At 42.6% G+C, this 57569-nt stretch overlaps 3 protein-coding genes across 4 annotated transcripts; 2 read left to right on the top strand and 1 right to left on the bottom strand.

Moving 5' to 3' along the window:
- Window positions 1-234: 234 nt before the first annotated feature.
- On the bottom strand, window positions 235-7070 carry LOC115137863 (gastrula zinc finger protein XlCGF57.1-like). Its single transcript, XM_029674141.2, has 2 exons — window positions 6795-7070; window positions 235-2513 (listed from the first exon to the last, which is right to left on the bottom strand). Exons 1-2 carry the CDS (start codon window positions 6958-6960, stop codon window positions 1072-1074), a joined length of 1608 nt encoding a protein of 535 aa, XP_029530001.1. The 5' UTR covers window positions 6961-7070; the 3' UTR covers window positions 235-1071.
- Window positions 7071-20981: 13911 nt separating this feature from the next.
- Window positions 20982-24930, top strand: LOC115115086 (zinc finger protein 184-like). Of its 2 annotated transcripts, XR_010465257.1 has the most exons (3): window positions 20982-21253; window positions 21597-23015; window positions 23203-24930. XR_010465257.1 is itself a non-coding variant. In XM_029643559.2 (2 exons), the coding sequence occupies exons 1-2, from the start codon at window positions 21088-21090 to the stop codon at window positions 22694-22696; spliced, it is 1266 nt and encodes a 421-aa protein (XP_029499419.2). In that variant the 5' UTR covers window positions 20982-21087; the 3' UTR covers window positions 22697-24930. The 2 variants fall into 2 exon arrangements, 1 of the variants encoding a protein (XP_029499419.2); XM_029643559.2 differs by having other exon boundaries at window positions 21597-24930.
- A 7391-nt stretch (window positions 24931-32321) lies between these two features.
- LOC115137869 (zinc finger protein 135-like) lies at window positions 32322-40584 on the top strand. Its single transcript, XM_029674149.2, has 2 exons — window positions 32322-32590; window positions 39334-40584. The coding sequence occupies exons 1-2, from the start codon at window positions 32425-32427 to the stop codon at window positions 40260-40262; spliced, it is 1095 nt and encodes a 364-aa protein (XP_029530009.2). The 5' UTR covers window positions 32322-32424; the 3' UTR covers window positions 40263-40584.
- The last annotated feature ends 16985 nt before the right edge of the window (window positions 40585-57569 follow it).

Below are 57569 nucleotides of genomic sequence, written 5' to 3'. Positions count from 1 at the left end.
TTTTCAATGACGGCCTAGGAACAGTGGGTTAACTGCCTGTTCAGGGGCAGAACAACAGATTTGTACCTTGTCAGCTCGGGGGTTTGAACTTGCAACCTTCCGGTTACTAGTCCAACGCTCTAACCACTAGGCTACCCTGCCGCCCCAAATACAGGATGATCTGGGATAATACATTCTTCATCAGGAGTCGACTGTATATCATTATTCAATACAAGATCAAATCAATACCATTAATAAGATGCATTGTCAACATTTATTATAAATACACTAGGACAAATGGATGAAGATTTTTTGACATACATTTTTTTTTTTTTAGGTATCAATAACATCAGTCAGATAATTCTCTCCACCCTGAGAGACATTCCAAAACAATGAAAACATCAACAGACTTTAGACAGGATCGGCAGGTAGCCTAGCTGTTAAGGGGGTTGGACCAGTAACCGAAAGGTCGCTGGTTCAAATCCCAGAGCCAACAAGGTGAAAAATCTGTTGAAATGCCCTTTGAGCAAGGCACTTAACCCTAATTGCTCCTGTAAGTCGTTCTGCATAAGAGCGTCTGCTAAATGACTAACATGTAATAGCAGAAGGGTCTACTACAAAGCAGAATCAAGGATTTAGCTATTGATCTTTGATAAGCAACCAGAAATAACTGGTTCATGGTTCACAGAAATTCTGGTTCATTTTAGAAAAAAATCTAAATTTGTGTTTTTTTTTGTTTGTTGAATCAATTAGACCATGCCCATTTCAAGATCTGTCTAAAAAAAATATATATTTTTAAATGATAGAATATTTAGGCATGTTAGCTGGTGAACTCCTGCTTTGTAGTACATCCCTCAGATCTGTGAGATTCCCATAATACTGGGATGCTACTCTTAGAACCTCATCGTTCAAATTAAACTTTATTCGTATAAAACGTTTCACAAAAGGTAAATCCATCACACATTCATTTATTTGAAAAACCACAGCGTCAATAATCCAGAGTTGCTTTGTTTTTCTAAGTGTCCACATCCTGCCTTTTAAATTCCCATCTGCTAACCCGCATATCCTCTTTGTCCTAACTAGATTTTAATCCTAATTTTCGTTGTTCTTGTTTTCATCCCGTTTTCTTTCTTTGTGGACGTTATTCACATGCTTCAGCAGATGAGCCTTACGAATGAATCTTTTACCACAGACTGAGCAGCCATGTTGTTTCTCTCCTGTGTGAGTCTGTCTGTGCCTACTTAGGTCCCCCTTCTGATTGAAACTTTTCCCACAGTCACCACAGCTAAAAGGTTTCTCGCCTGTGTGAGTCAGTTTGTGTCTCCTTAGGTCCCCTTTCTGTCTGAAGTTTTTCCCGCAGTCATCACAGCTAAATGGTTTATCATCTGTGTGAGTCAGTTTGTGCCTTCCTAGGTCCCCTTTCTGACTAAAGCTTTTTCCACAGACACCACAGCTAAATGGTTTCTCTCTTGTGTGAATCAGTTTATGCCTGGTTAGGTTATTCTTGAGACTGAAGCTTTTCCCACAGTCACCACAGCTAAATGGTTTCTCTCCTGTGTGAATCAGTTTATGCCTGGTTAGATTATTCTTGAGATTGAAGCTTTTCTCACAGTCACCACAGCTAAATGGTTTCTCCCCAGTGTGAGTCAGTTCATATAGATTTAGGGCGCCCTTGTGACTGAAGCTTTTCTCACAGTCACCACGGCTTAAAGATTTCTCTCCTTGGTGAATCCTCATGTGCTTGGGCAGAACTCCTTTGTATTTGAAGATCTTTCCACAAACAGGGCAGGTGCTGGGTTTACCACCGTGACAGAGTCGGACATGGGCCTTCAGTTTACAGGTGGAGTTGTAGTGTTTATTGCAGAAGCGGCATTCACTGAGTCTCTTCTTGGTGAGAGTCACATGCCTCTGCAGGTCAGCATTCAGAGCAAATGTTTTACCACAGTCATGGCAGTGGTGAGTTCTTCTAGACGTGGTGCCGAGTTTGGAACAGTGTTCTTCCAATGGTGGACTGGGATCCAATGGTGGGCTGGGAACCAATGGTGGGCTGGGATCCAATGGTGGGCTGGGACCCAATGGTGGGCTGGGACCCAATGGTGACCTGCTGTCAAGTCCTACTGGGTTGCTGATTACGGCTGAGCTGCGTCTGGAGGCATTGCTTTGATTATCTGGAGGGTCACAGGGAATGTAGAGACCCTTTAGGTGGGTCACAGTGCCAAAAGGTTTGAGATCCACTGGTTTAGAGTCACTCTCTCTGTTTTCCTCAGTCTTGGTTTGAGGAAGAGTCAAGGACCAAAGTGGGTCCTCCAGATCACATTCACTTTTCACACAGGGAGGAGTGAAATCTAAATCTATGATATCAGGCTCCAGACCTTGAAGCTGCTCTTCCTCCTGACTGGTCCTGACTTCCTCCTGTTCCTCTTTAATCTGTTTGGTCTCTGGGTCCTCCTGCTCCAGACTGGGGCTCCACTCCTGCTCACAGTGCTGCTGCTCAGGGGGAACCTCCTCTTCAGAGACAGAGAGCTGCAGGGAGTCTGGAGGGAAGGAGAGAAAGAGCAGAGGTTACCTATATCAGAGAGGAAGAAGAGAAGCGAGAGGGTTTACTCCGCACAACATCTTTCCACGTTAAGCAGATCATTAATTATTACTGAGTGGCTGCAGGATCTTTTCCAGATCTCTTCCAGCATCATCGCCTCCTACTGTACTGGAGTGGCCCCGCCTGTCTTAGCTTAAACATTTTAAATTTACCAAAATATAATGCCCACGTGCAACAATGCCCCAAATTGCACCATTCTCAGTATCTCTGCCTATACAAACTTTAGAGTCAATTTGAACCCTTAAGCCAGTTAAATCAGGACTACGTGAACTATAATTCTAAATCAATATTTGAAACCTAGAATCTATTTTTAAATTTCTCAATAAAATTGAAGAGAATAAGATACTTCTTTTTTTATAAGGACTACGTGAACTATAATTCTAAATCAATATTTGAAACCTAGAATCTATTTTTAAATTTCTCAATAAAATTGAAGAGAATAAGATACTTCTTTTTTTATAATCCTTTTTAAAATTAAATTCAAATCACTTCTTGGTTTTCATGACAATGTTTTTCTCCTAAAGATTAAAAACAACTTAATTAATGAAATGATGATCAGTTAGTTAACAGTTTATCAATAAAATACAGTGGTGTAAAGTAGAGGTCGACCGATTAATCGGAATGGCTGATTAATTAGGGACGATTTCAAGTTTTCATGACAATCGGTAATCGGTATTTTTGGACACCGATTTGCAGAATTAACATTTACATTTACATTTAAGTCATTTAAATGTTAATTAATTAAAAAAGTATTGTTATTTTAAAAAAGTACACCTTTATTTAACTAGGCAAGTCAGTTAAAAACACATTCTTATTTTCAATGACGGCCTTGGAACGGTGGGTTAACTGCCTTGTTCAGGGGCAGAACGACAGATTTTTACCTTGTCAGCTCGGGGATTCGTTTTTGCAACCTTCCGGTTACTAGTCCAACGCTCTAACCACCTGCCTTACATTGCACTCCACAAGGAGCCTGCATGGCAGGCTAATTACCTGTTACGTGACGGCAGCAAGAAGCCAGGGTAAGTTGCTAGCTAGCATTAAACTTATCTTATAAAAAACGACGGCAGCAAGAAGCCAGGGTAAGTTGCTAGCTAGCATTAAACTTATCTTATAAAAAAACAATCAATCTTAACATAAATTACGGTCCGTGCAAGCAGTCAGGGTATATGCAGCAGTTTGGGCCGCCTGGCTCGTTGAAAACTGTGTGAAGACCATTTATTCCTAACAAAGGCCGTAATTAATTTCCCAGAATTGTACATAATTATGACATAACATTGAAGGTTGTACAATGTAACAGCAATATTTAGACTTAGGGTTGCCACCCGTTTGATAAAATACGTAACGGTTCAGTATTTCACTGAAAGAATAAAGTTTTTTTTCTTTGAAATGATAGTTTCCAGATTCGACCATATCAATGACCAAAGGCTTGTATTTCTGTGTGTTATTATGTTATAATTAGCGAAATGCTTGTGCTTCTAGTTCCAACAATGCAGTAATAACCAACGAGTAATCTAACCTAACAATTCCACAACTACTACCTTATACACACAAGTGTAAAGGGATAAAGAATATGCACATAAAGATATATGAATGAGTGATGGTACAGAACGGCATAGGCAAGATGCAGTAGATGGTATCGAGTACAGTATATACATATAAGATGAGTAATGTAGGGTATATAAACATAAAGTGGCATAGTTTAAAGTGGCTAGTGATACATGTATTACATAAAGATGGCAAGATGCAGTCAATGATATAGAGTACAGTATATACATATACATATGAGATGAGTCATGTAGGGTATGTAAACATTATATTAAGTGGCATTGTTTAAAGTGGCTAGTAATACATTTTGACATCAATTTCCATCCATTTCTATTATTAAAGTGGCTGGAGTCATTATGTTGGCAGCAGCCACTCAATGTTAGTGGTGGCTGTGTAACAGTCTGATGGCCTTGAGATAGAAGCTGTTTTTCAGTCTCTCGGTCCCTGCTTTGATGCACCTGTACTGACCTCGCCTTCTGGATGATAGCGGGGTGAATAGGCAGTGGTTCGGGTGGTTGTTGTCCTTGATGATCTTTATGGCCTTCCTGTGACATTGGGTGGTGTAGGTGTCCTGGAGGGCAGGTAGTTTGCCCCCGGTGATGCGTTATGCAGACCTCACTACCCTCTGGAGTGCCTTATGGTTGTGGGCGGAGCAGTTGCTGTACCAGGTGGTGATACAGCCCGACAGGATGCTCTCGATTGTGCATCTGTAAAAGTTTGTGAGTGCTTTTGGTGACAAGCCAAATTTCTTCAGCCTCCTGAGGTTGAAGAGGCGCTGCTGCGCCTTCTTCACAGCTCTGTCTGTGTGGGTGGACCAATTCAGTTTGTCCGTGATGTGTACGCCGAGGAACTTAAAACTTACTACCCTCTCCACTACTGTCCCGTCGATGTGGATAGGGGGGTGCTCCCTCTGCTGTTTCCTGAAGTCCACAATCATCTCCTTTGTTTTGTTGACGTTGAGTGTGAGGTTATTTTCCTGACACCACACTCAGAGGGCCCTCACCTGTAGGCCGTCTCTTCGTTGTTGGTAATCAAGCCTACCACTGTAGTGTCGTCCGCAAACTTGATGATTGAGTTGTGGGGCCCCAGCGTTGAGGATCAGCAGGGTAGAGATGTTGTTACCTACCCTCACCACCTAGAGGCGGCCCGTCAGGAAGTCCAGTACCCAGTTGCACAGGGCGGGTCGGGACCCAGGGTCTCGAGCTTGATGAAGAGCTTGGAGGGTACTATGGTGTTAAATGCTGAGCTGTAGTCGATGAACAGTATTCTCACATAGGTATTCCTCTTGTCCAGATGGGTTAGGGCAGTGTGCAGTGTGGTTGCGATTGCGTGGTCTGTGGACCTCAGTTACCTTAGCTTTTGTGCGTTTGCCAGCAGCTCTTCGCAATGCTTCAAGCATTGCGCTGTTTATGACTTCAAGCCTATCAACTCCCAAGATTAGGCTGATGTAACCGATGTGAAATGGCTAGCTAGTTAGCGGGGTGCGCGCTAAAAGCATTTCAAACGTCACTCGCTCTGAGATTTGGAGTAGTTGTTCCCCTTGCACTGCAAGGGCCACGGCTTTTGTGGAGTGATGGGTAACGATGCTTCGAGGGTGGCTGTTGTCGATGTGTTCCTGGTTCGAGCCCGGGTAGGGGCGAGGAGAGGGACGGAAGCTATACTGTTACACTGGCAATACTAAAGTGCCTATAAGAACATCCAATAGTCAAATGTATATGAAATGCAAATGCTATAGAGAGAACTAGTCCTATAATTCCTATAATAACCTCAACCTAAAACTTCTTACCTGGTAATATTGAAGACTCATGTTAAAAGGAACCACCAGCTTTCATATGTTCTCATGTTCTGAGCAAGGAACTTAAACGTTAGCTTTTTTACATGGCACATATTGCACTTTTCTTTCTTCTCCAACACTTTGTTTTTTCATTATTTAAACCAAATTGAACATGATTTTATTGATGTATTATATTAAGTTAAAATAAAAGTGTTCATTCAGTATTGTTTTAATTGTCATTATTACAAATAAATAAATACATTTAAAAATAAATAATCGCCCAATTAATCGGTATCGGCTTTTTTTGGTCCTCCAATAATCAGTATCGGCATTGAAAAATCATAATCGGTCGTCGACCTCTAGTGTAAAGTACTTAAGAAAAATACTGTAAAATACTACTTAAGTCATTTTTGGGGGGTAAGTATTTATATTTTTGACAACTTTTACTTTTTACATCCCTAAAGAAAATAATGTTATTTCTACTGCAAACATTTCCCCGACACCCAAAATGACTCGTTACATTTTGAATGTTTAGCAGAACAGGAAAATGGTCCAAAGCTCATGGAGAAAATCCCTGGTCATCCCAACAACATCTGATCTGGCGGACTCACTAAACACACATGCTTTGTTTGTAAATTATGTTGGGAGTGTGGCCCGGGCTATCCTTTTGATACTTAAGTATATTTTAGCAATTACATTTCCTTGTGATACTTAAGACAAGTGTATTTAAAACCAAATAATTTTAGACTTTAACTCAAGTAGTATTTTACTGGGTGACTTTTACTTGAGTCATTTTCTATTAAGGTATCTTTACTTTTACTCAAGTGTGACAATTGGCTACTTTTTCCACAACTGATAAAACATAGCTATAGTTAGCTATCAGTAGATCTACATACGAACCTATTCCACATAGTTGTGTCTCCGGTGTGATCCGCAGCAGTCGCCGTAGCCGATCATTCTCCTCCTGGTACTCTCCTACCGTTTTCTCAACTGCCCCAAAAATCTCCACAGCAGCCGCCGTTAAACGATCATTTAAAAACACACGCAACAACTGTAGTTTAGACATTTTCAGTCGAATTAGAGTTTGGTAGCCTATTTAGTTCAGTCAGTATGTATTTGTTAACTCCACACAAGGAATGCAAAATGAAAACAAACTCGTATCTAATCCAACTTCCATGTTCTAGTCAAGGAATTTGATAAAGTCCTTTGTACAAGTTGGTGACGAGCCCAGAAAGACACAACAGCGCCGCCAGCTGGATGGGAGTATACAACTGTGCAAGGCAGCCTACAGACCAGTAGGAAAGGAAAACAATAACTACATGTAGACAAACAGAGGTTATCATAAATTATTAATCAGGAGTCGACAGTATATTATTACTCTATACAATATCAAATCAATAATCATGAATGAGCAGCATTAGGTCAGAATTGATGAGAAATACTTTTTGACAAATGAAAGGAGTCCTTTTCTGGAATTGTATTTAATATAATGTATAAATGACTACATCCTGACCATTATGCCATCACCTTAAATACATTCCAAATCCAACAATCAGATATTCCTGTTTCTAATGAAGGGAAAAATTATACAGACTTTGTACAGCAGACCACTGAATTTCCTACAATACTCTATGCTGCTTAATCATTACCTCATCATTCAAATCAAACTTGATTTACATACAATGTTTTACGACAGTAAATCCATCAGAGATCTATTTACCAGTTTATGCATGGTAAGATTCTGCTTGAGTCTGAAACTTATCCCGTGTCAGTCTTTATATGTGCAATTAGGTGCTCCTTGCGAATGAAGCCTTTACCGCAGTCACCACAGCTAAATGGTTTCTCTCCTGTGTGAGTCAGTATGTGTCTCCTTAGGTCCCCTTTCTGATTGAAGCTTTTAAAAGAACAAATGACAGCTGAAGGTTTTCTGTCCTCTGTGAATGCATATGCAGTATGTCTGGTTAGTTGCTCCTTGAGTTTGAAGTTTTTCTCACATTCACCACATTTAAATATGTTCCCTCCTGTGTGAATCCTCATGTGCCTGGACAGATTTCCTTTTTGTTTGTCACAAGAGGTGCAAGTGCAGGGTTCCCCCATTGGTGTGTTTGAATCCAATGGTGGGCAGCTGTCAAGTCCAACTGTGTTACTACTTATACGGCTGAGCTGTGGCTGTAGGCATTTGTTTTGATTGTCTGGAGGGTCAGAGGGAATTTCAAAACCCCTTAGGTGGGTCACAGTGCCAAAAGGTTTGAGATCTGTTGGTTTAGAGTCACTCCCTCTGTTCTCCACAGTCTGGGTTTGGGGGAAGAGTCAAGGACTAAAGTGGGTCCTCCAGATCACATTCACTTTTCACACAGGAAGGAGTGAATATAAGCTCTCTGATATCAGCCTCCAGCCCTGAAAGCTGTTCTTCCTCCTGACTGGTCCTGACTTCCTCCTCTTCCTCTTTAATCTGTGTGGGCTATGGGTCCTCCTGCCCCAGACTGGGGCTCCACTGCTGCTCACAGTGCTTCTTTTGAGGGGGAACCTCCTTTTCAGAGACAGAGAGCTGCAGGGAGTCTGGAGGGGAGAAGAGGAGCAGAGGTTACCTATATACCACATAATTAAATAGAACACTTCAATTATACATGTAAATGATATATCTCTATGATCTACAGAGCCAAGTTGGCTTGAATCTCCAGCACCATAGATAAAGCTTGTGCCTGAGGTCAGGCAGAGGGTCCATTGACAAAGGATCTATTGACAATATGGTACAACAACTATTAACCAACCTTTACGTGGTGATACTTGGGAACCTTGCGGTTCCTAGTCCAACGCTCTAACCACTAGGCTACCCTGTCGCCCCAAAGGTCAGGCAATCCAGAAAATGTCAAGAAATTTGAACGTTTCTTCAAGTGCAGTCGTAAAAACCATCCAGCGCTATGATGAAACTGGCTCTCATGAGGACCACCACAGGAAAGGAAGACCCAGAGTTACCTCTGCTGCAGAGTATAAGTTAATTAGAGTTACCAGCCTCAGAAATTGTAGCACAAATTTTACAAGATTTTACATGAAAATATATTCATTGGCAATATTACCATCAAAGATAAATGTAGTAATAAACAGATTAGGAATAATGTTTGATACTACAATTCCCTCAGCAAGATTATTTTGGTCAAATATCTATGGTGATATACAATGGGTGAAAGCATGAAAAATTGCTAACAAATATTGTATCAGTAACAAAAGGTAAAGGAAGTTTAATTTAACATGTTACATAGAATTTATCCTGTGAAACATGTTTTGGAATGATTCAAGCTGAATATTGACTGTAAATGTGATTTCTGTGGAATGGAGGAGACCATTTTGCATGTATTTTTTGCCTGTATTTATAGTAGAATGTTTTTGGATTGACATACAGAATTTTGTTACAAAAAAAATAGAGCCGGTTGTACTATTTCATGGTTTTGATATGATTTATTTCAGAAATTCTGACATAGATAAAGATGTAGTATATTTAATTCAACTGCTAATGATACTAGGTAAATTTCATATTTGCAAATGGTCTAATTCAAAACCTAACTTTTTTCACTTTATAAATGAATTTAAACATTATGGCACTACTTTAACTAAAATGAAAAACAAAAAGGCAATTAAAATGTGTTGTATTATTAATGAATATGATTTGTTTGTTTAGGATTCCTGACAATGTAAATAGTTTATGTTTGTGACTAATCCTCTTTTGTTTGTTTAGGATTCCTGACAATGTAAATAGTTTATGTTTGTGACTAAACCTCTTTTGTTTGTTTAGGATTCCTGACAATGTAAATAGTTTATGTTTGCATGTGACTAATCCTCTTTTGTTTGTTTAGGATTCCTGACAATGTAAATAGTTTATGTTTGTGACTAATCCTCTTTTGTTTGTTGATATTTGTTTAATAAAATGTTTTAAATTAATGTTATGTTTTAATAAGAAAATGGAAAAACATTCCTAATAAATAGCTTCTTCTCTACAATTTATTGAGAAGTAATTGAACATAGATTATAGCTTTCAGGTATTGATTTGGAATTATAGTTTACATAGTCTTGAATTTACTGGTTTATAAATCCAAGTTGACCACAACCCTGATATCTAAAGTCTCTATATAGGTAACCTCTGCTCCTCCTCTCCTTCCCTCCAGACCCCCTGCAGCTCTCTGTCTCTGAAAAGGAGGTTCCTCCTGAGCAGCAGCACTGTGAGCAGGAGTGGAGCCCCAGTGTGGGGCAGAAGGACCCAGAGACCACACAGATTGAAGAGGAACAGGAGGAATTTAGGACCAATCAGGGGGAAGAGCAGCTTCAAGGGGTTGAGCCTGATATCATAAAGTTTATATTCACTCCTTCCTGTGTGAAAAGTGAATGTGATCTGGAGGACCCACTTCGGGATCTGAAACCTTTTGGCACTGTGACCCATCTAAAGGGTCTGGACATTCCCTGTTACCCTCCAGAGAGGCATGTGACTCTCCCCAAGACGAGACTCAGTGAATGCTGCTTCTGCAAGAAAGGCTACAATTCCACCTGTAAACTGAAGGCCCATGTCAGGCTCTGTCATGGTGGTAAACCCTGCACCTGCCCTGTTTGTGGAAAGACCTTCAAATACAAAGGAGATCTATCCAAGCACATGAGTATACACCCAGGAGAGAAACCCTTTACATGTGGGCACTGTGGGAAGAGCTTCAATCGCAAGGAGCATCTAACCAGGCATAAACTGACTCACACAGGAGAGAAACCATTTAGCTGTGGTGACTGTGGGAAGAGCTTCAATCGCAAGGAACATCTAACCATGCATAAACGGACTCACACAAGAGAGAAACCTTTTATCTGTGGTGACTGTGGGAAGAGCTTCACTCAGAAGATTAACCTGCTGACTCATGTCAAAAACATCCACAAAGGAAGAAAACAGGATGAAAACTGAAAGGAAAAAAAAATTACATTAGAACTAAGATCTTCTGTCAGAAGATGGGAATAAAAAAGGATGTGAGCAGAGCAACTTCCTGTTGCTCTCAGATAATTGGATGTGAGAAAGTTATGTAAACATTTTTATGAAATTAAGTTTGATTTGATTGATGAGGTAATGATCAAACACTACTGTAGGAAAATCGCAGCTCTGCTGTTCAGTGTCGATATTTTCACGTCATTATAAGAGGAATTCTTGATCGTTTGTTTTGGAATGTCTCCCAGGGTGATGACAGGCGAATGCCTGAGTGAGTGTGCAAAGCTGTCATCAAAGGAAAAGGGTGGCTACTTTGAAGAATCTCAAATATAAAACATATTTAGATTTAGATAACTTAGGTTACGACATGATTCCATATGAGTCATTTCATAGTTTGTCTTCTATCATACCGGCTGGGCTGGTAACCGAAAGGTTGCTAGTTCAAATCCCCGGGCTGACAAGGTACACATCTGCCGTTCTGCCCCTGAACAAGGCAGTTAACCCACTGTTCCTAGGCTTTCATAAGAATTTGTTCTTAAATGACTTGCCTAGTTAAATAAAATAAAAATATTACCACTGGTCTGTAGCTTGTAGTAGAACTCCGTCCACCAGGGGGCACTGTGTCTCCTGACCCCTCCTGTCTCAGCCTCCAGTATTTATGCTGCAGTAGTTTATGTGTTGGGGGGCTAGGGTCAGTTTGTTATATCTGGAGTACTTCTCCTGTCCTATTCGGTGTCCTGTGTGAATCTAAGTGTGCGTTCTCTAATTCTCTCCTTCTCTCTTTCTTTCTCTCTCTCGGAGGACCTGAGCCCTAGGACCATGCCCCAGGACTACCTGACATGATGACTCCTTGCTGTCCCCAGTCCACCTGGCCATGCTGCTGCTCCAGTTTCAACTGACCTGAGCCCTAGGACCATGCCCCAGGACTACCTGACATGATGACTCCTTGCTGTCCCCAGTCCACCTGGCCATGCTGCTGCTCCAGTTTCAACTGTTCTGCCTTATTATTATTCGACCATGCTGGTCATTTATGAACATTTGAACATCTTGGCCATGTTCTGTTATAATCTCCACCCGGCACAGTCAGAAGAGGACTGGCCACCCCACATAGCCTGGTTCCTCTCTAGGTTTCTACCTAGGTTTTGGCCTTTCTAGGGAGTTTTTCCTAGCCACCGTGCTTCTACACCTGCATTGCTTGCTGTTTGGGGTTTTAGGCTGGGTTTCTGTACAGCACTTTGAGATATCAGCTGATGTACGAAGGGCTATATAAATACATTTGATTTGATTTGATAAAGTCAGATTCCACAGCCACAAAGTCTAAATGAGTTTTTTGGTATTAATTTAGGGTTAGGCATAAGGTTAGCAGTGTGGTTAAAGGGATAGTTCACCCAAATAACAAATTGGTTTCCTTGTAACTTGTCTATGGACAAGGGTATGACAACAAACCATGCTTTGGTTTATTTTCCCTGGGACCGTTTCCACATGCTAATGTTTTAGCATTTTTGGCACAAATCCCAATTCAATTCATGGGACCGATATTGGCATTTTTCGCACATCATGTCCAAATCATCTGAAAGTATCTAAAATTGATTTTGAAGCTCAACAAAAGTCACTTATAGATGTTAGAATACAACATGACGTGCGAGAAATGCCAGTATTGCTCCCAGTACCAATATTATACGTTATTTATTGCGTAGGCTGTGAGGGCATTTTCTGTTTAACCTTACTAATGCTTGTGTACTAAAATATCGTTCTTTAAGACTAGGCATTGTGCTTAAGAGAGTTCCTTTAACAAACTCCTATACGATAGTAAAGTGTGTGCATAAGTTGAGGTCTGTTCTAACTGTTCTGTGGGTGTGTAGAATGACCCCATGATGTCTGGTGAAACTGACTTGTTCCTCTTAGCTTAACTGGAGACTGGAGTAAAGGTTATATCTTACTCACCAGTGATAAAGCTGTTGTTCTGTTTTTCTGTTGTTCTGTTTGGAACAGGTGTGTGTGTGTGTGTGTGTGTGTGTGTGTGTGTGTGTGTGTGTGTGTGTGTGTGTGTGTGTGTGTGTGTGTGTGTGTGTGTGTGTGTGTGTGTGTGTGTAGGACCATACATCATCTGGGTTCACGGTCAAAGGTGCTTGCTTGCCCAACTTTGGGGAACCGTTGAGCTACTGTTAGAGGAAGTATGTCTGGAGTGACTTCCTGTCACTTTGGGTGCCTATTGTCCTCACTCAGTTGTGATGGACTGAGACAACCTCTCTATTATAGTCTGTAACCTAGTTTCGTGTCTCTCCACATACATAAGGTCACGTGTTTTGCAGATGCTTGAACTCTTTTTTTTGCGGGGGCTCTCACTCCGTTCACTCTGTTTGTGATTACAACCAGCTTCCTAATTGCAATACGTTTTTAATAAAAGTAACACCTTGATTTAATTATAGACTTTGCCTCTCCTCATTATTAGTAAATAAAGGTAGAATTTCCACCACAGCGTAACGCTGGTGACAGGTGTGTGTAATAATCAAATCAAATCAAATTTATTTATATAGCCCTTCGTACATCAGCTGATATCTCAAAGTGCTGTACAGAAACCCAGCCTAAAACCCCAAACAGCAAACAATGCAGGTGTAAAAGCACGGTGGCTAGGAAAAACTCCCTATAATAAGCGGACGGGTGACCTCGAGCGCCGGAGAGGGAGTATACGTGGCAGATGTGGAGTCTCTCCCTGCTCAAGTGCAGTTAGGATATGATACATTGCCTTTGGGAAGTATTCGGACCGCTTGACTTTTTCCACACTTTGTTACTTTATACAGCCTTTCCTCAACAATCTACACACAATACCCCGTAATGACATCACAATACCCCGTAATGACATCACAATACCCCATAATGACAAAGCGAAAACAGCAAATCTATTTATTTTTTTTTAAGTAAAAAAAAAATGAAATACCTTATTGTGTGCACACATATTGCTATGAGACTAAAAATTGAGCTCAGGTGCTTCCTGTCTCCATTGAGCATCCTGGAAAGGATCGAAAGCCGTGTGTCCTCCGAAACACGACCCCGCCAGCCGCACCAATGTGTCGGAGGAACCACCTGGCAACCGTGTCAGCGTGCATGCGCCCGGCCCGACACAGGAGTTACTAGAGTGTGATGGTACAAGGACATCCCAGCCAGCCAAACCCTCCCCTAACATCGTCCAGGACGTTAGGGTCTCATGGGTCTCCCGGTCACGGCCGGCTGCGACACAGCCTGGAATCGGGGCGAAGTTTCACCTTCCAACAGTACAATATCATAAGCACACAGTCAAGACAATGCAGGAGTTGTCCTTGTGTGGCCCAGACTTGAACCCAATCTAACATATCTGGAGAGGCCTGAAAATAGCTGTGCAGCGACGCTCCCTATCCAACCTGACAGAGCTTGAGAGGATCTGCAAAGAAGAATGGGAGAAATTCCCTAAATACAGGGGTTCCAAGCTTGTAGCTTCATACCCAGGAAGAACCGAGGCTGTAATCGCTGCCAAAGGTGCTTCAACAAAGTACTGAATAAAGGGTCTGAATACATATGTAAGTGTGATATTTCAGTTTTGTATTTTTAATTTAAAAAATATATTATTTGTCATTATGTGTAGATTGATGCAGGGGGGGGACAATTTAATCAATTTTAGAACAAAGGCTGTAACGTAACAAAATGTGGAAAAGTCAACGAGTCTGAATACTTTCCGAAGGTACTGTAAACTACAGAGTCGGAGCATATATCCCAAGATCAATGCAGTGTTATCACTCTAAAAGCTTTTGGTGGTGTTTTCAAGTGTTTGCAGAAGGGAGAAACCGAGATGTCCAAGGTGTGGAGAAGATCCTATCCCGTGTTATATAAGTGATGAAAACGTTGAAGTGTTGCAAAAAAAGATAACGAGGTGACCCAAAGTCATGGTTGTCCAACTTTTTAAAAGGGTTGAGGGTTTAAATGGTGCTCCTGAAGAGTCCATGGAAGTGGATAGGCCATCACCGCAGGCTGCAGAGGTTGCCTTTCACCAGCAGGACCCTGATATTTGAAAGGTTAAGAAGGTGGACTTTGTATCCTTTATAACTGTGGTAATTAATGGAACTGCCAAGGTTGAGAGAAGGTGGACTTTGTAGCCTTTATAGCTGTGGTAATTAATGGAACTGCCAAGGTGGAGAGAAGGTGGACTTTGTAGCCTTTATAGCTGTGGTAATTAATGGAACTGCAAAGGTGGAGAGAAGGTCCAGGAAAATAGATATTATTATTGTGGATGTCGTCACAAGCTGTACCACCCTCTCAGACCCTAGAGAAGGGAGATATGAAGTGGGAGGTTTTTTGTTTGTCATTTGACTATTTTTATTTCGTTGGATTATACATTTGTTTCCCTATCACGTATGGATTAGATATTTAACAACAACAAAAAATTCAACCTGCCCAGTTGGTGGCGGCAATACACCTTGTTGGGTTGTAGTCTGCCATAAAACCCACAGAATAAGTTTTTTATTTTATTTTTTAAATCACTTTTCCACGTGAAAGAACGCCTGGGCTGCGGTTCCAATACAAAAGCAATCACTTTTAACTTGGGGTTCGTTACGTTTCGTTAATTGGGGTTTGTTACGTTACGTTTCGTTAATTGGGGTTCGTTACGTTACGTTTCGTTACTTGGGACTCGTTACATTTCGTTACTTGGGGTTTGTTACATTTCGTTACTTGGGGTTCGTTACGTTTCATTTCAGAAAGCCATGTTCTTGGCACAAGCGCTCTAGCCAACAGCTCGCAGATACAGTGCGTGTCATTGGTACCACCTGTCACCAGAGGGCGGCAGAGACTATCCTAGAGACATTAGTGATACTCAGGTATGTCCTATTATTCATTATGATTTCCCTGTTAAAAGAGGTGTGTTTCTGGTTTCCTTTGCAGAAGCTTGAATTGTTTACCGGGTGTATTTGTTTCCTGAGTGAGTTTTCGAGACTTAGTGTTTGTTGTTTTTCCTGTGTTACTGTAATCCTTCGGCTACCGTTCTCAGCAAACTATTATATTTATCCTTTACCACTGATTCCTCGTCTGGTCATTTCTCTGTACCTGGGTCCAACCTCACCACGTCACAGCAAGCTTCTGCCTCAAGCACCCAGTAGAGATCACCCAGATCAAGAAGGTTGTAACCCACCAAGGAGCGGCAGCAAGAACAATTCTCACAAATATCAGAGACCCTCCGGGCACTTACCGACTCCCTCCAACCACAGTCCAACCTCAACCCAGGAGGAGCCAATACCCAAGTCTCATCACCCAGTGCTACAGGCATCACCTAGTGCTACAGGCGTCGTCGTAGTTCCTCCAGGGAACCTGCACCGGGAACCCAAGATCCCAGCCCCCGAGCGGTATGACTGCCACCCGAGAGGATGCACCGGGTTCCTCACTCAGTGCTCTCTGTTCGAGCTACAGTCCTCCTCGTTCCAGAACGATCAGGCTATGATCACCTACAGTATCTTTCAACTCTCGGGCAAGGCCCTGGCAACGGCGGTGTGGGACCAGCAGCCACCATCCTGCAGCTCCATTTTAGCCTTCGACCACCGAGAAGCAGTGGACTCTGGGGCCGCAGATCATTTCATTGATCAAGACAGATAATTACAAATCCCCTGGCGTGAAATGTCCCATCCCTCTGCAGATTCAAGCCTTGCTGGACGCCCCATTGGCTCCGGACAGGTGGAATATCAGACCAAAGCCCATTCTACTGCAGGTTGTGGTGAATAACTCAGACTCTTAGTTTTCTTTTGCACAAGGGCAGAACAGAAGATTTTTACACATTGCCAGCTCGGGAATTCGAACCAGCAACCTTTCGGTTACTGTCCCAACATTCTTAACTGCTAGGCTACCTGCCAGCCCACAGAATGGTGTGACTACTAGGTGTACTGATGTCGTTATCATGGCGTCTTGCGTCGTATGTGGATCTACTGTCAGAACTGGTGTCCCTACTAGTCCTGACACAGTTTCCTATTCAGAAATCTTGCTCTGATAAATGTGCTGTCCCTACGTTAGTAGGGATTTATTTGTTTATTTATTTTAGTGGTACAGAACTAGGCAAACCATGATTGATCGCACACGCCAGAACAGTAGGTGGTGGCATGCACATTGAACGTTTGTTTGTGGACTGCCAATCAACCATAGAAGAAGAAGAAGATTTACACCTGTCAACATGGAGGTAGATTCTATATAGTTTACACCTGTCACACATTGGGGAAACATGGAGGTAGATTCTATATAGTTTACACCTGTCAACATGGAGGTAGATTCTATATAGTTTACACCTGTCAACATGGAGGTAGATTCTATATAGTTTACACCTGTCACACATTGGGGAAACATGGAGGTAGATTCTATATAGTTTACACCTGTCACACATTGAGGAAACATGGAGGTAGATTCTATATAGTTTACACCTGTCACACATTGGGGAAACATGGAGGTAGATTCTATATAGTTTACACCTGTCACACAGAGAAACATGGAGGTAGATTCTATATAGTTTACACCTGTCACACATTGGAGAAACATGGAGGTAGATTCTATATAGTTTACACCTGTCACACATTGGGGAAACATGGAGGTAGATTCTATATAGTTTACACCTGTCACACATTGGAGAAACATGGAGGTAGATTCTATATAGTTTACACCTGTCACACATTGAGGAAACATGGAGGTAGATTCTATATAGTTTACACCTGTCACACATTGAGGAAACATGGAGGTAGATTCTATATAGTTTTGTTTTGGAGTCATTTTTATTTAGCCTTTATTTAACTAGGCAAGTCAGTTATGAAGAAATTCTTATTTACAATGACGGTCTAAAAAATATATATATATATAATATAAAACATAAATATAGGACAAAACACACATCATGACAAGAGAGAGAACACAACCCTACATAAAGAGAGACCTAAGACAACAACACAGCATGGTAGCAACAAAACATGACAACAACATGGTAGCAGCACAAAACATGGTACAAACATTATTGGGCACAGACAACAGCACAAAGGGCAAGAAAAAAGAGACAACAATACATCACACAAAGCAGCCACAACTGTCAGTAAGAGTGTCCATGTCTGTGCATGACCCTGCATTGTATCAATTGATACCTGGTGGCATTGATGGAACAAAAGGGAATTCTAGACAGGGCTTCTCCCCAGATATCATCCAAGATTGCAGTATTCAACTCTTCACCCCAGGTCTCCTTGAGAAGACTAGTATGGACAAAGAAAAAGGATACAAACTGAAAGGCTAAGGCCTAGATTCAATCAGATCGAGCTTTAACCAGCGATAGGCAAAACATGCAAAGCTGAAGTTTTGGCGGTGTTGAAGGTGTAACTGTGTTGGGGCTGTCAAAGCAGTGATCATCTTCTCTTGATCATTGTCACGAAACCCTATCCGTTAAAGCTTACCGTATGCTTCCCATTAGAAACAGTTTGCGCATATATTGTGTTTTTGTGACATTAGTGTTCAACAGGGTTCGGCTGTTTGAGGAAACAACATTTTTTTCTTGAGTTTAGTCGATAGTTTGGTAGCTGAAGTCTATGCCCCTTTGTCAGTAATTGGTCAACAGTAGGGATTCTTGAACAAAGTGTTTGTCATTCAACGAGAAAATACTTGTTTTCATGCCAATCTTTCACTTGAGAAACACTGCACCAAACAGCTTAGTAAGACGTTAAAAATGCGCGACTAAGATCTCCTTTGCAAAAATGTCAATTTATTACAAATTTCTTGATTTATCTATTTTGAGGAAGTGTGTATTGGCTATTTGTTGCTACGGCATCTCAAGAGGGGCAAATTGTAATAATGTCGCTTGACTTTTTGTTTTTCAACCGAAGAAGGTGTTAAGGGCACAGATGTTCGCTTTCTCCTAGTTGAGTTCTGCTCGGAGCAAACCGAACCTCGTATATGAACACATTAAGCTAAAAGCAGTTGCACCTCCAACACCGATGCGGATGTCGGATCTGATTGAATAGAGCTGTTGTGAGGGAGCTGTAACAGGTCATTAAACGATACAAACTGGGAGACTAGGTGTGTTGAGTAACTGGGAGACTAGGTGTGTTGAGTAACTGGGAGACTAGGTGTGTTGAGTAACTGGGAGACTAGGTGTGTTGAGTAACTGGGAGACTAGGTGTGTTGAGTAACTGGGAGACTAGGTGTGTTGAGTAACTGGGAGACTAGGTGTGTTGAGTAACTGGGACACTAGGTGTGTTGAGTAACTGGGAGACTAGGTGTGTTGAGTAACTGGGAGACTAGGTGTGTTGAGTAACTGGGACACTAGGTGTGTTGAGTAACTGGGAGACTAGGTGTGTTGAGTAACTGGGAGACTAGGTGTGTTGAGTAACTGGGAGACTAGGTGTGTTGAGTAACTGGGAGACTAGGTGTGTTGAGTAACTGGGAGACTAGGTGTGTTGAGTAACTGGGAGACTAGGTGTGTTGAGTAACTGGGACACTAGGTGTGTTGAGTAACTGGGAGACTAGGTGTGTTGAGTAACTGGGAGACTAGGTGTGTTGAGTAACTGGGAGACTAGGTGTGTTGAGTAACTGGGAGACTAGGTGTGTTGAGTAACTGGGACACTAGGTGTGTTGAGTAACTGGGAGACTAGGTGTGTTGAGTAACTGGGAGACTAGGTGTGTTGAGTAACTGGGAGACTAGGTGTGTTGAGTAACTGGGAGACTAGGTGTGTTGAGTTGGGAGGGTGCTGTAACAGGTCATTAAATGAATGTTGCACAGGGAGGATTTCAAAGTTTTAAAATGTTTTCCCTTTGATATAGTGTCTGACTTGTAAATAGCAGAACCATTTGGAATTTGAGAGTTCAAATGTGTTCTTTAACTGGTTAAAATATGCAAATGACTTCTCTATGTCTAAGTTTTCAGTTGTGGCCAGCCCATTCTCCCTCCATTCAACAAACACTTTATCAGACCGAGGTGGAACAAAAGGACGATAGAAACATATTGGAGTGTATACAGAGGTATCAGTCACCTCATAAACATGTTTCATCTGGTTTAGAATTCTGAATGAATTTTTGGGCAATCTGCTTTGGAGAAAAGCATAGCTGGAAAAGAGGACTTTGTTGTGAACCTGACTTCCATATTTAGCCACAGGGGGAGTCAGGATAACAAATCAGGGAAACGCAACAATTTTGTGTCCTTAAATTTAGAGTTGTTTTTATTGTAACTGTTTCCCCACATGTAGTTATCCATTTCCATTATCCCTGTTCTGTAATAAAACACCAAGTTATTGATACATTTCAAATATGGTTTCAAGAAAACATCTCCTTGCATTTGTCCAACAGTATGTATCATCACCGGTCATAGACTACGGTGACAATGTCTACGTTAATGCAGCTGCCAAATAAACTGCATCTAATGGTTTCAGTGTATCACAGAGCACTGCACTTTATTACGGGCGACAGGTTCACATCACTGCATTCTGTATCAGAGAGTAGGTTGGCCCTCTGCAGTCTCGTAGATCGATGCATTGCTTTTCTTACAAAACCTCCCACTATACCTAACATCATTAATAACTTTTTAGAAGTACAAGTTACCAAGGATAGCTAACTCTGTAAATTCCTTGGTTCTCTACAGTTAGGTAAATCAGCTTTTGAGTTGTTTTTTTTTGCAACTTTTGGAATAATCTCAAAGGTGATGATTTGGTACGCTGGTTGAGGACATTTTGTAGTATGTGTTTGTTTTCTGTGACTGTTTTGTATCTCTGCTTTGCTTTTCATATTGTATTAATGTATATTTTTTTTGTAATTACAGGGTTTAGTCTCAGAATGACTCTGTGTTAAAATAAAGGTTAAATACAAATGTTGACCTAATGCTCCTCATTCATGATATTGAATGAATCCTGTATAAAGTAATGATATACAGTCGACCCCTGCTTAATAAGTGTCCATCCCAGATCATCCTTTACTTATGATAACCTCTGTTTGTCTACATGTAGTTATTGTTTCCCTTTCCTACTGGCATGTAGGCAGCCTTGCACAGTAGTAAACTCCCATCCAGCTGGCGGCGCTGTTGTGCGTTTCCAGGTTCGCCACAGTTTCCGGGTTCGCCACAGTTAGAACCGAGGTATTTTCTGAAATTTCCTTGACTAGAACACGGAAGTAGGATTGGAAACGACTCTGTTTTCATTTTGCATTCATTGCGTGGAGTAACGAAATATCCACTAACTGAACTGAATAAGATACCCGAATCTCATTCGACTGAAAATGTCTAAACTACAGTTGTTGCGTTTGTTTTTAAATGAGCGTTTAACCGCGGCTGCTGTGGAGATTTTCGGGGCAGTTGAGAAAACGGTAGTGGAGTACCAGGAGGAGAATGATCGGCTACGGAGACTGTTGCGGATCACACCAGAGATGCAACTATGTAAAATAGGTTCGTATGTAGATACAGATAGCTAGCTATAGTTCTTTCTACCTTATTGATAAACTGTTTGGGCTAACAGTGATCATCAATTTTAAGACTTTTTTTTTTTAAATTTACCGCGCATGGATAAAAACATTGTGGAATAAAAACCAGGAAGTGATTTGGATGTAAAATTAAAAATTTGAAAACTTTAGAAATAAATATTATTCTCTTTATTTATTGAGAAATAGTCTAAAATAGATTCTAGTTTTCCAGTTATTGAGTTGGAATTACAGTTGACCTAATTAAAATGGACCCCAACCCTGATGTCTAAAGTTTAGGTAAACTCTGCCCCTCCTCTCCTTCCCTCCAGACTCCCTGCAGCTCTCTGTCTCTGAAAAGGAGGTTCCCCCTGAGCAGCAACACTGTGAGCAGGAATGGAGCCCCAGTGTGGGGCAGGAGGACCCAGATACCACACTGATTAAAGGGAAACAGGAGGAAGAACAGCTTCAAGGGGTGGAGCCTGATATCATAGAGTTCATATTCACTCCTTCCTGTGTGAAAAGTGAATGTGATCAGGAGGACCCACTTCAGTCCTTGACTCTTCCCCAAACCAAGACTGTGGAGAACAGAGAGAGTGACTCTAAACCAGTGGATCTGAAACCTTTTGGCACTGTGACCCACATGAATGGTCTTTACATTCCCTGTTTATCGCCATATACTCAGAACAATGCCTCCAGCCACAGTTCAGCCATAAGCAGCGACCCAGTAGGACTTGACAGCAGCCCACCATTGGGTCCCACCCCACCATTAGATCCAAACACGTCAATGGGGGAACGCGGTTCCAAACCCAGCACCACATCTAGAAAAACTCACCACTGCCATGACTATGGTGAAATGTTTCCTCTGAAATCTGACCTGCAGAGGCACGTGACTCTTACCAAGAAGAGACTCAGCGAATGTCACTTATCCAATAAACAGTACAACTCCACCTGTAAACCGGAAACCCATGTCCAACTCTGTCCCATGGAGAAATCCTGCACTTGCCCTATTTGTGGCATGACCATCAAACACAAGGGAGATCTGTCCAGGCACATGGGTATTCACACAGGAGAGAAACCATTTAGCTGTGGTGTCTGTGGGAAAAGCTTCTATCAGAAGGGACACCTTACAGATCATAAACGGACTCACACAGGAGAGAAACCATTTAGCTGTGGTGACTGTGGGAAAAGCTTCAATTTGAAGGGAAACCTAAGGAAGCATAAACTGACTCACACAGGAGAGAAACCATTTAGCTGTGGAGACTGTGGGAGAAGCTTCAGTCTCAATATGAACTTAACCAGGCATAAACTGACTCACACAGGAGAGAAACCATTTAGCTGTGGTGACTGCGGGAAAAGCTTCACTCAAAAGACTAACCTGCTGATGCATGTGAAAAACATCCACAAAGGAGGAAAGCAGGACAAAAACTGAAAGAAAGAAAATGAGGACAAAGCTGTTCTCTCAAAAGAATGGGAAAAACAGGCAGTATGTGGACAACACGTTTTAAGTAGGGCTGATATATATTTAATGGATGATATTTGAAGGTATTTTATGTTTTTGAATAGTTAAAATTCTACATTTGCTTCATGAGTAGTGCATGACCCTAAGATGGCAACATATACAGTATCAGTCAAGTTTGGACACACCTAACTCATTCAAGGGTTTTTCTTTATTTTCTACCCTGTAAGAGTGTGCAAAGCTGTCATCAAGGCAAAGGGAGGCTACTTTGAAGAATCTCAAATATATTTTGGTTTGTTTTAACACTTTTTTTGGTTACTACATGATTACTGTATATAAGTGTGTTAGCTAGCACGCACCGATGTAATGGTCACACAAGCTCACTACTGACACAGTTTTCATGCTACAGATTTTACCATCAACCATCAACATCGTTAAGCTCTGCACAACTAACGTTGCTGTTTCCTTTTTAACTACAGATAATAAATAATGCTCAACTGGGACCACTGGCTGTGGGGGGAGTGATTTATTTTGGACAAAACACAACGCAAGGAGAGTACGACTGACATCTGTTACATTGCCTGCATCCGTAATGGGTCAGCGGTCAAACGACCTCCACTCATCACTGTAAAACGCTCCCTGAAACACTTCAGCGAGCAGGCCTTTCTAATCGACCTGGCCGGGGTATCCTGGAAGGATATTGATCTCATCCCGTCAGTAGAGGATGCCTGGATATTTTTTTTAAATGCCTCCCTAACCATCTTAAATAAACATGCCCCATTCAAGAAATTTCAGTGTGTCAAATCGGAGGGTCTCTGGTCCGGACCTCTGGCAGTCTCTATGGGGGTGCCACAGGGTTCAATTCTTGGACCGACTCTCTTCTCTATATACATCAATGAGGTCGCTCTTGCTGCTGGTGAGTCTCTGATCCACCTCTACGCAGACGACACCATTCTGTATACTTCCGGCCCTTCTTTGGACACTGTGTTAACAACCCTCCAGGCAAGCTTCAATGCCATACAACTCTCCTTCCGTGGCCTCCAATTGCTCTTAAATACAAGTAAAACTAAATGCATGCTCTTCAACCGATCGCTACCTGCACCTACCCGCCTGTCCAACATCACTACTCTGGACGGCTCTGACTTAGAATACGTGGACAACTACAAATACTTAGGTGTCTGGTTAGACTGTAAACTCTCCTTCCAGACCCACATCAAACATCTCCAATCCAAAATTAAATCTAGAATTGGCTTCCTATTTCGCAACAAAGCATCCTTCACTCATGCTGCCAAACATACCCTTGTAAAACTGACCATCCTACCAATCCTCGACTTTGGCGATGTCATTTACAAAATAGCCTCCAATACCCTACTCAACAAATTGGATGCAGTCTATCACGGTGCAATCCGTTTTGTCACCAAAGCCCCATATACTACCCACCATTGCGACCTGTATGCTCTCGTTGGCTGGCCCTCGCTTCATACTCGTCGCCAAACCCACTGGCTCCATGTCATCTACAAGACCCTGCTAGGTAAAGTCCCCCCTTATCTCAGCTCGCTGGTCACCATAGCATCTCCCACCTGTAGCACATGCTCCAGCAGGTATATCTCTCTAGTCACCCCCAAAACCAATTCTTTCTTTGGCTGCCTCTCCTTCCAGTTCTCTGCTGCCAATGACTGGAACGAACTACAAAAATCTCTGAAACTGGAAACACTTATCTCCCTCACTAGCTTTAAGCACCAACTGTCAGAGCATCTTACAGATTACTGCACCTGTACATAGCCCACCTATAATTTAGCCCAAAAAACTACCTCTTTCCCAACTGTATTTAATTAATTGATTTATTTTGCTCCTTTGCACCCCATTATTTTTATTTCTACTTTGCACATTCTTCCATTGCAAAACTACCATTCCAGTGTTTAACTTGCTATATTGTATTTACTTTGCCACCATGGCCTTTTTTGTCTTTACCTCCCTTCTCTCCTCATTTGCTCACATTGTATATAGACTTGTTTATACTGTATTATTGACTGTATGTTTGTTTTACTCCATGTGTAACTCTGTGTCGTTGTATCTGTCAAACTGCTTTGCTTTATCTTGGCCAGGTCGCAATTGTAAATGAGAACTTGTTCTCAACTTGCCTACCTGGTTAAATAAAGGTGAAATAAAAAATAAAAAATCTCTCAGGTGATGAGAGAATGGTCTGACTGATGTCATTGATGTATTAAAACATGTTTACTCTCTGGGAAATATCTCCCCCAATTCGTCCAAGAGTATTTCTCAGAAACGTTGACCTACTGCTGCTCGTTCATGACGTTGATTTAATATTTGATGGAGTATTGATGTACAGTCGAGTGTCCTCTACTTCTAGGTAGCCTATTTGTTTTGGCGAGGAAGTACAGGTGAACCACGGAAGAGTTTTGCTATCTTCCACACCCCCCCTTTTTAAATCAGCAGTTGTATTGTCGGAGTAGAAAACCATACACACTTCTAAAACGATAAGTAGCATGTTGTTTTTATCTATAAAATGGCTTCCACAACGAATTTAATTTGTTTTGAGCACTTTACATATTTAGTTTGGGATCCAAATCAAATTGTATTTGTCACATGCACGGATACAACTGGTGTCGACCATACAGTGAACTGCTTACTTACAAGCCTTTAACTAACCAACAATGCAGTTTTAAGAAGAAAAAAGGTGTTCGAAAAGTATTTACTAAACGTCATTTGCCTAATGATGCAAGAGTGGAGGACCGTCTCATTTCAAACGAGCGCATTTCCATCCACTTTCACACTGCTCGATGACTCTCCTCAATTAACTTTGACCTTTTTCAAAAGGAGGCGAGAGAGTACTGAGAGAGGACACAAGAGTTTAGCAAATCTAATTGTATAAAAAGGTTTTTATTTCATTGTCCGGGAGAATCTCAATTGCGTACTCCTTGCGTTCTCACGTCTCTTTTCACCTCCTTCTTAAAACCTATTGGATGAGCAAGCCATAGGTCCAGCCTCTATGTCATTCTGCTCCAATGAGTGTTGAGAAGGAGGCATAGCTGTGGGAAGTAGTGCTGAGGGTGTTGCACCCCATGAAAAATCTGAATTTAAAAAATGATGTCTATTTTTTTGCTCACAAATGTAGTGCACTGGGCCTTTAGTAGTCCTGTATTTGCGCACTGATATAGACGTTTTCAGCACAGGCAACCCCCAAAAAATATGCATTATATTATATATATTTTAAGACTAAAACTAGGGATGAAAGCAGATTGAATTTTTTCCCGGTATGGGACCTCCTAAACGGTTGCACACATAGGAGGTCCCATAAAAAAAGGCTCATATATTTCATTTTTTTATGACTCTAGTCATAGAATTCCATATAGAACCCCTATTAATTCAATAGGATCTCTGTGGGCCTAGTCGTAAATATTTGTCATTGAACTTTTTTAATGTTTTACCTTTTATTGCGGCATAAACACAACCAGTCATTATGTTTTCATCTGATTGTCAAACAATCGCTTCAAAGAGCTGCTTTACGAGGCTACCCTTTCAAGGTCATCCACACACAATGTAGGGGAGAGCGAGGTAAGTTGTCACGCGGGTAAACTGTTCATACCTCCAACACTAGAGGCGCTAGCTCCAAAATCAAACAGCTACTTTGTGTGACTACATGTTCTATGGTCAACTTCCTGTTCACATGTTGTAAAGGTCACTCTAATCTGAGGGGAGCACAAGTTAATCCCCCCCCCTTCAAAAGTAAAATATTTACCACTATAAATGTTATGCAATAATATGTAAGGTATGAATGTTCAAAAATTATAATTTTAATTTCAGTAGAGGAGACAATAATGTGTATTTTTGATACTTTAGCTGCAGTTCTATGTTGAGCTAACCCTGAGATTTAGCCAACATTAGCACACATGTCAGTTTGGGGCAAGTTGTCTCAAAGACCTTGGGGCAAGTCTTCACATGTGACAACTTGCCCCGGTATACATAGACACAGAGCTCAAAAAACATTGTGATATTGTGTAATCAGCTTGGATAATAGTATTAAATGGTTACAGTAAATTGATTATATATACATATAGTTTAGAGCAACAGACATATCCCTGGACTACACAAGACAGGCCCTGGTTTTGTGTGTGTGTGTACTAACACACTGCATGCCTACTGCATGAGACAGTATATCCACACACACTACTTCATACAGCGTCATTAATTTTTTATTTCAGCTTTATTTAACCAGGTAGGCTAGTTGAGAACAAGTTCTCATTTGCAACTGCGACCTGGCCAAGATAAATCAAAGCAGTTCGACACATACAACAACACAGAGTTACACATGGAATAAACAAAAGTACAGTCAATAACACAATAATGTCTATATACAGTGTGTGCAAATGTAGTAAAATTAGGGAGGTAAAGGCAATAAATAGGCCATAGTGGCGAGGTAATTACGACATAGCAATTAAACACTGGAGTGATAGATGTGCAGAAGATGAATGTGCAAGTAGAGATACTGGGGTGCAAAGGAGCAAAATAAATACAGTATGGGGATGAGGTAGTTAGATGGGCTCTTTACAGATGGGCTATGTACAGGTGCAGTGATCTGTGAGCTGCTCTGACAGTTGGAGCTTGAAGTTAGTGATGGAGATGAGTCTCCAGCTTCAGTGATATTTGCAGTTTGTTCCAGTCATTGGCAGCAGAGAACTGGAAGGAAAGGCGGCCAAAGAAGGAATTGGCTTTGGGGGTGACCAGTGAAGTATACCTGCTGGAGCGCGTGCTGCGGGTGGGTGCTGCTATGGTGACCAGTGAACTGAGATAAGGCAGGGCTTTACTTGTAGATGCAAAGACTTGTAGATGACCTGGAGCCAGTGGGTTTGGCGATGAGTATGAAGCGAGGGCCAGCCAACGAGAGCGTACAGGTTGCAGTGTTGGGTAGTGTATGGGGCTTAGGTGACAAAACAGATGGCACTGTGATAGACTGCATCCAATTGGTTGAGTAGAGTGTTGGAGGCTATTTTGTAAATGACATCGCCAAAGTCGAGGATCGGTAGGATAGTCAGTTTTACGAGGGTATGTTTGGCAGAATGAGTGAAGCCGATTCTAGATTTAATTTTGGATTGGAGATGCTTAATGTGGGTCTAGAAGGAGAGTTTACAGTCTAACCAGACACCTAGGTATTTGTGCTTGTCCACATATTCAGAACCGTCCAGAGTAGTGATGCTGGATGGGCGGGCAGGTGTGGGCAGTGATCGGTTTAAGAACATGCATTTAGTTTTACTTGTATTTAAGAGCAGTTGGAGATGTTAGAAATGATAAAAGAAAGACAAAATAGCAGACCACACCACCTGGCATAATGTTAAAGGATGTGAGGCAGGTGAAGTTGCAGAACAAGCCAATCAGGAGTACAGCAAAGTTTTTTGACATAAATTACCGTACTCTGACTCGGTATTGTCATAAGGTTACCAGAGAAGAAGTTGAAAGTCAGACAGCCACGCCAACAACAGTTGTAGGCTATACAAAGCCACGGCAGGTTTTTCAACCTGATTTGGAGATGCAGCTTGTTCAGTATATTAATAGGTCAGCTGACATTTATTTTGGTCTGTTGCCAAGTGAGGTCAGAAGACTTGTCTACCAGTTTTCTGTGGCACACCAGCTGAAGTTTGTGCAAATGGGGGCAGAAAAAGGCCAGCTTGGTTTACAGGGTTCATAAAGAGTTCATGCTTTTTCGACAATGTAGCAGAAGTGCTACAGAGATATCAACTTGGACCAGGAGACGTATGGAATGTACATACACCTGACAAAGTGGTGGGCAGATGTGGATTCAAACAAGTAGGGTCACTGACCTCCGCTGAAAGGGGAACCCGTCGTCACACTGGCCTGTGCTGTCTCAGCCGCAGGGAATAGTATACCTCCATATTTTATATTCAAATCAAATCCAATTTATTGGTCACATACACATGGTTAACAGATGTTATTGGTCACATACACATGGTTAGCAGATGTTATTGGTCACATACACATGGTTAGCAGATGTTATTGGTCACATACACATGGTTAGCAGATGTTATTGGTCACATACACATGGTTAGCAGATGTTATTGGTCACATACACATGGTTAGCAGATGTTATTGCTCACATACACATGGTTAGCAGATGTTAATGCGAGTGTAGTGAAATGCTTGTGCTTCTAGTTCCGACCCTGCGGTAATATTTAACAAGTCATCTAACAATTTCACAACAACTACCTTATACACACAAGTGTAAATGAATGAATAAGAATATGTACATATAAATATATGGATGAGCGATGACTGAACGGCATAGGCAGAATGCAGTAAATGGTATAGAGTACAGTATATACATATGAGATGAGTAATGTAGGGTATGTAAACATTATATAAAGTGGCATTGTTTAGTGTGTGACTAGTGATGGCTGTTTAACAGTCTGATGGCCTTGAGATAGAAACTGTTTTTCAGTCTCTCGGTCCCAGCATTGATGCACCTGTACTGACCTCGCCTTCTGGATAGTAACGGTGTGAACAGGCAGTGGCTCGGGTGGTTGTTGTTCTTGTTGATCTTTTTTACCTTCCTGTGACATCGGGTGGTGTAGGTGTCTTGGAGGGCAGGTAGTTAGCCCCCGGTGATGCGTTGTGCAGACCTCACTACCCTATGGAGAGCCTTACGGTTGTGGGCGGAGAAGTTGCCGTACCAGGCGGTGATACAGTCCGAGAAGATGCTCTCGATTGTGTACCTGTAAAAGTTTGTGTTTTTGGTGACAAGCCAAATTTCTTCAGCCTCCTGAGGTTGAATAGGCGCTGTTGCGCCTTCTTCACCACGCTGTCTGTGTGCATGGACCATTTCAATTTGTCAAGTGATGTGTACGCCGAGGAACTTAAAACTTTCCACCTTCTCCACTACTGTCGCATTGATGTGGAAAGGGGGGTGCTCCCTCTGCTGTTTCCTGAAGTCCACGATCATCTCCTTTGTTTTGTTGACGTTGAGTGTGAGGTTGTTTTCCTGACACCACACTCCGAGGGCCCTCACCTCCTTCCTGTAGGCTGTCTTGTCGTTGTTGGTAATCAAGCCTACCACTGTAGTGTTGTCTGCAAACTTGATGATTGAGTTGGAGGCGTGCATAGCCATGCAGTCATGGGTGGACAGGGAGTACAGGAGAGGGTTGAGAACGCACCTTTGTGGGGCCCCAGTGTTGAGGATCAGCGGGGTGGAGATGTTGTTTCCTACCCTCATTTGCTTACCTCCCCAATAGGTCCACAGACGACGCAATCGCCATCACACTGCACACTGCCCTAACCCATCTGGACAAGAGGAATACCTATGTGAGAATGCTGTTCATCGACTACAGCTCAGTATTTAACACCATAGTGCCCTCCAAACTCGTCATTAAGCTCGAGACCCTGGGTCTCGACCCCGCCCTGTGCAACTGGGTACTGGACTTCCTGACGGGCTGCCCCCAGGTGGTGAGGGTAGGCAACAACATCTCCCCGCTGATCCTCAACACAGACAGCCTACATAAGACAGCCTACACAATGGTGGCCCTCTTGAAGCATGTGGGAACAGCGGACTGGGATAAGGATTGATTGAATATGTCCATAAACACACCAGCCAGCTGGTCTGCGCATGCTCTGAGGACGTGGCTAGGGATGCCGTCTGGGCCGGCAGCCCAGCGAGGGTTAACACGTTTAAATGTTTTACTCACCTTGGCTGTGGGCGAAGGAGAGTCCACAGGTTTTGGTAGCGGGCCGTGTCGGTGGAACTGTATTGTCCTCAAAGCGAGTGAAGAAGTTGTTTAGTTTGTCTGGGAGCAAGACATCGGGGTCCGCGACGGGGCTGGTTTTATTCCCCCCATGTCAACTTCTGCGATCATTTCCTGATCAAAGGCCCCAGCACCATTCCAGCTCTGCCAGGCCCCAGCACCATTCCAGCCCTGCCAGGCCCCAGCACCAACCTGCCAGGCCCCAGCACCAACCTGCCAGGTCCCAGCACCATTCCAGCCCTGCCAGGCCCCAGCACCAACCTGCCAGGTTCCAGCACCATTCCAGCCCTGCTAGGCCCCAGCACCATTCCAGCCCTGCCAGGCTCCAGCACCATTCCAGCCCTGTCAGGCTCCAGCACCATTCCAGCCCTGCCAGGCTCCAGCACCATTCCAGCCCTGCCAGGCCCCAGCACCATTCCAGCCCTGCCAGGCCCCAGCACCATTCCAGCCCTGCCAGGTCCCAGCACCATTCCAGCCCTGCCAGGTCCCAGCACCATTCCAGCCCTGCCAGACCCCAGCACCAACCTGCCAGGCTCCAGCACCAACCTGCCAGGCCCCAGCACCAACCTGCCAGGCTCCAGCACCAACCTGCCAGGCCCCAGCACCAACCTGCCAGGCCCCAGCACCATTCCAGCCCTGCCAGGCTCCAGCACCAACCTGCCAGGCCCCAGCACCAACCTGCCAGGCCCCAGCACCAACCTGCCAGGTCACATCACCATTCCATCCCTGCCAGGCCCCAGCACCATTCCAGCCCTGCCAGGCCCCAGCACCAACCTGCCAGGCCCCAGCACCATTCCAGCCCTGCCAGGCCTCAGCACCAACCTGCCGGGCCCCAGCACCAACCTGCCAGGCCCCAGCACCATTCCAGCCCTGCCAGGCCCCAGCACCAACCTGCCAGGCCCCAGCACCATTCCAGCCCTGCCAGGCCCCAGCACCAACCTGCCAGGTCACAGCACCATTCCAGCCCTGCCAGGTCACAGCACCATTCCAGCCCTGCCTAGCACAAGCTCAGACAGGCTGTTCTTATATGTGCCCAAGACTTCCTTATTTCATTTGGTATGACATGTATACCATTGTTATGTATTGTGATGTATTGTGCTCCATTGTGATGTATTGCGCCTATTAAATGTTACAGTGTGTCAACATACCTCGCTGTCCCCTACCATATTTCCAGCCTCCAAACAGTAGTGAATGGAAAGAGACATATTTTACACAAAACACCAAAAAGTGTAATGACATTGGCCGATTGTCATTAGGGCCAGAATTTATGCGTTCACAGTTGTCCCCGCGCGCATCTTGGTGTCAGCCACTCATCTCTGCCTTGGCAAAATGTCAGTGTTATCATAGAACCACATCACATTTTGAATTGTAGGCAATACCACAAGTCCATTCGTAAATTGTTAATTCCTCTGACATGCGTAATGATAAATATGCGTGTAATAGCCTACAGTTTTCTTGACATTTTGTTTTAATTATTGTGATAGGCTTATGTTTTACCGGTACAGGCTACCCCCACTATTTATTTGTCTGGAACGACATACCGCCTTGCTTTCACCTCTGACTAAAACTACATCTAAAATAGCTGCCAAAGTTAACACTGATATTACAGTCGACTCCTGATGAAGAATTGATTATGCCACATTATCCTATACTTATGATAACCACTGTTTGTCTACATGTATTTATGGTTTCCCTTTACTACTGGTCTGTAAACTTTCTTGCACAGTAGTTAAACCCCCATCCAGCTGGCGGCGCTGCTGTGCGTTTCTGGGTTTGCCACCCACCAAAACCAAGGAGTTTTCTAAAATTCCTTGACTAGAACACGGAAGTAGGATTGGAAACGACTGTTTTGATTGTTGCATTCCTTGTGTGCGGTAAAGAAATACATACTGACTGAACTGAATAGACTACCCAACTCTCATTCGACTGAAAATGTCTAAACTACAGTTGTTGAGTGTGTTTTTAAATGAGCGTTTAACGGCGGCTGCTGTGGAGATTTTCGGGGCAGTTGAGAAAACTGTAGGAGAGTACCAGGAGGAGAATGATCGGCTACGGAGACTGCTGGGGATCACTCCAGAGATACGACAACGTAAAATAGGTACTTAGCTACTGTGCCTTCAGAAAGTATTCATACACCTTGACTAATTCTACATTTTGTTGTTACAGCCGAAATTCAAAATATATTTTTTTGTCGCTCCCATCAACACACAATACCCCATAATGACAAAGTGAAAACGTGTTTTTAGAAATGTTTCCAAATTTATTGAAAATGAAATACAAGTCTCATTTTCGTAAGTATTCACACCCCTGAGTCAATAAATGTTGAATCCCCTTTGGCAGCGCAGCGATTACAGCTGTAAGAATTCTGCATAAGTCTCTGTGAGATTTGCACACCTGGATTGTACATTATTTGCACATTATTCTTTAAAAAATTCTTCAAGCTCTGTCAAGTTGGTTGTTGATCATTACTAAACAGACATTTTCAAGTGTTGCCATAGATTTCCAAGACGATTTAATTAGTGACATGTTTGGCTGATACCGATATCCAATATTTTCCTTGCCAAAAAAAAACGATACCAGATATTTATTATTTTAGCCCAACATTTTAGCCAACATATGTGCTCTGGGTCATTAGACACCATTAGACATGCACGACGGGTTATTCCTGTAACTGTGTTATGGCCAACTATGTACTGTTGCTATGGGGCGGCAGGGTAGCCTAGTGGTTAGAGACTAGTAACCGGAAGGTTGCAAGTTCAAACCCCGAGCTGACAAGGTACAAATCTCTCGTTCTGCTCCTGAACAGGCAGGTAACCATTGAAAATAAGACTGACTTGCCTAGTTAAATAAAGGTAAAATAAAAGAATGGTTGAAAGAAATACCTCTTTGGTATTTTCCAGAACAGGGAAAATTCCTTTCAGAGGAATTAGCAGGATGACATGATTATTTCTGTAGGGTGCCATGGTCTGTTACTATGGTCCTACATGCATGAACCTATTTCTGCGGCTCTACAGGTTCCTAATATGAAGGCAATATGGTACCGGTTGCTAAATGCCAGAGGTGATGAGCCATTAAGAGGAGTTACTATGAGAATGACTCAAGGAGGACAAATGTATAAGTAATCTGTGCCAATACTGGAAGTTAGTTGTTTTCAGGAATCGAGCTGATTCGGCTTTTATTATGAAGTAATTAAAAGTCTATTTGAACTCACACTTTGTGAAATATGATTGACCGACTATTTCCACGACAGGATTTCTATGGAACGCCGTTTGGGTCTTTGCATATCAAAAAAAGATACACGTCAAAAAACATTGTTTGACCAATCAGCACGTGAATATGACTGCACGTCACACAAGTTGTCTCGCTCACCTACAACACTGGTCATCAAAAATAAAAAAGCTAGCTCGCTCATGGATGCAAACAATGTTCTTCCCGAAATATATAGCAAAACAGTCCGAAACAGTATGTTTCAGTAGCTAGGTGTAACTCTAATTTACAAGACAGTTGTTATTTGATTAATGGTGGTCGGACCCATCTATGTGAAGCTAGCTACAATAAGGAATTAGCCACAATAGTGACTTTGCGGTTAGCCTTCAAAATAAATGTATGGCATAATTCTACTATTTCTATTCATTTGCATCACTGTCAATGACATACTTTTATTTTGAAGGCAAACCTCAAATTCCACTATTGTGTCTAATCTTTATTGTGGCTAGCTCCACAACACATGGTGCGGTCGAGCCTCGTCTAGCCAGATGAAGCTAGCTGGCTGCTTATAATTTGGGCAACCGGTTTAAGTAGCTGCCTAGCTATTTATTTTAAATAACTGAAGTTCAATTTCAATAGGCGAACAACAAGTGGCTACCTAGCTAATACTTACTCACTAGGATTCCTAAATCATTGCTAAGAATAATGACAATGACTGCAGTTTCTACTGGTCATTGTTTTTAGGCTGGTTGTATTGGTGTTTTAGATAGGTACCAAGCTACAGCTAGCTACCCCAGAAGTTGTGGTCGAACAAATGATGCTTTATTATCAAATCAAATGTATTTATATAGCCCTTCGTACATCAGCTGATATCTCAAAGTGCTGTACAGAAACCCAGCCTAAAACCCCAAACGCGGTATTGTAAACACATCGTTCGTGGCCGGTGTTTGCTTGTTTGCAGACTTTGTTGTACAGCTTTGACAGTACTACTGTATATTTTTTGACACGCAAAGACCCAAACAGCGTTCCATAGTATGTATGTCGTGAAACTAATAGCAGTGATGCTATCACTGTGTAACTCTGGTAGGGCAACATCGGAAAAATTGCGCACTTGGTAGTGTGTACCGGTGCTCGACCAGTCGGTGAAAGCCAACATCACCCACGACAGAGAATGGTTGATTGTCAAGGGCAATGAATTCCATTCCATTATTTTGGCTTTCATGGATTTTGCCTTTGAGTTGTGTCGCTGAAATGTTCTTACTCTTTCAAATGACTGCTCGATCCACACATTGTGGGCTAGGTTAGGAATGCTGTGTTGCACGTGTAGCCGTCATTATGTCATGTTAGCACGGTAGCCTTGACATCGTTTAATTTTTTTTAATTGTACCCCCTTTTCTCCCCAATTTCGTGGTATCCAATTGTTAGTAGCTACTATCTTGTCTCATCGCTACAAACTGCAACAAACAAAAACATGTGTCAAAGAAATTAACTTCATGTCCTGAATACAAAGCATTACGTTTGGGGCAAATCCAACACAGCACATCTCCGAGTACCACTCTTCATATTTTCAAGCATGGTTGTGGCTGCATCATGTTATGGGTATGCTTGTCATTGGCAAAGGACTAGGGAGTTTTTTTAGGATAAAGAGAAATGCAATAGAGCTAAGCACAGGCAAAATCCTAGAGGAAAACCTTTTTTAGCTATGGTAGGGGACAGCGAGGTATGTTGACACACTGTAACATTTACTAGTCACAATACATCACAATGGAGCACAATACATCACAATGGTATACATGTCATACCAAATGAAATAAGGAAGTCTTGGGCACATAATGTTGTATTCATTACATCTTTATATCTTATTTCAGTAGGGAGTTGTAGACCGTTAAATATAGAGTGTGCACTTCAGGTAAGTTCTCACATTGGATTATCAACAAATAAGAAGGTCGAAAGCCATGCGTCCTCCGAAACACAACCCACTGCTTCTTAACACAGCGCGCATCCAACCTGGAAGCCAGCCGCACCAATGTGTTGGAGGAAACACCGTGCACCTGGCGACCTAGTTAGCGTGCACTGCGCCCGGCCCGCCACAGGAGTTGCTAGTGCGTGATTAGACAAGGATATCCCTACCGGCCAAACCCTCCCTAACCCAGACGATGCTAGGCCAATTGTGCGTCGCCCCAGGGACCTCCCGGTCGCGACAGAGCCTGGGCGCGAACCCAGAGTCTCTGGTGGCACAGCTAGCACTGCGATGCAGTGCCCTAGACCACTGCGCCACCCGGGAGGCCCGACATCGGTTTTTAACATCGGTGTTAAACTAGACATCAGGCCGATACCAATGTTGGCATTTTTTAGCTAATATTGGCCGATTCCGATATGTTCACCGACATATCGTGCAACCCTAGATTTAAGTCAAAACTGTAACTAGGCCACTCAGGAACATTCAATGTCTTATTGGTAAGCAACTCCAGTGTATATTTGGCCTTCTGGTTTAGGTTATTGTTCTACTGAATGGTGAATTTGTCTCCCAATATCTGTTGGAAAGCAGACTGAAACAGGTTTTCCTCTAGGATTTTGCCTGTGCTTAGCTCTATTGCATTTCTTTTTATCCTAAAAAACTCCCTAGTCCTTTGCCAATGACAAGCATACCCATAACATGATGCAGCCACAACCATGCTTGAAAATATGAAGAGTGGTACTCGGAGATGTGCTGTGTTGGATTTGCCCCAAACGTAATGCTTTGTATTCAGGACATGAAGTTAATTTCTTTGACACATGTTTTTGTTTGTTGCAGTTTTAAGTTAGTTCCTTATTGTAAAAGAGCATGCATTTTTTGCAATATTTGTATTCTGTACAGGTTTCTTTCTTTTCACTCTGTAATTTAGGTTAGTATTGTGAGTAACTACAAGGTTGTTGATCCATCCTCAGTTTTCTCCTATCACAGTGATTAATCTCTGTAGCTGTTTTAAAGTGGGACTATTGGCCTCATGGTGAAATCCCTGAGTGGTTTCCTTCCTCTCCGGCAACTGAGTCAGGAAGGATGCCTGTATCTTTGTATTGACTGGGTGTATTGATACGCCATCCAAATTGTAATTAATAACTGCACCATGCTCAAAGGGATATTCCATGTCTGCTTTTTTATTTTTACCCATCTACCAATAGGTGCACTTCTTTGTGAGGCATTGGAAAACCTCCCTTGTCTTTGTGGTTGAATCTGTTTGAAATTCACTGCTTGACTGAGGGACTTTATAGATAATTGTGTGATACAGAGATGAGAAAGTCGTTCAAAAATCATGTTAAACACAGGAGGGCGGCAGGTAGCCTGGCGGGTAGGAGCGTTATCAGTAACCAAAATGTTGCTGGATCGAATCCCCGAGCTGACAAGTTACAAATCTGTCATTCTGCCCCAGAGCAAGGAGGTTAAAACCTCTTAGGGATCCTAGGAATCTTAGGATCAATTTCTAAAGACTGTTGACATCTAATGGAAGCCATAGGAACTGCAATCTGGGCCCTAATAAATCAGGTTTCCCATAGAAAAGCATTGGAAAACACAATGACCAAAAAAAAAAAATCCCTGGATGGATTGTGCTCGGGGTTCCGCCTGCCAAATCAGTTCTGTTATACTCACAGACATTATTTTAACAGTTTTAGAAACTTTAGAGTGTTTTCTATCCAATACGACCATGCATATCCTAGCTTCTGGGCTTGAGTGACAGGCAGTTTGCTTTGCGCACGCTTTTCATCCGGACGTGAAAATACTGCCGCCTAGCCCAAAGAGGTTTTAACCTACTGTTCCCCGCGCGCCAATGATGTGAATGTCGATTAAGGCAGCCCTCCGCACCTCTCTGATTCAGAGGGGTTAGGTTAAATGCAGAGGACACATTTCAGTTGAATACATTCAGTTGTACAACTGACAAGGTATCTCCCTTTCCTATTATTGTTGGTGACAGAATGCAATATTATGTGACTAGTTAAGCACATTTTTACTCCTGAAATTATTTAGGTTTGCCATAGCAAAGGAGTTGAATAATTCCACCTGGACATTATGGGGTTACTGTATGTAGGCCAGTGACACAACATCAACATTTAATCCATTTTAAATTCAGTCTCTAACACAACAAAATGTGGAGGGAGAAAAAAAAGGTCAAAGGTCAAAGGGGTGTGGCTACTTTCTGAAGACACTGTAGCTAGCTTCATAAAGTATTCACACCCCTTTTTCTACATTTGGTTGTGTAGTGCATGTTTAAAGTCGTGTGGTTCTGTTGGTAGATCGGTAAGAAAATGTATGCACTCACTACTGTAAGTCACTCTGGATAAGAGTGTCTGTTAAATGACAGATTTGACCGACTTCACATAGAATTAAGTTGTTTTAAAAAAACGACGTATTGCAACACCCAAATAAAATTACACAGGTCAAACACAGGTACAAGGTAGGCATTAACTTCTCTAGGATAGGGGGCAGCATTCGGAATTTTGGATGAATAGCGGGCCCAAATTAAACTGCCTGCTACTCAGGCCCAGAAGCTAAGATATGCATATTATTAGTAGATTTGGATAGAAAACACTCTGAAGTTTCTAAAACTGTTTGAATCATGTCTGTGAGTATAACAGAACAAACCATTCAGAATTTTTGTTATTTGAGGTCACTCTCTTTTCAATGGCCATTTCATTGGGATTCCAGATTTCTAATCAACTTTCTTGCAGTTCCTATCGCTTCCAATGGATGTCAACAGTCTTTAGAAATTGGTTGAGGTTTTTCCTTTGAGAAATGAAGAAGTAGCACTGTTCAGAATGAGGCTAGAGGAAAGTGTAATCTTTGTTAGTGGCGCGTTACACAGAGGCTCGCTACGCATTGTTTTCCTCCGTTATTGAACACAGTATATCCCGTCTTAAATTTGATTGATTATTAACGTTAAAAAATACCTAAAGTTGTATTAGGAAGTAGTTTGAAATGTTTGGACAACGCTTACAGGTAACTTTTGTAGTCATGTTGCGCGAGTTGGAACCGGTGTTTTTCCTGATCAAACGCGCCAAATAAATGGACATTTTGGATAAATATCGAAGGGAATTAATCGAACAAAAGGACCATTTGTGATGTTTATAGGACATATTGGAGTGCCAACAGAAGAAGCTCGTCAAAGGAAAGGCATGAATTATATCTTTATTTCTGCTTTTTTTTTGTCGCGCCTGGAGGGTTGAAATATGATGGTCTGTGTTTGTTTGCTGGGGTGCTGTCATCAGATAATAGTATCATTTGCTTTTGCCGTAAAGCCTTTTTGAAATCTGACACGTTGGCTGGATTCACAACAAGTGTAGCTTTAATTTGGTGTATTGCATGTGTGATTTCATGATTTCAAGTTAAATTTTTATAGTAATTTATTAGAATTTGGCGCTCTGTATTTTCACCGGATGTTGGCCAGTTGGGACGCTACCGTCCCACATATCCCAGAGAGGTTAAAGAATGGACATTTTTACAGGTTGGACAGATAGTGACTCGATGCAACCAGAGATACACTCCGCCGGCACTCATCACAACTCCATTGAGATGTATATATATATGGTGGAATTGAGTTTTCTCAGCTTGTCTAAAGTCTGTATAGATGACCTCTGCTCCTCCTCTCTCCTTCCCTCCAGACTCCCTGCAGCTCTCTGTCTCTGAAGAGGAGGTTCCCCCTGAGCAGCAGCACTGTGAGCAGGAATGGAGCCCCAGTCTGGGGCATGAGGACCCAGAGCCCACACAGATTAAAGAGAAACAGGAGGAACTCAGGACCAGTCAGGAGGAGCTTCAAGGTCTGGAGCCTGATATCATAGAATTCAAATTCACTCCTTCCTGTGTGAAAAGGGAATGTGATCCGGAGGACCCACTTTGGTCCTTGACTCTTCCCCAAATCCAGACTGTGGAGAACAGAGAGAGTCACTCTAAACCAGTGGATCTCACACCCTTTGGAACTGTGACCCACATTAAGGGTCTCAACATTCCCTGTGACCTTCCATATAATCGTAACAATGCCTTCAGCCACAGTTCAGCTGTAAGCAGCGACCCAGTAGGACTTGACAGCAGCCCACCATTTGAGCCTAGCCCATCATTGGATCCCAACCCACCAATGGCGGAACACTATTCCAAACTCAGCACCACATCTATAAAAACTCACCACTGCCATGACTGTGGTGAAATGTTTCCTCTGAAAGCTGACCTGCAGAGACATGTGACTTTTGCCAAGAAGAGAGTCAGCGAATGCCACTTATGCAGAAAACTCTATAACTCCACCTGTAAACTGAAGGCCCATGTCCAACTCTGTCATGGTGGTAAACCCTGCACCTGCCCCTTTTGTGGAAAGGCCTTTAAACAAAAAGGACATCTGTCCAGGCACATGAATATTCACACAGGAGAGAAACCATTTACCTGTGGTGACTGTGGGAAGAGCTTTATTCAGAAGGGGGACCTAAGGAGACATATCCTGACTCACACAGGAAAGAAACCATTCAGCTGTGGTGACTGTGGTAAAGGCTTCATTCGCAAAGAGCACCTAACTGCACATGTACGGACTCACACAGGAGAGTAATCATATGGCTGCTCAGTCAGAGGTAAAATATTAATTCAGATGGTAAACGTGCTGACGCACGTAAGATACATCCACATAGAAAGAAAATAGGATGAAAGCACAAAAAAGAAAGACAGTTAGGACAAAGATCTCCTGTCAGGAGATGGGAATAAAAAGGCAGGATGTGAACAACACTCTTAGGACAGCAAAGCTACTCTGGATCATTCCTGCTGTGGGTTTCAGATAAATAGATACATGATGGATTTACTTTAGTAAAATGTTTTGTGTAAATAAAGTTTGATTTGAATTAAAAGTTTAGGAAATTAAATAACAGTAGTGTCTGTATTTTGTTCAACGTCTGTTGATGTTTCCACGTAATTAGAAACAGGGATATCTGGTGATGACAGAATGTTCTGACTGATGTTATTGATTTATTTTTTTTAAATTCATTAATTCCAGAAGTTATCTCCTTCCGTCTGTCCATGAGTGTTTCTCATCCATTCTGACCCAATGTTGCTCATTCATGATATTGTTTGAAATTGTAACTTCTGGGAAGTAGTGATAGTAGTGATAGTCAACTCCTCATAAGTGCACTGCAGTGTTTTTCCTGTCCCAATTCAATAACATCTACACTACCGTTCAAAAGTTTGGGGTCACTTAGAAATGTCCTTGTTTTTGAAAGAAAGGCACATTTTTGGTCCTTTAAAATAATATCAAATTGATCAGAAATACAGTGTAGACATTGTTAATGTTGTAAATGACTATTGTAGATGGAAACGGCTGATTTTTAATGGAATATTTACATAGGCCCATTATCAGCAACGGTCACTCCTGTGTTCCAATGGCACGTTGTGTTAGCTAATCCAAGTTTATCATTTTAAAAGGCTAGTTGATCATTAGAAAACCCTTTTGCAATTATGTTAGAACAGCTGAAAACTTGTGCTAATTAAAGAAGCAATACAATTGGCCTTCTGTAGACTAGTTGAGTATCTGGAGCATCAGCATTTGCGGGCTCAATTATAGGCTCAAAATGGCCAGAAACAAAGAACTTTCTTCTGAAACTCATCAGTCTATTCTTGTTCTATTCCATGCGAGAAATTGCCAAGAAACTGAAGATCTCGTACAACGCTGTGTACTACTCCCTTCACAGAACAGCGCAAACTGACTAACCAGAATAGAAAGAGTGGGAGGCCCCAGTGCACAACTGAGCAAGAGGACAGGTACATTAGAGTGTCTAGTTTGAGAAACAGACGCCTCACAAGTCCTCAACTGGCAGCTTCATTAAATAGTACCCGCAAAACACCAGTCTCAATGTCAACAGTGATGAGGCGTCTCCGGGATGCTGACCTTCTAGGCAGAGTTGCAAAGAAAAAGCCATATCTTAGACGTGCCAATAAAAAGAACACAGACACTGGACATCGTCTGAATACCTCTCGTATTGCCAACCTTATAACAATGGCAGCAAATATTCGTATGAATTCAACAACACATAATGAAAGGAAACTTCATATCACCCCTTTTCCTGAAGTGAATGGTTTCACCCACTACTCTACCCGCGAACTGCTCATTTAGTAACCATGTAAACCCAGTATCAGGACGGTTTTACTGCATCATCGTTATATTGATTCTTCTAAAAAATAAAAAATATTCATGTATTTTTATACTGGATAAAATATTTTCTTTAAAAAAAAAATAGTTGTCTGTTCTGATGCTCACGACCGTTACCAGCAAACGAACGCCAAGGTTCCATTTTAACAGATTACGCGATTAATCTCCCGTTATAAAAATTTAGGACACTAAATAGGCCTTTCTACTGACTGAAAAACGGCAAAAGAAATATGTCCAGGATCCCTGCTCATCTGCGTGAACGTGCCTTAGGCATGCTGCAAGGAGACATAATGAAAAAACATTTAAACATTTAAACAATGAACAACTGTGATTGTTATTATTTGAACATCTTGGCCATGTTCTGTTACCCCCCCCCCGTTTCCCTACATTGCGCATGAGGTTGATGGAAACTCTACATTTTCACTTTGTCATACTGGCATGCCATGCCTAAATTTGCTAATCTTGCCAATTAAAATATAATTAAAGTAATTGGCAATATCATTGGGTTTTGTGATGAATGAGCCATCTGATTCAATGAATGATGGAACTGAGTTTGCCTTTTTGCCCAAAATGTCATTTAAGGTGCTCCAAAGATTTTTACTATAATTCTTTAAATCATTCTTTATGTAATTTATCTTTGTTTCATAGTGTAGTTTCTTATTATTTTTATTCAGTTTGGTCACATGATTTCTCAATATGCAATACGTTTGCCAATCGGTTGTGAAGCCAGACTTATTTGCCATTCCCTTTGCCTCATCCCTCTCAATTTTCAATTCCTCATCAATCGAAGGGGATTTCAAAAAAAATTACAGTCATTTTCTTAATAGATGCATTCTTATTAGTAACTGGAATAAGCAATTTCATAAATGTGTCAAGTGCAGCATCTGGTTGCTCCTCATTACACACCCCAGACCAGCAGCATCTGGTTGCTCCTCATTACACACCGCAGACCAACAAATATTTTTTACATCAACAACATAGGAATCACTACAAAACGTATTGTATGACCTCTTATACAGTAAACAGCTAAATAAAGAAACGTCCCTTTTTCAGGACCCTGTCTTTCAAAGATAATTTGTAAAAATACAAATAACTTCACAGATCTTCATTGTAAAAGGGTTTAAACACTGTTTCCCATACTTAAACAACTAATGAACATGCACCTGTGGAACGGTCGTTAAGACACTAAAAGCTTACAGACGGTAGGCAATTAAGGTCCCAGTTATAAAAACTTAGGACACTAAAAGAGGCCTTTCTACTGACTGAAAAACAGCAAAATAAATATGCCCAGGATCCCTGTTCATCTGCGTGAACGTGCCTTAGACATGCTGCAAGGAGGCATGAGGACTGCAGATGTGACCAGGGCAATAAATTGCAATGTCCGTACTGTGAGATGCCTAAGACAGCGCCACAGGGAGACAGGGCGGACAGCTGATCGTCCTTGCAGTGGCAGACCATGTGTAACAACACCTGCACAAGATCGGTACATCCGAATGTCACACCTGCGGGACAGGTACAGGATGGCAACAACAACCGGGGCTGAGACATTTCTCACTATTGAACTGCCCAATACAACGGCCGGAAAAGGGGATGGAGAAATCCGCCCATTCCTACCCATCACACAATTTGTTGAACCTTTCGCGGGCCCACGAGAAACAGAAAATCATACGCCTGCTGCCCAGGCCCGAGAGCGGTTTCCAGCCACAGGAGTTAAGAACGAGAAAGTTCACATTTCAAGTTTTCCCCATAAATTTGTGCAGAATTGAAATTTTATTGCACATTTTACTCCCCCCTGGCTGGAGCCCATAGGCTTCTCTTGGCTTTTTGCAGTTTTGTTTGTTATCAGTAGGCTACAGTTGATCAGACTGAAGCACAGATTAATTGTGCACGATCAAATCAGTCTAAACAACAGCTTTTGTGTCAATATTTATTTTTAAACTGAATCAAAAGTGTTGGAGCATATTCCAGCCTGCCACGCGTTTGCCAGCCTTGCTTACCATCTCAAAAAAAGATATCTTGTGTCCTACCTAACCAGTGAACGTGTGGCTGTGACCGTCCTGCCAATGCCTGTCATCACTGTTTGATATCTTTTACTGCAGATAAAAGTCAACCTGAAGTGTGGGTGTTCGTGTGTCTTTCTTGTGGGGGACTATGTGAAGTTGGTTACATTTGGACATGTGTTTTAAGTTTGACATTTGTAACTAATCTGTATTTCACTCAAATGTGGGGTGTGAATATAAGCAATGCTTATAATTGTCTACTACAAAGTGACAGTTATACAGACACTCCTGTAATTTATATGGTCCCGTCTAACTTCAAAATGTTAACGGTGATCTGAACTGTTTTAAGTGCAAAAGATAAGCGTACAAGAGGCACAGTAAAGGTTTATTTTACTTTAGTATGCATTCAAAACAGGAAAGGGAAATGAAAAAACTAAAATACCTATAAGAATTTGTGTGAGGGCAGTGAATATTGACAATGTATGAAATCGAAATATGAACTGTAAAAAATGTTTAAAAGAGTAATGAGTTGATTAGAATACAATGACATTGTTAGTTTTGTCTACTACAAAGGGATAGTTTCACATTTAACTTGTGTGTCTTGTAATTTAGTCCATCTTCTATCACCTTAACTTGCACAGTCGGTATACAGGGGACATACAGACAGTGGGGCGATTGTGCTGTGACTGTGTGGGTCACACATTATCCTGTCATTTCTTTCACTGGGTTCTTTTCCCACATCTGGTGTGAGCTGATGTTACCCTCCTGTGAAAATGTGACTTATTTAAAAAAAAAAAATGTTGATTACATTTCTGTCCAGTTTTCAGTCACAAGGCACCCGTCACTAATTTACAGTGGTCCCTGTGGGACGCCATAATGAAAAAACATTTAAACAATGAAGCAACAAGCAGCCATGGGGTTCAAGCTAGGGCTGTGTATACAGACGAATGATTTTTAAAATGAATTACATTTGTATCCAGTTTACAATCACAAGGTAACTGTTAAAAATGTAGTCACCTGCTAAAGCTCAAGGATGACACGCAAATTCGTGAAGCGTTCCTTATCGTTGTGTTTACTGTGTTCACTGTGTGGTGGAGAAAGCACTGCGAAACTCCTGTGGATGTTCGCTCCCCTCTAGTGGTCATGTTGGGTAAGTGCAACAGGACGGCTGAACTAAACGCAAATCAAGTCAGATACTGTGTCCTAATCGACAAGGATAAAAGGCAGCATTTCAAGGCAAGATGTAAAAAGTGACATGTCTCAAGCTCAATGAAACTTTAATGCGGAATGGAAACACTTTAGGAAGTACATCTAAGCAAAGAGATGTATTCAATCCACTAATACTAAACATGTGCATTTAACATACAAAAAAAATCTATATTTAGTGTCTTGATCGTCGACCTGGTTTATTTGAGCTATGGTCAGCGCCATTTTAAATTGCCATAGTAACGACTGACAGGAATCAGCAAGTTGTCTGGTATTTTGTTTTCGCGTGGAGAGTGAATCGAAGAGAGAGGTTTTTATTTTATGTTTTATTTAACAACAAATCAATACAGGAAGTACATGTGGGAACATGAGTATATATGAATCATTTACGAAGGACAATTGGGCTAGGGGGTACAATATCACATTACACAAGGACCTTAATAAGGGACATACACATACAGCTTTTTTTGTTAGTTGAGTATTTAATTGCCTTAAAATACAGTTCAATTTCGAAGAGAGTGAAGTTAGGACAACGAAGAAGGCAACAAAACGTAGTAATTCAAACATTAACTGTATAGCACCCGGCTGTGGGATTTGGCTCAACAACAAAAAATCCCTCGGTAAACGACCATCGGCTGCCCAAGGACCCACAAATTTTGAAGAAGTGTCTCCCAAGGCCTTAAGACGTGTCAGCTGGCGCTAGCAGGATCTGCAGCCAGCACTTCCGGAGGAAGGGCACTTCCGATGCGGAAACCAGGAGTTTCCGAATGGAAAGGAATCATAGGCCCTCCATTTTACATTTCTATAAGGTTATGGTGTATTAGGGGTTACTGACTGACTCCTCCGTTCCTCCGAGTGAACGGAGGAGTCAGTGGAGCCTGAGGTAATGTTAAACCGGTCATGAGTCATGACTGTTGTTGACTAGGTTAGCGTTAGACACTGGACAACTTTGTTGCAACTCTAGTTGAAGGTAACAAGATAACGTAAACTCGTACATCGCCTTGGTCCGTACAATTGCCCTTATTTTATCGCCCCAAAAACGTAATACTTCCAGATCAACTGTAATGTCAATACCATTGTAAAGCACAATTTCTCCCCTTTCCAACAGAATCAATTACATGACCTAAACACTGCCGGTTAATGCATAATTCAAGCAGGCAATGAGCCTCGTCAGGTCTTTTTAAAAATGGCGGGTGGGGAAGCGAAACTAATGCGTGATAGTGAGAAGGAGAGATGATGTGTGGGAAAATTGCTTTTTGTCCAACTTATAACCTTTAAAATGTAAATAAATCATTATAAAGAGTTTATATAATGTGTCATTACATACTTATTTGAAGGTTTGTGTCGAATTTGAATCGGGTTTTTAGGGCGGTGCTAAAGTGATCTTAGAAGTAAACAGCGGCTGTGAGAATGCTGATCGCATGCAATGATGACGAAACAAATGACTAGGTATCCCCCCCTTACTGTCCATTTCTTGTTTTTAAAGGATGATAGAAGTGCTGAACCTGGTGAAGAGTGATTGTAAGACAGAAATAGTAGCTTTATGCGTGCTGTACGTTATGACATGACACGCCACGATGTAACGGAGCGTCCGTTTTTTTTCAACTTTTCTCCAATGCTATAGAGCCATTACCATGTTGATCAACGCTTGAATAGAAACCTAGTTCACACCCCCGATTTTGAAGTCAACACAGTGGCTACAGTCCCATTAGTTTTCTTTGTAGCCTCGTTTGAATGTTGCGGTTGCGCACATTTGTACGGAATGGCGTGAGTTTACGTTAATTGCGTCTGAAATTTTTGTGTAACCCCCCAGCAACTAGCGTTAGCAAGTAACTCGACTGCACCTAAAATTGCAACACAGTTTCTCTGTGTAGCCCTGTTATTAGGTAGTTAGCCCTGTTATTAGGTAGTTACTCTGTAGCTAGCTTCCACCTCAGATAGTCAAGTAATGTTACTGTAATACATTTAGTTGACATTTGTTCTTTGAATGTTTTGTTAGCCCCTCTTTATTCAGCTGGACTGAAGTTGACATAGCTAATGTTTGCTGGGGGGAAAAAATGGCTGTGTGTGTTGACAAAGCATACAAGAAAGGTAGCTTGTTAACGCCAACTTCTATATTTGGGTTCAGTTGTCTTAACAAAACATTTGTTTGTTTTCAGGGTGACATCTACATCCCTGAAAAAGGTTTTCATCCTGGAGGAGACTGCAGGAGGAGGCACAAGCAAATCCATGTTATTTATAAGGCTATTGTTCATTTCAAGACACAATCTGTCATCCCGGAGGCCATTTTGGACATAAAATGGACAATACACAGTGATTCTTGAATATACCTATAGCCTAATAGATGCCTTAATTGTTTTCTACCAACAGGAAAGAACGGTTAGTACAGCATGCCAAACTGACCCCTGGGTGCCAGAGTGTTCCTGTGCTGTGGTGAAGAGGTCCACTGGGACCATCACTAAAGAGCTCGGGGCCCAGCTAGATTACGACGAATACCATCAGTATACAACAGAGTCCTGCCCCTACACGCCACAGATGGAGCTGACGGAGAGTGAGATCAGTGAAGACCAGAACTCGCTGTGAGAACCTGAGAGCTCAGAATCACAATCGTCACAGTTCGAGCCAAGATATACTATCGAAGAGTGTGTGTGCAAGATCCGAAATACATAGTCTTTGATAGCAATCTGAAGGAGTTGTTCAATGTCTGCCATGAGCCAGGATGTTGAGCAGGTGCCATCAGTTCAACCCTGAAAATAAATTGTTTTGCCATCACTATAGGGCCGGGAAGTGCTGGGGGGTTGTTGATCCAGGTGAGCTGGCAGAATGGGCGGGCCGTCCTTGCTGGGTGGCCTGGCGTGGGACCGGGGGTGTCGGTGTAGGGAAAGGTGCCTGTATCCCCTCCCGCTGGTAGTGAAGGGGCTTGGCTGCAGGGAGGGGCTGGGCGTTGACCCTGGGGGGCAGGAGCGAGCCCCAATCCCTGCTGCAGCACCATCCTCTCCCTCTGACGCCAGGAGTACCTGAAACAGGGAGAGAAATCAAACACAAGCTGTCACTCAGATTGTCATTAGTCACATGGCTTTTATGTAACAAGTCTTCCATAAGTTAACGTCTTACCACCGACTGATGGTCCTTTAATTCAGCTCAAAGAGCTGAAGGTTGGTCTGAGCCATCAACCTCGGGCTGTTCAGCACTGCCTCCCTGATGGCCACGTAGTCTGCCAGAATGACCTGCTCTTCTTGACCCCGGCAGACTGTGGTGCTGGGATGGATCTGACAGAGATGACTGCAAATGGCCTCCACCAAACAGAAGATGGCTGGCCAATTAGCAGGGCCCGAGTTCAGTCCGAGAAGACAACTGAAACGGAGGAGATAAATAATTGGAGAACATAGAAAAATAATGATAGCCATCGCCTGACCTTCATATGCATTTAATATAGCGACAATATAATAGTCAGGTGGAGGACATTAATATTAACAACATACTGTTGGAAAGAGTCCTTCCCCTTCAGTGCCTTGAACCGCCCCCAAACTATCCTCTCCTGGTGTTGGGCAGGGTAGATCAAGCTCTGCTTGTTGTAGTCTGGCAGCACCAGCCACAGCTCCACCAGACCGTCTACCCTGCGGTCCGACAACAACTGACGGTTCCTCACCCCCACCAAGGCCCTGGCAAGCCTGCGGACATGCTGGTAGCCCTGCATTCCATCTCCCTCTGAAGATAAAGAGACAGGGAAGAATCGATGAGGAAAATGTCACACATTTAGAGGTAACACATACGATTCCTCTACAAAGGAAATAGACAATGTTATTTTATGTTGTGTAACTGAAAATCACACTGATGGATTCTATTAAAATGTCAAATGTTTCAAGTTAAACTAGTTTGTTTGTATCCTGTTTAGTGAATGATTACTGTGAGGATTAATGGAGTTTAGGCCATGAAACTGTGTGTATACTAATTTAGAAAGTTTGACCCAATCAGATAAGAGGAAATTGTCTAGGATCAGAGAGCAGGGTCAGGCCCAGAAGATGGACAGCTAAACAAAGAGGACCATGGACATTCAACAGGGGAAAGGAGGGAAACTCATTGGGGTCATAAAATGTATAGCTGGGGAGGTGACTCCTACAAGGGAAGAGTATAGACTACATTGATCACAGTCCCAAAACCTGCCCTCTAGAAAGCTCTATCCATCGTGAGTAATAGATATTGGGAAACAGGCTCCCTGAGGATGTCCCAAACTTCAACAAATGGTGTGCGGTCAGGTCAGGTCAGGTCAGGTCAGGTCAGTCAGTCAGTCAGTCAGTCGATGTTTACTGGCCCTGGCTAACACCATGCTGGGACCTCATCAGTGCCAGCCACTCCTCCACCGATTGGCTGCCAGAGGTAGCGGCACAGAATCTCACAGTTCCATACATACGGTGTCCAAATTCACAAGTTTTAGGCTCGCCACATTTAGAGCAGTTGTGTCCTTCGTACGGCTTGTGAGCCCTGACTTTATTCCCAGACTCCAGCCTCCTCCTCCATTCAGTGGTCCTGGATACCTTGGGGCCACCAGCAGGAGGGGGCAGAGGAGTGCAGGTCGAGGGCAGGTCTTGGGAGACTGGAGAAATAGGGAAGGAGGTGGTAGGCAGACTAGGTGTCGGTAGAGGTGGAAGTGACTGACTAGTGGCTGCACTACCACACTGTGTAGCCTGCCCCGTTCTGTCCTCTGGCAGATGGTAGGTGCTGCTGGTTGATGAGGCTGGCAGCGGTGATGTTCAGCGTGGAGAAGGCCTGACTCCTCCCTCTCTGCAGTCATGCTGTCCTGGGTCTGGTGCAGAGTCACGCTCTCCAATGGGGGCCATTGGTTTGTTGTACCTGTGTGAAAAATGTGAAATATGTTAATTGTTATCATTAACACTGTGTCAACCAGTGAACTACACATAAAATATATAAAACTTACCACTGTGTCATGGTCAACTTGTTGACCTGGAACAGTTGCAGCCTTGTGTGGGTAATCAGGTTTGGGCTGCCCAGCACCATGGTCCTGATTCTCTTGTAATCCCCCAGGATAGCAGCCCACCTGTTGACCCGGTTCCCAAGCACAGTCTTGCCTGCAGGGTATTTGTGGCACAGCTCAACGAAAATGGCCTCTACTGTCCTGCTGGTGTTGGGCCACTGAGCAGGTCCAGAGCCTTGGCCAAGCAGGGAGCTGAAGGCAGATGAAGTTAACAAAAAAGGAAACATCACGTTAATGAGAAATACACTCATGTCTTTATGTGTTGTAGTGAGTTGAGAACAATGTGCAGTACGAACCTCTCAGGGTAGGAGACTGCTGCCTTGTCTCTCTCTGAAAGGTTTTAATTACTTAAAAATCATACAATCTGGATTTTTGTTTTAGATTCCGTCTCTCACAGTTGAAGTGTACCTATGATAAAAATTACAGACCTCTACATGCTTTGTAAGTAGGAAAACCTGCAAAATCGGCAGTGTATCAAATACTTGTTCTCCCCACTGTATGAAATACAAATGGTATAGAGAGAAATAGTCCTATAATAACTACAACCTAAAACTTCTTACCTGGGAATATTGAAGACTCATGTTAAAAGGAACCACCAGCTTTCATATGTTCTCATGTTCTGAGCAAGGAACTTAATCGTTAGCTTTCTTACATGGCACATATTGCACTTTTACTTTCTTCTCCACACTTTGTTTTTGCATTATTTAAACCAAATTGAACATGCTTCATTATTTATTTGAGGATAAATTGATTTTAAGATAAAATAAAAGTGTTCATTCAGTATTGTTGTAATTGTCATTATTACAAATACATTTATTTATTTTTTAAATCGGCATCGGCTTTTTTTGGTCCTCCAATAATCGGTATCGGCGTTGAAAAATCATAAATCAGTCGACCTCTAATTTTCAAGACTACAAGTCTTTATAAAATAAGTCATAATAAGTTATCATTCATTTGATTGTCTCTAACTAGTCTTATTTCTGGTAAAAAGAACATATAAAATAAAATAAAATCACCTTTTTGGTTTGAATCCATCTTCAGGGTGGACCCAAAGATGGAGGTGACTCGGGCCTTGAAGTCCTCTAGCTGGAACAGAACGTCGTAGCCGTGGACAGTCAGCAGCCACTGGGCTGAGGGCACATCCAAAAAGTGAGGAGGAGGTGTTACCCTCAGTGGTGCAGCACCTGGGACTACAAAGTGGTCACAGACAGACAGGTAGTCCAGGGTCCGACTCATCCAGGTCAGGCTGTGCTGCTCCCTCAGCTGGTTGTACAGCCTGGGTCACTGGGGAACAGTGTCCTCTCCCTCATCAGCCTGACCACCTTCAGGTCACAGGACAGCCTAACACAGAGACAATTGGGGGGAAAAAGAGGAGAAGAGGGTGAGGAGTGTGTGTGTGGGGGAGGATCTACAAACACTTTGATAACGGAAGGAGGGGCTTGGGGAAAAGTTGACTCTGAAACACTGCTTTGTTTGGACAGTTCCTGATAAGAGGTCAAAGGTCAGACATTCAGATCAAAGAGCTAATTAACAATTCAATGGTGCTTTGAAACATCAAAACCTCAGCGGTGACAAGAACCTCCTAACCGCCTCTTTCTCACTATGATCAAGTTTTTCCTCAAAGTGAACAAGAGCTTTGATTTTCAGAGGTGTGAATTACTAACCTGTAAGTCAAGATCGCTGGGAACTTGAAGCGATGACTTGCGTCCAGCTGGTTCAAGACCTCCAGCGACCATCCTGCTAGTAGCTTCAGAGGCAGCACTCCAGGTACTCTGTCCTCATATAATACCAGCCGTCCACGTCAAGGCCCCTCCGAGCCGTCTTGTACACTCCACAGCCTGTGAGTTTGTGGCGCTTGCACTGTGGCTGGGTGCAGGCGGTAGGGCATCCAGAGGCAGAACGGCCAGAGGAAGTAGGCGGAGGGAGAAGCTGGAGACTGATGGCTGATGTTAGGAGGCAGGGGAGGGGAGGACCACAGCTCAAGCTGGCTTTTAAGGACACATTTGAGCTGCTTGTTCCTTGTGAAGACGGCCTGACTGACCTACACTTGCTGCTCCTTTGGGAGGGTCTGCTTCCATCCCCCAGGGAGAAGAAGCACCTGCTGCAGAGCAGAGAATCAATACATTGATTTTCCATCACCACACAACCAAAAGCTAAATTAAATAGCCAAGACATAGGTGAGATGAGACATTTACCGGAGCGCCAGCAGGATGCTGCACTGGTCCAGCTGTTGTCTGGGAGGTTGACCGGGTCTGGGGGGCAGTCGGAGCTGGCACAGCGAGGGGAGGGGCAGTCGGAGCTGGCACAGTGAGGGGAGGGGAGGGGGAGGGGCAGTCGGAGCTGGCACAGCAGGGGGGGGGGGGATTGTTACAGGAGTTAGTCTCACAACATTTTTCTGTGAAATAAATGAAATAATTAAAATTACAATAGATCTTCAGCTTCAAAACCTGTTAACATCCTGTTGACAGCGAATGCACTTTGAGTTTTGATCAGTGTTGGAAGAGGTTCGGAATCTTGGTTAGACAATCTACATTTAAAAAGCTACAAAGAGACAGATAAACAGTGGGCAGACATCTACAAGCAAGAAATAGGCCAAGCAAAGTGATGTAGACTTTCTACAGCAAGCAAAATGGATGAAAATGTGAAATTTTACAATGATTTCTAAGCCCAGCTAGAAGGCGTTTTAACTATTTTACCACTTACCTTAACACTTTAAAGTGTATCCTGTCAATGCTAACAACAACAGATAATGATTAGGGGAACGGTCATTTCACATGTATATTCTTCTCAACAGAAGCAGACAAAAAGTGCCATAACATAAAGATAAAGCACCTTGGTTAGCAGTCTCATTGACAGTTATTCTCTGGAAGCACCCCGATAAGACTCATATGCTTCAAACACACAGCACTCTCTGAGGTAGTATCTAAAAGCTTTAACAATTGCCTTTTACCGAGCCGCCGGGCAGGCTGGGGATTATGTAGAGTAGCAGGGCCGTGTTGGTGCTGTGATTGGTGTCGTTCCCCCACCTCCCAACAATCTTTACTAGGCTAGTAGAAACTAAACTGATCCGAACTCTGTATCTAGGAAAAACATATACTCAGAGCTGGGAGCACTCAGGCTTAGTGTGTGCTTTGAACAATTTCACATTTGTAAAGCAGCAGAAACCCTTACCAACAAGGAGAGGGGAAAATAAACAAGCACATTTGTGCTGAACACTCACAAGTAGCCATCTTGGATTTGTTTTTAAAGCCGGTCCCCTTTCACGTCCGCTGGTGCAGTACTGATTTTGTCCTCCAGATCCACAGAAAATAAGACTTCGGCGCACAGAGAGCTGATAAATTCTGTTCCACCGAACCTAGGGAAACACCTTTGCCCGAAAGTCAACATATGTGGACAACAGATACAAATGTTATGCATTTCTCACGTTTGGCATCAACACATTTCAGCAATTTTAAACAAATGATATGGCATGTTCAAATACTGTAACAGAAATGACATGCTGTCTGCATGTGTTTAAATGTAATTTACACCTTTGCAACCCAGTATCTCTACCTGCACATTCATCTTCTGCCGATCTACCATTCCAGTGTTTAATTCCTGTATTGTAATTACTTCGCCACCATGGCCTATTTATTTCCTTAACTTACCTCATTTGCACTCACTGTATATAGACTTTTTGTTTTATTTTGTTCTACTGTATTATTGACTGTATGTTTTGTTTATTCCATGTGTTGTTGTTGTTTTTTTTGAATTTTTACCCCTTTTTCTCCCCAATTTCGTGGTGTCCAATTGTTGTAGTAGCTACTATCTTGTCTCATCGCTGCAACTCCCGTACGGGCTCGGGAGAGACGAAGGTTGAAAGTCATGCGCCCTCCGATACACAACCCAACCTAGCCGCACTGCTTCTTAACACAGTGCGCATCCAACCCGGAAGCGGCTGGCTTCCGGGTTGGATGCGCCAATGTGTCGGAGGAAACACCGTGCACCTAGACACAGAGAGGAGACTAAGAGAGTATTGAGATACACCTGTGGACCAACTCTAACTGGTTCTCCTGATCCTGCTCAATCCAATGTCACAGTAATTACAGTGGGGCAAAAAAGTATTTAGTCAGCCACCAATTGTGCAAGTTCTCCCACTTAAAAAGATGAGAGAGGCCTGTAATTTTCATCATAGGTACTGTTAGAGTTGCGTAAATTCGAATCTGGTATCAGGATAAATATAACAATGAGTCACCGATTTTATACTATGTATTTTTTATTAGCTAAGTAATAAATGGCAAATGCAACTTTCGTATATACGGGCTCACTGTAATACCACGCAGGGCAGAACAGGGAACTGACAAGACGTATGTAAAACAGTATTCTTTATACTGTGATAGACAGTTCCAACCCGTCTGTTGGCCTATCACAGTAGAGACTGGGCGTGGTTTAAACTTGCTCAGCCTATTGCAGGCGCTCAGGCGGGTCCCCGCCTCTTGGCGCTTCTGTTGATAGATGTAAATGTTGCTTGTGAAGAACATCCAGGCTCTCATGCTCCATACCGTTATCTCGCACCTGGCTCCTGTTATCTAACAAAAGACCGCTTGTTCTGCAACACCCAGCTCTGAATGTGCCCCCCTCCCAACTCATTTGAACAGTTCCTGTCTTCATGCTACTCTGTATTTTTCCATCATGAGAAAGTCCCATGGCCCTGATACTTTTAACAATGTTTCAAGTCAGCTATGTTGCATAACACATACATACATCCACACAAGCCAACAGCAGATAATATTCAATCATATATATGGTAATGGCTATAATGTAAAATACAGGATCCAACAGTACACTTCAACTATGACAGACAAAATGAGAAAAACAAATCCAGAAAATCACACTGTAGGATTTTTTATGAATTTATTCGCAAATTATGGTGGAAAAGGAAGTTAAAGCTTGGTTGCAAATGGGTCTTCCAAATGGACAATGACCCCAAGCATTACTTCCAAAGTTGTGGCAAAATGGCCTAAGGACAACAAAGTCAAGGTATTGGAGTGGCCATCACAAAGCCCTGACTTCAATCCTATAGAAAAATTGCTGGTAGAACAGAGAAAGTGTGTGCGAGCAAGTAGGCTTACAAACCTGACTCAGTTACAGCTTTGTCAGGAGAAATGAAATGAGCCAAAATTCACCCAACTTTTTATGGAATGCTACCCGAAACATTTGACCCAAGGTAAACAATTTAAAGGCAATGCTACCAAATACTAATTGATCACAAACTGGTTTAGTAAAATGTTTTTAAATGTAATTTGTCCCATCCAGGGTTTGAACCCGTGTTACATATTACAGCAGGAATGCTTTACTATGTTTTACAGTAAGGGAAATATGCTGTAATGTAGTTTACAGTACTATCTGCTGTAAAGCAAAATTATACTACTAAGCTCGCAACTGTGGTGCCAGTATAATGCTGTAAATTCACAGGGAATAGCTTTACAGTGTAGTAGGAGTGTGCCCACTGGCTTTTGCCCAGACTATATCAATTGGTGGAATGATTAAATAAAACTAATTTACTTATTAAAATAAAATCAAATATGAAAACATGTAAAAAAAAAAAAAAAAAAAAAAAAAAAATCACAATTATGTTCGCAACCGTTTTGTTAAAGCAATAAGGCCCTCAAACCCGGGTATAAATAGTGTGATAATTTTATGTGATAATTCCTTCCTAAGGGCTGTCCCCGGCCCGATGCGAACAGCCATTGGTCGGGACTTATGACACGATAATCCCCGGGTTCTTATTAAGAACACACACAAAAAAAAAAAAAAAAGGTTTTGAGCAAAATAGTGTATTTTTTAGATACAACTGCAAACTGTAAGTAGTAGGGCATTCAAGGATTTGGTTTGATGGGAAGTCATGATGTCATCGGCCTCCCCACTTGCCTGAGGAACAAAAGAGGAAAGCCCCTCCCCCCCACTTGTGATGTCATGACTTACCTGGACAGCATATTGAGATGTGCCCTTTGTAAGTAAATCAGGTGTTAAATGAGGTGAAAAGGAGACTGGAGTGCCACTTCAAGTTTATTATAGTGTTTTTACAACTCCACTTCATTAACCTTATAGTTAAGCAATAAGGCCTGGGGTGGTATGGTATATGGCCAATATATCACGACTAAGGACTGTTCTTATACACAAACCCCTGAGGTGCATTATCGCTGTTATAAAATGGTTACCAACGTAATTAGAGCAGTCAAAATATATGTTTTGTCATACCCATGGTCTATGGTCTGATATACCACAGTGGTCAGCCAATCAGCATTCAGGGCTTGAGCCACCCAGTTAATAATTGAAAACATGCCGTACCCCAGGACGCTTTAACGGGTGACACTTTAGGAAAATTAAGGGGGGAAAGAGTACTCTTGTTTCTCTAATATCTGATCATTTACATTTACATTTAAGTCATTTAGCAGACGCTCTTATCCAGAGCGACTTACAAATTGGTGCATTCACCTTATGACCTCCAGTGGAACAGTAGTGCATCTAAATCTTTTCAGGGGAGGGGGTGAGAGGGATTACTTTATCCTATCCTAGGTATTCCTTAAAGAGGTGGGGTTTCAGGTGTCTCCGGAAGGTGGTGATTGACTCCGCTGTCCTGGCGTCGTGAGGGAGTTTGTTCCACCATTGGGGGGCCAGAGCAGCGAACAGTTTTGACTGGGCTGAGCGGGAACTGTACTTCCTCAGTGGTAGGGAGGCGAGCAGGCCAGAGGTGGATGAACGCAGTGCCCTTGTTTGGGTGTAGGGCCTGATCAGAGCCTGGAGGTACTGAGGTGCCGTTCCCCTCACAGCTCCGTAGGCAAGCACCATGGTCTTGTAGCGGATGCGAGCTTCAACTGGAAGCCAGTGGAGGGAGCGGAGGAGCGGGGTGACGTGAGAGAACTTGGGAAGGTTGAACACCAGACGGGCTGCGGCGTTCTGGATGAGTTGTAGGGGTTTAATGGCACAGGCAGGGAGCCCAGCCAACAGCGAGTTGCAGTAATCCAGACGGGAGATGACAAGTGCCTGGATTAGGACCTGCGCCGCTTCCTGTGTGAGGCAGGGTCGTACTCTGCGGATGTTGTAGAGCATGAACCTACAGGAACGGGCCACCGCCTTGATGTTAGTTGAGAACGACAGGGTGTTGTCCAGGATCACGCCAAGGTTCTTAGCGCTCTGGGAGGAGGACACAATGGAGTTGTCAACCGTGATGGCGAGATCATGGAACGGGCAGTCCTTCCCGGGAGGAAGAGCAGCTCCGTCTTGCCGAGGTTCAGCTTGAGGTGGTGATCCGTCATCCACACGGATATGTCTGCCAGACATGCAGATGCGATTCGCCACCTGGTCATCAGAAGTGGGAAAGGAGAAGATTAATTGTGTGTCGTCTGCATAGCAATGATAGGAGAGACCATGTGAGGTTATGACAGAGCCAAGTGACTTGGTGTATAGCGAGAATAGGAGAGGGCCTAGAACAGAGCCCTGGGGGACACCAGTGGTGAGAGCACGTGGTGTGGAGACGGA

The sequence above is a fragment of the Oncorhynchus nerka genome, linkage group LG12, assembly GCF_034236695.1.
Source record: "Oncorhynchus nerka isolate Pitt River linkage group LG12, Oner_Uvic_2.0, whole genome shotgun sequence".
NCBI lineage: Eukaryota > Metazoa > Chordata > Actinopteri > Salmoniformes > Salmonidae > Oncorhynchus > Oncorhynchus nerka.
Note: the sequence above shows the minus strand (reverse complement) of the source record. Positions and strands in the feature narration are given on the sequence as shown.

Bases quoted from the DNA above. Each gene is read 5' to 3' on its own strand.
- LOC115137863 (XM_029674141.2), bottom strand. From the start codon at position 6,960: ATGTCTAAACTACAGTTGTTGCGTGTGTTTTTAAATGATCGTTTAACG. The intron at 2,514-6,794 runs GTTCGTATGTAG...CCTTCCCTCCAG, and splicing joins GACACAACTATGTGGAATAG to ACTCCCTGCAGCTCTCTGTC.
- LOC115115086 (XM_029643559.2), top strand. From the start codon at position 21,088: ATGTCTAAACTACAGTTGTTGCGTTTGTTTTTAAATGAGCGTTTAACC. The intron at 21,254-21,596 runs GTTCGTATGTAG...CCTTCCCTCCAG, and splicing joins GATGCAACTATGTAAAATAG to ACTCCCTGCAGCTCTCTGTC.
- LOC115137869 (XM_029674149.2), top strand. From the start codon at position 32,425: ATGTCTAAACTACAGTTGTTGAGTGTGTTTTTAAATGAGCGTTTAACG. The intron at 32,591-39,333 runs GTACTTAGCTAC...CCTTCCCTCCAG, and splicing joins GATACGACAACGTAAAATAG to ACTCCCTGCAGCTCTCTGTC.